Raw genomic sequence first — 72,089 nt, forward strand, 5'->3', positions numbered from 1 at the left:
CGCATAGAACTTAGAATTGCACTCTCAGTATATAGAATGCTCTATATGTTCCACAATATAGATGCATCATTAGTTATCCATTGTTATAATCCTAATTTGATCACTGATCCTCTATATGAATGATCTACACTGTAAAGGGATTAAATTACTGTTACACCCTACAATGTATTTATTCCTTAAAACACTTGACCCCGTATAAATGATATTTCAGCTTATGTGAAATGAGTACTCCACCATTTATGTTCGTTTGGTCAAGCTCGAAGGAGATCATCCTTTGCTTACTATTCGCCAGATAGAAGCTATAGATTCCATGTTTATGCTAGCGCTCCCACTCAATTGCACTACCGTGTTCCCAAAATGTACGTATCACCCTGGCCTAAAAGTAGGCTTAACTAACAAATCAAAGAACACGAATAGCCTCTCGAGATTGAGCCTAATCATATCAGGATTAAGATCATTTGATCTAGGATCAACTAGGCGATATTGACTTGAATAGATATTACGGTAAGTTTAATAAATCTAAGTCAAAGTTCAATATCGGTCCCTTCCGATGCATACTCCATGCATCCAACCTGAGCTTTACTTTAACCAATGCTCTGGAAAGAACATAGCACTTCTCCAAATGCAAGTAAACTCTGTTGTAGATTATCATATGAGTAAAACCCTATGTCTGATAAATCTAGGAAACTTTATTCACATAGTGAAGTTTACTTTCCAATGTGTTGACGACACAATAAACAGGATCAAGTATGTGAAAAGGGTTTCAGATGAATTTATACATTATATACATATAATCATGAAATAAATCATGTGAACCATGCAACATTAAATGTTATTTTTGATCTATATTAATAAGTAAATCTGATTATATTGAAATGAGTTTTATTTAGGGCATAAAACCGAACAGGTAGTTCATTTTGTTGTGAAGTATAACTTGAGGAAGTGGAATCACTTTCTCTTATCTTCTCAACTAAGCTTGAAGTAGTAGGATTTATGGAGTTATGAACTATTTGCTCTTCAGAGTGAACAATTCCCAGCTTACCTGCTTTGTGGAATTTAAAGTCCATCATGAGCATATGTGAAGAATTACTCTGACAAGGAGTTTATAACTTCAAGTTCAATTGCTAAGATATTAACTAGGAGTGGAATGAGAAGGGGATTATAGACACTACAACACATCAATAAAACAGAAGTAAGGTTTCGGTTCAAAATTCATACACAAGTTCAGAAAATAACAAGTAATGACATATGTTATAGAAATACTAAATCTAACATAGTTTGTTTTCCAAGGTTTCCAACATAATGAAATACAGTGTCTCGGTAGGCGAGAGTCAAAGATAACATTAGTTGAATAGAGTTGTCAGCTCATCTAAAATTAAACATTTTAGCAACCTTTTATTCGATCAAAATGAGAATCCAACGTTGTCCCGGTAGGCGAGAGTCAAGGTTATTCTCATTTTATGAGCTTCCACCATTGTTTCATGTTTTATGAGTTTATCTCTAAGTAGTCACCGTAGGGGAGAGTCTAAATAGAGACGAAAACTCACAAAACACTTATCAAATGAAATCTTACGGTGTTAAAAGTGTTCAACGAATAACCATCCATAGGGGGAGGAAGTCTAGCGTCTCGAGGTTATATTGAAAAAGTTTAACTATTGTAAGACCAACAATGGAGATCGAATATCTTTTGATTAAAAGCTCATTATTTAAAAAATATATATATGTATTTTGTATAATCATAATATTCGATATTATAATAATGAAAAATTACAAATTAAAGTTGGTTTAAATAAAAAATCAACTTTAATTAATTTTCAATTATTATTTAATTTGAAAAATAAATTCAAATAAATATCGAACAAGTTCCATAATATAATAATGAAAAATTACAAATCAAAGTTGGTTTAAATAAAAAATAAACTTTAATTAATTTTCAATTATTATTTAAATTCGAAAAATAAATTCGAATATTTAAATGGAACAAATTTGAAAATATCTCGCTTAAGTTGTTTTAGAAGAATCTAAAAAAATCAACTTAAATATCTTTCAAATCAGATTTAATTAAATTTAAAATTAAGTTGTAACCACTTAATTTGAAGATATTCCATTTTAAGTTAATATTCGAAAAGATATTAACCTAAAAAATATCTAAAATATTCCATTTTAAGTTAATATTCGAAAAGATATTAACTTAAAAAAAATATCTAAAGAATCTTAATAACCAATGCCTAAAATTCCTCAACTTAATTTTGAAATTTTAAATCCAAAAGTTATTCAGATTTAAGTTGGTTAGTTGTAAATAACTAAATATCAACTTAAATAGGAATATTTAATGAAAAATTTAAATTAAGCTTCAGAAAGAATCTAGATGGTTATAATTCTATATTTAATTAAATACAAGAAAATACATATAGTTTAGCTTAGAATATAAAATTCTTTAAACTATGATTTTCTAAATTAATTTCAAAATAAATGAAATTAATTATGTTGCTAATCAATTTTAATTAGGTTAAACTAGTGTAATTAACCTAGTACAGTTGTTCAAATCAGGCAAATGAGCCTTCACAATTGGGGTGGTTCATGTGAGGGGGTGCTGGGTTCAGTATGTCGTACCCACTTCTATGGCTCCCAACTCTCACACAAGGCCCAAAAGAGAGGAATTTAACCTTAATAAGAACAACTGTTATTAATTGAATAGGCCCAAAAAACTAAAATGGGCCTAAATAAATTCTATCAAGAATTATGATAATTTATTTTAGCAACAACAACCTATATGCATCTATAATAAAATTAAACACATAGGCTCACACAGGCACACTTTGGATGGGTCCTATTATGTTGCTAGGTCATACACAGATGAAAGAAGATTGCAAATATACCTGTTACAAATTATTATCTTGACCAAGGGAGCCATCAGATCATTAGATCTCGCAAAAAGTAACCATGGCTATTTGCAATCAAGTAATAATAGGTTTTGAAAACTTACACACAAGCTAAAACACATACTCCTGCAACAAGGTTAGTTGGATAGTTGGATGTAGGATTTATTTAATTTTAAATTAAATAATTAATTTCGAAAATAATTAATTAAATAAAAAAAAATTCGAAAATTTAAAAAAAAATTGAAAATTTTAAAAAAATTTCGAAATTTAATTAAATATTTAAATTTAAAATTAAACCTACAATTTTTGAAAAATTAGGTTTCAACCAACCTAAATATCATTTCAAAAATTTGCTAACTACTTTTAAATTTTAAATGTTATTTTATAAATAAAAATTAAATAAAAAATTAGAAAAGATAAATGAATATCTTTTTCAAATTTTAAATGTAATTTAAATAAATAAAATAACAAAATTTAAAAAATTAGCAAAATATCTTATATCATTTAAAAATTACATGCTTATAGTTATCTTATTTTAAATTTAAAATAAGATAAGATATAATCAAATTTTAAAATAAGATAGATTTTTAAGCAAAAAGATAGATACTAATTATATTCAAATTCAAATTACACTAATATCTTGAATTAAATTTAAAAAATATTAAATTAATTCAAAATGATAATTAGAATTGAATTAGGAATAGTAATAGTATAAATATAGAACTACACAAAAAATCGGAAGTTAATTCCATGAAAAAGCATGAAAAATCGAAGAAAAACGAAAAAATTGTGAGCTGTACGGACAGTTTTCGCGATCGCAGGAAAATTTCAGCACAGCCCCGATTTTTTCAAATCTTCAAAAATTCATAACTAATTCAAATTAAATCGAAATTGAGTTCTGTAAAAAAGTAACTTCCTTAATTTTTTCCATACTATCCAATAAAAATAATTCCAGAAACAGAATCGCAATTATTTTTCACGAAAATTCACAAACATCAATCAATCATCAAATAACACTCAATACAACATGATACCATCCAAAAACAAACAAACAATCGTTTTAAAGTCCAAATTTCTTGCAAGTAAATCAATTAACATGGCTCTGAGGCCAGTTGTGGGAAATTATTTTACCAGGATCTTAGATCTACTCACAAGTATGTTTATTAACATCCTAAATAAGAACTTTCTAAAACGATAAATTAAACACATATAAAGTTTAAGAAACCTTACATTAGGTGCAGCAGAATTAAATGACTCCTTCCGTTCAGATCTCTAACCATTGAATCCTTTCTGTAGCAGAGTATTATCAAGATCTGAACCTGGATCTCTTCCTCTGAATCCTTGATGCTGAATCTCCTTTGCTGATGATCTTTCTTCACGATCTTCCTCACTATGATTGAGGTATTGCTTGCTGTGTGTGGGCACTACTCTAATCACTAAGGTAGGTTCGAAATATGAAGGAAGAAGAGAGAGAGAGAGTGGCGGCTAGAGAAGAGAGAGGAGGCTCAGGTTTTTCTGATGTGAAGTGTAATTTTCCTGAAGCCTTCACTATCTATTTATAGCATTCCACTAGGGTTAGGTTTGAATTATTTGGCATTGAAATAATGAAAATATCAACTTAAAAAGCCTACAAAGGTGGTCGGCCATGGCTTAGTGGACTGGGCCTTGCTTTTTGCAATTTTACAATTTTAACACCTTTTGTATCTGATTTTCTCAAAAATGCCAATTTCCTAATTCAACCATTTAAATGTCAATTCTAACTATTTAATAACTATAAATAATTATTAAATAATATTGTCATTTATCATATTTATTAATTGAACCATACAAAGTATCATAATTAACAAATATGCCCCTATTAACTCTTTCTTTACAATTTCGCCCTTACTTAGTGAAAATTTCACAAATAGACATTGTCTAATTTGTGAATTATAATTGATTAATCAAAACCAATTACATGAGTCTTACAAACAATATTATCTCAACTAGTGCGGGGACCATGGGTCTATATAACCGAGCTTCCAATAAGTAGATCAAGAATTTAGCACTAAAATTCACTAACTTATTAATTCTTCGTTGAATCCACGCATAGAACTTAGAATTGCACTCTCAGTATATAGAATGCTCTATATGTTCCACCATATAGACACATCATTAGTTATCCATTGTTATAATCCTAATGTGATCAATGATCCTCTATATGAATGATCTACACAGTAAAGGGATTAGATTACCGTAACACCCTACTATGTATTTTATCCTTAAAACACTTGACCCCGTATAAATGATATTTCAGCTTATGTGAAATGAGATCTCCACCATTTATTTTCGTTTGGTCAAGCTCGAAGGAAATCATCCTTTGCTTACTATTCGCCAGATAGAAGCTATAGATTCCATGTTTATGCTAGCGCTCCCACTCAATTGCACTACCGTGTTCCCAAAAAGTACGTATCACCCTGACCTAAAAGTAGCCTTAACTAACAATTCAAGGAACACGAATAGCCTTTCAAGATTGAGCCTAATCATAACAGGATTAAGATCATTTGATCTAGGATCAACTAGGCGATATTGACTTGAATAGATTTTACGGTAAGTTTAATTAAATCTAAGTCAAAGTTCAATATCGGTCCCTTCCGATGCATACTCCATGCATCCAACCTGAGCTTTACTTTAACCAATGTTCTGGAAAGAACATAGTATTTCTCCAAATACAAGTAAACTCTTGTTGTAGATTATCATATCAGTAAAACCCTGTGTCTGATAAATCTAGGAAACTTTATTCACATAGTCATGTTTACTTTCCAATGTGATGACAGCACAATAAACATGATCAAGTATGTGAAAAGGGTTTAAGATGAATTTATAAATCAAATAGACAAGCAATTGATAAAGTGAACCAAAACATACACAAATGAATGAAAAATACTTCTGTTTCTTTATTGATGTTGAATAAAATAGATTACATTGAAATGGAGTTTTATTTAGGGCATAAAACCTAACAGTTTATAAGTTAATGGATCGTCATCAATACCGTCACCTACGACCATATTGATGTCACCATCCAAGCCATAACGAGCTGGTTTTGTTGAAACCCTCCCACTACGACGAGGTGCGGTGATCTTCTGAACAGAAACTTTAGTAGTAGATTTCTCGCCTGGTTCAACTGAGGGAGTGGGATTGTCCTCTTCACGTGTGGAGGAGGACGGAACATTGGAAGGACTTAAATCTGATAGCAATTCCTCTAGAACAACTTTACTTTTCGGTTTGTAGTCTTTAATATAGTTCTCTTCAAGGAAAGTAGCATTTGTAGAAACAAACACTTTGTTATCCTTGTGGCTATAAAACAGTCCACCCCTAGTCTTTTTAGAATTTCCGACAAACATGCATACTTCGGTACGTGATTCAAGTTTGCCTTCTTTCTTTCTTAAGACATGAGCAGGGCACCCCCAAATTCTGTAGTGGCGTAAACTAGGTATACGACCACTCCAAAGTTCGACGGGTGTCTTAGGGACTGCTTTAGATGGAACAACATTTAAAATGTCATTAGCCATCTGAATAGCATATCCCCAGAACGATGTAGACAGAGTTGAATAACTTGGCATAGACCAAACCATTTCCAAAAGAGTGCGATTTCTTCTTTCTGCAACTCCATTTTGTTGTGGAGTGCTTGGGGCAGTGTATTGGGATTCAATTCCAAGTTCAATTAAATGATCTTTGAACTGCATATCCATATATTCTCCACCCCTATCAGTTCGCAAGATCTTTAATGATTTACCTAATTGGTTTTGGGCCAAAGCATGAAATTCATGAAACTTTTCTAACGTTTCAGATTTCTTTTGCATTAGGTAAAGAAAACTATATCTAGAGAAATCGTCAATGAAAGTGACAAAATACGCATAACCACCTCGGGCTTTGACATTCAAAGGTCCGCAGACATCGGAATGTACTAACCCTAGGGGCATTTTGGCACGCTCTCCCTTTGCAGAGAAAGAACGTTTAGTCATTTTTCCTTCTAGGCAGGACTCGCATACTGGTAGTTCACCTAAGACGACATTTTTCAATGGACCGTCTTTGGTTAGCCTATTGAGTCTATCAAAGCCTATATGACCTAAACGTAAATGCCATAGATAAGTTTGATCATCATTATCAATCTCTTTTCTTTTGAGGTTTCTAGGTTTAGCTACATTGAAAAGTTCACTACTTAGTGAGATCTGAGTATTCAGTCTTAAAACATAAAGCCCTTGTTCCATTGTAGCAACACATATTTGAAATCCATTACGAGAAATTGTACAATTTGTACTCGAAAAATTCAATATATAAGATTGTGTTTGCAAACATGAGACACTAATCAAGTTTCTACTAAAGTTTGGAATAAATAAAACATTTTCTAAAATTAAAAATCTTTGTTGAAACTTGATGCGGGCTTTTCCTCTAGCTTTGACCGATACTAACTCGCCATTGCCAACTTTAAGCTTTAACTCTCCTGGAAGCAGATTTTCCCAAGTTTCAAGCAACTGCAGTGAAGAACATACATGGTTAGTAGACCCAGAATCAACAATCCAGACGGATTTGTCGTTCTCTAAAACACATGATTCGAAGAGAAAAGCATTACCTTCGTTTGAATTGTTTAGAAGCCTGGGACATCGCTCTTCTTGATGTCCCTTTTCATTACAATTCGAACATAGAATATTATGTCTGATAATTGTACTTGAAGAAGCAGTTTTGCTAGATTCTTCATACCTAGTCCTTTTCCTCTGATTATGAATTGCAAACCCAGGAGGACCTATTGCAATCAGATTCTGTTCATGGGCTCGTAATTCTGCTTCGAGCTTGTCCATGTCGAAGGAGTTAGAATTGTTGATCATGTAAGAGATAACAAATTCATTATACTCCGGAGGAAGACTATTAAGGATGAGTTTGACCCATTGTTCTCTTGATAAATCAATTCCCAGTAGATTTGCCTTTTGGAACTTCAGATTCATCATCAACAGGTGCGAGTTTATGCAACTACCAGGATGCATTTTCACACTATAGAGTTCTTCTGCTAAGATATTAACTAGGAGAGGATCGGGGTGAGGGTTATTCATAATGACACTACAACACATCAATAAAACAGAAGTAAGGTTTTGGCTCATAAATTCATACACAATTCAGAAAATAACAAGTAATGACATATGTTATAGAAATACTAAATCTAACATAGTTTATTTTCCAAGGTCTTTCAACAAACTGATACAGTGTCCCGTTTAGGCGAGAGTCAAAGCATCATCCATTGAATAGAGTTGTCAACTCATCTAAAATGATAACCATTCTAGCAACCTTTTATTCGATCAAGATTGGAATTCAGCGTTGTCCCGTTTAGGCGAGAGTCAAGGCAATTCTATCTTATGAGCTTCCACCATTATTTCATAATTTGCAAGTCAAGTATGGTCGCCACCATTAGGGTAATCTATACCATACAAAACACTTACAAACTACTTATCTTTCGAGATTAAACGGTGCGAAATTGCTAATAAACGTTCCTCCATTAGGGAGGATTACTCACTAAAACAAACGCGATGTAAAACCAACAATGGAGATCGAATGTCTCTTGATTAAAAGCTCATTATTTAAAATAATATATGTATTTTGTATAATCATTTTATTCGATATTATAATAATGAAAAATTACAAACTAAAGTTGGTTTAAATAAAAAATCAACTTTAATTAATTTTCAATTATTATTTAATTCAAAAAATAAATTCAAATAAATATCGAACAAGTTTCATATTATAATAATGAAAAATTACAAATTGAAGTTGATTTAAATAAAAAATAAACTTTAATTAAATTTCAATTATTATTTAAATTCGAAAAATAATTTCGAATAATAAATGGAACAAATTTGAAAATATCTTGTTTAAGTTGTTTTAGAAGATTCTAAAAAATCAACTTAAATATCTTTCAAATTAGATTTAATTAAATAAAAATTAAGTTATAACCACTTAATTTGAAGATATTCCATTTTAAGTTAATATTCGAAAAGATATTAACCTAAAAAATATCTAAAATATTCCATTTTAAGTTAATATTCGAAAAGATATTAACTTAAAAAATATCTGAAGAATCTTAATAACCAATGCCTAAAATTCATCAACTTAATTTTGAAATTTTAAATCCAAAAGATATTCAGATTTAAGTTGGTTAGTTGTAGATAACTAAATCTCAACTTAAATAGGAATATTTAATGAAAAATTTAAATTAAGCTTCAGAAAGAATCTAGATGGTTATAATTCTATATTTAATTAAATACAAGAAAATACATATAGTTTAGCGTAGAATATAAAATTCTTTAAACTATGGTTTTCTTAAATTAATTTCAAAATAAATGAAATTAATTATGTTGCTAATTAATTTTATTAGGTTAAACTAATTTAATTAACCTAGTACAGTTGTTCAAATCAAGCAAATGGGTCTTCACAATTGGGGTGGTTCATGTGAGGGGGTGCTGGGTTCAGTATGTCGTACCCACTTCTATGGCTCCCAACTCTCACACAAGGCCCAAAAGAGAGGAATTTAACCTTAAAATGAACAACTCTTATTAATTGAATAGGCCCAAAAACTAAATGGGCCTAAATAAAATCTATCAAGAACTATGATAAATTATATAGCAACAACAACCTATATGCATCTATAATGAAATTAAACACATAGGCTCACACAGGCACACTTTGGATGGGTCCTATCATGTTGCTAGGTCATACACAAATGAAAGAAGATTGTAAATATACCTTTTACAAATTATTTACTTGACCAAGGGAGCCATCAGATCATTAGATCTGGCAAAAAGTAACCATGGCTATTTGCAATCAAGTAATAATAGGTTTTGAAAACTTACAAACAAGCTAAAAAACACATACTCCTGCAACAAGGTTAGTTGGATAGTTGGATGTAGGATTTATTTAATTTTAAATAAATAATTTTGAAATAATTAATTAAATAAATAAAATATTTATTTTTCGAAAATTTAAAAAAAAATAAAAGAAATTTCGAAATTTAAAATTAAACCTACAATTTTGAAAAAATTAGGTTTCAACCAACCTAAATATCATTTCAAAATTTGCTAACTACTTTTTAAAAATTAAATGTTATTTTATAAATAAAAATTAAATAAAAAATTAAAAAAGATAACTGAATATCTTTTTCAGATTTTAAATGTAATTTAAATAAATTAAATAACAAAATTTAAAAGTTAGCAAAATATCTTACATCTATTTAAAATTACATGATTATAGTTATCTTATTTTAAAAAATTTTAAATCTGACCTTAAATTTAAAAAATAAGATAAGATATAATCAAATTTAAAAATAAGAAAGATAATTAAGCAAAAAAGATAAATATTGACTATTTCAAATTCAAATTACACTAATATCATGAATGAAATTTATAAAATATTAAATAAATTCATTATGGTAATTAGAATTGAATTAGGAATAGTAAATGTATAAATACAGAACTACACAAAAAATCGGAAGTTAATTACATGAAAAAGCATGAAAAAACGAAGAAAAACGAAAAAATTGCAAGCTGTACGGACGGGATGCAGTGCATACCCGTCCGCGCGCGTGAATGGGTGTTGGGCCGAGTTTCCTCGGCGGAATGAGTGTCACGCACGATTTCCGCGCGCGCAGGGGGAATTCAGCAACCTTATCTTTTTTCGAATCTTCAAAAAACCATAACTAATTCAAATTAAATCGAAATTGAGTTCTGTAAAAACAAAACTTGCTTAATGTTTTCCATACTATCCAATAAAAATAATTCCGGAAACAGTTATTCAATTATTTTTCACGAAAATTCACAAACATCAATCAATCATCAAATAACACTCAATACAACATAATACCATCCAAAACATCAAACAATCGTTTTAAAGTCCAAATTTCTTGCAAGCAAATCAATTACCATGGCTTTGAGGCCAGTTGTTGAAAATTATTTTACCCGGATCTTAGATCTACTCACAAGTATGTTGATTAACACCCTAAATATGAACTTTCTAAAACGATGAAATAAACACATATAAAGTTTAAGAAACCTTACATTGGGTGCAGCGGAATTAAATAACTCCTTCCGTTCAGATCTCTAACCCTTGTATCCTTTCTGTCGCAGAGTATTATCAAGATCTGAACCTGGATCTCTTTCTCCGAATCTTTGATGTGTGCAGCGTAATTAAAACTCATTTCAATATAATCAGATTTACTTATTAATATAGATCAGAAATAACATTTAATGTTGCATGGTTCACATGATTTATTTCATGATTATATGTACATAATGTATAAATTCATTCGAAACCCTTTTCACATACTTGATCCTGTTTATTGTGCCGTCAACACATTGGAAAGTAAACATGACTATGTGAATAAAGTTTCCTAGATTTATCAGACATAGGGTTTTACTGATATGATAATCTACAACAGAGTTTACTTGCATTTGGAGAAGTGCTATGTTCTTTCCAGAGCATTGGTTAAAGTAAAGCTCAGGTTGGATGCATGGAGTATGCATCAGAAGGGACCGATATTGAACTTTGACTTAGATTTAATTAAACTTACCGTAAAATCTATTCAAGTCAATATCGCCTAGTTGATCCTAGATCAAATGATCTTAATCCTGTTATGATTAGGCTCAATCTTGAAAGGCTATTCGTGTTCCTTGAATTGTTAGTTAAGCCTACTTTTAGGTCAGGGTGATACGTACTTTTTGGGAACACGGTAGTGCAATTGAGTGGGAGTGCTAGCATAAACATGGAATCTATAGCTTCTATCTGGTGAATAGTAAGCAAAGGATGATCTCCTTCGAGCTTGACCAAACGAAAATAAATGGTGGAGATCTCATTTCACATAAGCTGAAATATCATTTATACGGGGTCAAGTGTTTTAAGGATAAAATACATAGTAGGGTGTTACGGTAATTTAATCCCTTTACTGTGTAGATCATTCATATAGAGGATAATTGATCAAATTAGGATTATAACAATGGATAACTAATGATGTGTCTATATGGTGGAACATATAGAGCATTCTATATACTGAGAGTGCAATTCTAAGTTCTATGCGTGAATTCAACGAAGAATTAATAAGTTAGTGAATTTTAGTGCTAAATTCTTGATCTACTTATTGGAAGCTCGGTTATATAGACCCATGGTCCCCCCACTAGTTGAGATAATATTGCTTGTAAGACTCATGTAATTGGTTTTGATTAATCAATTATAATTCTCAAATTAGACTTTGTCTATTTGTGAATTTTTCACTAAGTAAGGGCGAAATTGTAAAGAAAGAGTTTTAGGGGCATATTTGTTAATTATGATACTTTGTATGGTTCAATTAATAAATATGATAAATGACAATATTATTTAATAATTATTTATAGTTATTAAATAGTTAGAATTGGCATTTAAATGGTTGGATTAGGAAATTGGCATTTTTGAGAAAATCAGATACAAAAGGTGTTAAAATTGCAAAATTGCAAAAAGCAAGGCCCAATCTACTAAGTGCATGGCCGGCCACCTATTGTAGGTATTTTAAGTTGATTTTTTCATTATTTTAATGCCATATAATTCAAACCTAACCCTAGTGGAATGCTATAAATAGATAGTGAAGGCTTCAGGAAAATTACACTTAAATTTTCTATTTTTCCTTCAGAGAAAAACCTGAGCCTTTCTCTCTCCCTATCTTTAGCTGCCACTTCTTCTTTCTCTTCCCTCTTGAATTTCGAAATCCTTAGTGTATGAGTAGTGCCCACACACAGCAAGTGATACCTCAATCATAGTGAGGAAGATCGTGAAGAAAGATCATCAGCAAAGGAGTTTCAGCATCAAAGATTCAGAGAAAGAGATCCGTGTTCGTATATTGATAATGCTCGCTACGTAAAGGAATCAAGGGCTAGATATCTGAACGGAAGGAGTCATATTATTCCGCTGCACCCAATGTAAGGTTTCTTAAACTTTATATGTGTTTAATTTATCGTTTTAGAAAGTTCTTATTTAGGATGTTAATAAACATACTTGTGAGTAGATCTAAGATCCTGGTAAAATAATTTCCAACAAGTGACGAAATACTCATAACCACCTCGGGCTTTTACATTCAGAGGTCCGCAAACATCTGAATGCACTAACCCTAGGGGTTGTTTGGCACGCTCTCCCTTTGCAGAGAAAGAACGTTTGGTCATGTTTCCTTCTAGGCAAGACTCGCATACTGGCAGTTCTTTTAAGACGACATTTTTCAATGGACCGTCTTTGGTTAGCCTATTGAGTCTATCAAAACCTATATGACCTAAACGTAAATGCCATAGATAAGTTTGATCATCATTATCGATCTCTTTTCTCTTAAGGCTTCTAGGTTTAGCTACATTGAAAAGTTTAGTATTTAGTGAGATTTGAGTATTAGGTCTTAAAATATAAAGCCCTTGTTCCATGTTAGCAACACATATATGAAATCCATTACGAGAAATTGAACAATTTGAACTCAAAAAATTCAATATATAAAATTGTGTTTGTAAATATGAAACACTAATCAAGTTTCTACTAAAGTTTGGAATATATAAAACATTTTGTAAAAGTAAAAATTTCTTTGTATGAAACTTGATTCGGGTTGTTCCTCTAGCTTTAACTGATACCAACTCGCCATTTCCAACTTTTACCTTTAACTCATCTGGGTGAAGATTCTCCCAAGTTTCAAGCAGCTGCAATGAAGAACATACATGGTTAGTAGATCCAGAATCAACAATCCAGGTGGATTTGTTATTCTCTAAAACACATGATTCAAAGACAAAAGCATCACCTTCGTTTGAATTGTCTAGAAGCCTGCGACATTGTTCTTCTATATGTCCCTTTCCATTACAATTCGCACATCGAACATGATGTTTGATAATTGTATTTGAAGAAGCAGCTTTGTTAGAGCCCTCATGCTTAATCTTCTTCCTCTGATTAAAGTTTGCAATACCAGGAGGTCCCATTGCAATCAAATTCCGCTCATGGGCCCTCAACTCAGTCTCGAGTTTGTCCATGTCGGAGGAGTGAGGATTGTTCAACAAGTAATATAGAACAAAACTATCATACTCTGGAGGAAGACTATTAAGGATGAGTCGTACCCATTTTTCCTTTGATAAATCAATTCCAAGTAGATTTGCCTTTTGGAACTTAAGATTCATCAACAATAGGTGCGAGTTAATGCAACTACCAGGATGCATTTTCACACTATTGAGTTCTTTTGTGAAGATACTAACAAGGAGTGGATCGGGGTGATGGTTATTCATATTGGCACTACAACATATCAATAAATTGAAGTAAGGTTTTGGTTCTATAAATTCATACACAAGTTCAGAAAATAACAAATAATCACATATGTTATAAAAAAAATACTAAATCTAACATAGTTTATTTTCTAAGGTTTCCAACGAACTGATAGAGTATCCCGTTTAGGCGAGAGTCAAAGCATCATCCATTGAATAGAGTTGTCAATTCATCTAAAATGACAATCTTTCTAGCAACCTTTTATTCAATCAAGATTGGAATTCAGTATTGTGCCGTTTAGGCGAGAGTCAAGGCAATTCTATCTTATGAGCTTCCACCATTGTTTCATACTCTTGTAAGTCTTATACAGTCGCCACCATTAGGGTGGTCAAAAACAATATAAAAAACTTATAAGAATACTTATCTTTCGAGATTAAACGGTGCTAACTTGCTAATGAACGTTCGTCCATTACGGAGGATTACTCACTGAAACAATAGCTATGTAAAACCAACAATGGAGATCAAATTTCTCTTGATTAAAGCTCATTATTTAAAATATGTATTTTGTTTAATCATTTATATTCCATATCTCAATAATGAAACATTACAAATTAAAGTTTTAAAAAAACTTTAATTAAATTTCAAAAATGGAATAAATTTGAAAAATATCTTATTTAAGTTGTTTAAAAAAATCTAAAATATCCAACTTAAATATTCTTCAATCAATGACTTAATTAAGTATTTAACAATTAAGTAGTAACCACTTAATTTAGAAGATATTCCATTTTAAGTTTCCATATTTATAAAATATCAACTTAAAAAATATCCAAAGAATCTTAATAACCAATTCCTAAAATTTCTCAACTTAATTTATAATAGGAAATTCAAAAGATATTCAAATCTAAGTTGATTTGTTAGATATAACTAAATCTCAACTTAAATAGGAATATTTAATGAAACTATGAAATTAAGATTCAGAAAGAATTTACATGGTTATAATTCTATATTTAATTAAACACAAGAAAAATACATATAGTTTTTCTAGAATATTATTCATCAAACTATGTTTTTCTTAAATTAATTTCAAGGAAGAATGAAATTAATTATGTTGCTAATCAATTTTATTAGGTCAAACTAATATAATTAACCTAGCACAGTTATCCAAATCAGGCAAATGGGCCTTCACAATTGGGGTTTTTCATGTGAGGGGGGGCTGGGTCCAGTATGTCGTACCAACTTCTATGGCTCCCAACTCTCACACAAGGCCCAAAAGAGAGGAATTTAACCTTAAAATGAACAACTGTTATTAATTGAATAGGCTCACTACTAAATGAGCCTAAATAAAATCTATCAAGTTATGACATTTTATTTAGCAACAGCAACCTATATGTATCTATAACAGAAATTAAACATATAGGCTCATACAAGCACACAGATTTGGATGGATCCTATCATGTTACTAGGTCATACACAGATGAAAGAAGAATGTAAAAAATACCTGTTACAAATTATTTACTTGACCTATCATCAATTGAACCATGGGTTAAAATCAGATCATTGGATCTGTCAACAAGCTAACCATGACAATTTAGATCAAGCAATAATAGATTTTAGAAAACTTACAAACAATCTAAAACACATACTCCTGCAACAAGTTAGATTTGGATAGTTGGATGTAGAATTTATTTAATTTTTAAATATATATTTTGAAAAAAAAAATCGGTTTAAAAAAAAAAATATTTAAAAAATTAAACCTACAATTTTGAAAAATTAGGTTTTAAGTAACCTAAATATCATCTCAAAATAAATTGCTAACTTTCCTTTTAAATTTCATGTTATTAAATAAATTAAATATTCAATAAAATAGAAAATGGTAAATACATACCCTTTTCTAATTTTACAATTTAATTTAAGTAAGAATAACAAAATTTAAAAGTTAACAAAAATATCTTATTTTCTCTTTTAAAATATCATGATTATTTTGATCTTATTCTAAATAAGGTCAAGTTACCAAAAAAAATTAATATCTGACCTTAAAAAAAAAATATAATCAAATTTTAAAGGAAATAAGAAAAGAGGTAAGCAAAAATTGATTTTAACCTATTTTCAAATTCAAATTACACTAATATCTAAAATTAATTTTGAAAAATCAAATTAATTTATTTCTGATAATTAGATTTGAAATTTGAAAAATAAAAATCAACATACAAAACTACACAAAAAATCGGAAGTTAATTCCATGAAATAGCATGAAAAATCGAAAAAAAAAATGAAAAAATTGATGAACAGTACGGATGGTATGCATCGCATACCTATCCGCGCGCGCCCCTGGGATGCTGGCCGAGTTTTCACGGCGCAGGGAGCTTGCATGCAGCCATTTCGCGCGCGTGGGAAGGTGCTCATCATCCCGATTTTTCTAATTTTCAAAAATTCATAACTAATTCAAATTAAATCGAAATCGAGTTCTGTAAAAAAGTAAATTGCTTAGAATTTTCCAAACTATCCAATAAAAATAATTACAGAAATAGAAAAGTAACTATTTTTCCCAGAATTCACAAACAACAATCAAACATCAAACAATCAAACATGATACCATCCAAAGCACAAACAAATCGTTTTAAGTCCAAATTTCTTGCAAGCAAATCAATTACCATGGCTCTGGTGCCAATTGTTGGAAATTATTTTACCAGGATCTTAGATTTACTCACAAGTATGTTGATTTAACAACCTAAATATGAACTTCTAAAACGATGGAAAATTAAACACATAAAAGTAAGAGAAATCTTACATTGGGTGCAGCGGAATATATGTCTCCTCCCACTCAGATCTCTAACCCTTGATTCCTTTCTGTGGCAGAGTATAATCAAGATCTGAGCCCGAATGTCCTTCTTTGTTGAATCTGAATTCTGCACAGCCTTCCTCACTATGATTGAGGTATTACTTGATCTGTGTGGGCACTACTCTATCACTTAGAGAATTTCGAAAACAGAGAAGGTAGAGAGAGAGAGAGTGGCGGCTTGAAGAGAGTTTTTGTGTGAGAGAAAATTCTGTCAAAAGTGTTACAAAAACTAAAGCCTTTACCTTCTATTTATAGAAGACCACCTAGGGCTATGGTTGAATTACTTGGCATTAAAAAAATTGAAAAATCAATGGGAAAAGGGAAGCAAAGTGGCCGGCCTAGGCATTGTGGAAACAACGCTTTTCACTTTTCCAACTTTCCTTTTCCTACATTGCTGGTTTCCTATTTTGTCAAAAACTGCCAATTCCTTTATTCAACCACATAAATGTCAAATCTAATTATTTAATAATTAAAATTAATTATCAAATAATATATTGTCATTTATTTATTAATAATAAAACTAATTAAAGTTTCCCAATTAATAAATATGCCCTTCAAATTCTCTATTTACTGTTTTGCCCTTAATAAGTGATAAATTCTCAAATAGACACAATCTAACTTGAGAATTATAATTGATTAATTATAATCAATTAAATGAGTCTTACAAGTAATATTGTCTCAGCTAGTGAGGAGACCATGGGTGTATATATTCGAGCTTCCAATAAGCAGATAAAGAATTTACTACTTAAATTCACTGACTTATTAATTCTTCGTTGAATCCACGCATAGAACTTAGAATTGCACTCTCAGTTATATAGAAGGCTCTATATGTTCCACCATATAGACACATCATTAGTTATCCATTGTTATAATCCTAATTTGATCAATGATCCTCTATATGGATGATTTACATTGTAAAGGGACTTAATTACCGTAACACCCTACAATGTATTTTATCCTTAAAACACTTAACCCTGTATAAATGATATTTCAGCTAAGTGAAATGAGTACTCCACCATTTATCTTCGTTTGGTTAAGCTCGAAGGAAATCATCCTTTGCTTACTATTTGCCAGATAGAAGCTATAGATTCCATATTTATGTTAGCGCTCCCACTCAATTGCACTATTGTGTTCCCAAAATGTACGTATCACCCTGACCCAAAAGTAGGCTTAACTAACAAATCAAAGAACACGAATAATACTCTTGAGATTGAACCTTACCATATCAGGATTTAGATCATTTGATCTAGGATGAACTTAGTGATATTGAACTGAATAGATATTACGGTAAGTTTTATAAATCTATTTCAAAGTTTAATATCGGTCCATTCCAATGCATACTCCATGCATCCAACCCGAGCTTTACTTTAACCAATGTTCTGGAAAGAACATAGCATTTCTCCAAATGCAAGGGTTTGAATGAATTTATAAATCAAATAGACAAACAATTGATAAAGTGAACCAAAACATACACAAATGAATGAAAAATACTTATGTTATTTTATTGATATTGAATAATCTGGATTACATTGAAATAGAGTTTTATTAGGGCATAAAACCTAACACGAACTTGGTGGGTTGGGTGACTGCTGGGTAGTGGTTCGTGCAGGCGTGATGCGTGAATTGAGGTTGGATGGAACGGCTGGAGCTGGAAGCTGGGTTTAATGTGATTCAAATGGGAATTTTTGGGTTTGTACTGAGGTGAGTTCGTGGTTGATGAGGGAGTTGGTGAAATTCGAATGGGGGTGGGTTCTCGGTTGTTGTCGAGTGAGGGTGGAAGTGCTGAGTTCGAGTTAAGGGATGATGTTGATGATGGTGAATCGTGGTAGACAGGCGGCTGGAGTGGGTTGAACGGAGGTGTGTTTGAACTTGGTGGTGGAGTTGCTATGTCGAGTTTGCTGCTGGGGACGAAGGTACCTAGTGCGATTTGGTGGTTCAAATGGTGAGTGGAGGAAACGGCTGAGACAAAGGGAAGGGAGGATGTTGATGGATGTGAATGTGGTAGGGTTGTGAGCATTGGGCTGACATTAAGTGGGCTCGGTGAATAGTGCAAAGGGGCGCAGTTGACTAAAACCACAAGATGAAACCCAATAATTAATCTTTATATGCTTTATTTGGCATTTTTGAATGGAAGGGTCAACTAAAGTACATCAATCCAAATGATTGGGCTGAGTAAAAAGAGTTATGCCCAATGATTGCTCCATTAAAACAACTTTTTCACATGTTCCTATTGATCAGACCAAGTACTTTTCTTTTCAAAACCCCAATCCTTTGATCAGCCCAAAACCAAAACTCCTCTTGCTAAGCCTTTGCTATAGCAACTGGATAGCATTCTGCCACCCCAAACTTAATTTTTTTGCCCAATTGAAAATTCCTTCACTTCCACAACCTTCTTCATCTGCACAAAGAAAAGAAGACAATCTCAATTTCACCATGACAATTAGTTATAGCTAAATATAATATATATATATATAATTTCTTCTTTTTTCTTTCTTTTGCTTTTCTTTTCTTTTCTTTTTTTTTTCTAGGGGTGCCTTCATTGAGAATTTTTTCTTTTTCTTTCTTTTTCAACAATTTTTTTTTTCAATTCAATTTCTTTTTTTTTCTTTTTCTTTTGGCACCCCCAACTTACAAACATTAGGCATCTTCCAAGGAGATAGAAGTCTTTTCTCGATTGACCTCTTCTCCCCAATAATGTTTCAATCGTTGTCCATTGACTTTAAATTCTCTTCTGGACTTTTTATCTTTCACCACAACAGTCCCAAAAGGATACATATTCCATAACCGTAAATGGACCCGACCAACGGGACTTAAGCTTTCCCAGAAATAGCTTCAATCTTGAGTTGAATAACAACACTTGCTGATTTTTCACAAAAACTCTCTCTTTGATCCTACTATCATGCCACTTCTTCATCTTTTCCTTATACAACTTGGCATTTTCATAGGCAAACAAGCGCAACTCATCTAACTCATTTAATTACAATTTCTGAGCCTTTCCCGCAGCTGAAAGATCAAAATTCAGATTCTTAAGTGCCCAAAATGCCTTGTGTTCCAACTCCACAGGAAGATGACATGCCTTCCCATAAACTAGGCGATAAGGAGACATGCCTAGGGGAGTTTTAAATGCCGTACGGTAGGCCGAAAGTGAGTCATCTAACTACTGGGACTAATCTTTTCTGCTAGGATTCACCGCTTTTTCAAGAATTCCTTTGATTTCTCTATTGGAAATTTCAGCTTGCCCGTTGGTCTGTGGGTGATAAGCGGTGGCTATTTTGTGCTTCACACTATACTTGGCTAAAAAGGCAGCCAAGACTTTGTTCACAAAGTGTGTCCCTTCATCACTAATCAACGCTCTTGGTGTCCCAAATCTTGTGAAAACATTCCTATGCAAAAATTTCATCACCACCTTGGCATCATTAGTTGGACTAGCTATTGCTTCCACCCACTTGGAAACATAATCTACGACCACCAATATGTAAAGATTCCCGAAAGATGGAGGGAATGGCCCCATAAAGTCAATGCCCCAAACATCAAACAATTCAACCTCCAAAATGCAATTTAGTGGCATTTCATTCCTTTCTGAAATATTTCCCACTCGTTGGCAACAATCAGATCTTTGAACAAAGTCATGAGCATCTTTGAATATTGAAGGCCAATAATACCCCGATTAAAAAACTTTGGCAGTCGTGCGTTGTCCACCAAAATGGCCACCATATGGGGCTGAATGACAATGCTCCAAGATGCTTCTGACTTCACTTGTTGGCACACATCTCCGCATTATACGATCCGTGCACTGCTTGTACAAGTATGGCTCATCCCAAAAATAAAACTTGGTGTCATGAAGGAACTTTTTGAGCTGCTGCTTGGTAAAATCAGGTGGATAGGCACCTCCAACTAAGTAATTGACAATGTCTGCATACCATGGTACCCGTGTTTGCTCTACCACTAGCAGTTCCTCATCTGGGAATGAGTCTCGAACTTGTAATTCTCCCTCCAAGTGGCTGCTGTGATTGTTAGTTTCCAACCTAGAGAGATGGTCCACCACTTTGTTTTCTATCCCTTTTCTGCGTCGAATTTCCAAATCGAACTCTTGTAGCAACAAAACCCAACAAATGAGCCTCGGTTTAGAATCTTTCTTGGCTATCAAATACTTGATTGCCTAGTGGTCAGTATACACAATAACCTTGGTCCCCACAAGATACGATCTGAATTTCTCAAATGCAAAAACCACCGCTAGCAACTCTTTCGCAGTAGTGGTGTAGTTAATTTGGGCATCAACAAGAGTTTTGCTTGCGTAATAAATGGGAATGAAAGATCTTATTCTTCCGCTGCCCAAGAACAGCCCCAATGGCAAAATCACTTGCATCACACATGAGTTCAAAGGGCAATGACCAATCGGGTGCTACAATCACGGGTGCCGTAACAAGAGCTGTCTTCAACTTCAAAAATGCTTCATTACATTCAGCGGTAAACTCAAATGGCCTATTTTGTTCTAGCAAGCTACACAAGGGTTTAGACACCTTAGAAAAGTCTTTAATGAAGCGCCTATAGAAACCCGCATGTCCAAGGAAGCTTCTTATGCCTTTCACCGTGGTAGGGGCTGGTAACTTCTCAATCACTTCTAACTTTGCCTTGTCAACTTCTATCCCCTTGCTAGACACTTTGTGACCCAACACAATACCCTCTTGAACCATGAAGTGGCATTTCTCCCAATTAAGCACCAGGTTGGTTTCTTCACATCTTGCTAACACTCTTTCCAAATTCTCCAAACAAACCCCAAATGAATCCCCGTAGATAGAGAAATCATCCATGAATATCTCCAAAATACTCTCAGCCATATCCGAGAAAATAGCCATCATACACCTTTGGAAAGTCGCGGGAGCATTGCACAAGCCAAATGGCATCCTCCTAAAGGCAAAGGTGCCATATGGACAAGTGAATGTGGTTTTCTCTTGATCTTCTGGTGCTATAGAAATCTGATTGTAACCCGAATATCCGTCAAGAAAGTAATAAAACTCTTTTCCCGCCAAACGATCCAACATTTGGTCAATAAATGGCAGCGGTAAATGATCCTTCCGAGTAGCATTGTTTAGCTTCCGATAGTCCATACACACCCTCCAACCGGTCACGGTTCGAGTAGGAATCAACTCATTGTTCTCATTAGCCACCACCGTGACTCCTCCTTTCTTGGGCACACATTGAATAGGACTAACCCATGAGCTATCCGAAATTGGGTACACAATACCATAATCTAGCCACTTGATCACTTCTTTTCGCACCACTTCTTTCATTACGGGATTCAATCTTCGCTGATGCTCAACAGAATTGCTACAACCAGCTTCTAAAAGTATCTTGTGCGTGCAAATTGTTGGACTAATAACTCTTATGTCCGCCATAGTCCACCCGATTACTTTTTTATGCTTTTTTAACACCTCTAGCAAGGCACCTTCATCTTCAACTACCAAGTTTGCTGCTATAATAACTGGTAGCGTGTCATTCTCCCCCAAATAGGCATACTTCAGATGGCTTGGCAAGGGTTTCAACTCCAACTTCGGTGGTTCTTGGATGGAGGGTTTTGGAGGCTTGAAATTACTTTCCTTTAGCTCCAAAGATTCAAAGGGCTTCTTGAATTTAGGAATAGGTTGCAATGGCTCCACCCAAGCAACTTGGTTTTCCTCATCGTCACTCAAGTCTTCAAGTTCATCAAAAGAACTTATAAACTTCTCATCCTTCCAAGCTTCCTTGTGAAATCTTTCGGCCACAATAGAGTCAATCACACTTATGCGGGAGCACTCTTCTATCTCATAGCATTGAACACATTAAAGGTGACTTTTTGGTCATTCACCCTCATTGTGAGCTCCCCATTTTGCACATCAATCAGAGTTCTCCCGGTAGCAAGGAATGGTCGACCCAAGATAATAGGCACATCTCTATCAACTTCATAGTCTAGGATGATGAAATCAGCTGGAAAAATGAACTTGTCAACCTGTATTAGCACATCTTCTATTTTTCCTTCTGGATGGGCCATGGACCTGTCAGCAAGCTGTAATGTAACAGTTGTAGGACGTGCTTCACCAATACCCAACTTCTTAAAGATCGACATGGACCTGTCAGCAAGCTGTAATGTAACAGTTGATGCTTGCACCCAAATCACATAAAGCTCTTCCAACATCCCGTCCCCCAATAGAACAAGGGATTGTAAAACTACCCGGATCCTTCAACTTTGGTGGAATCTTACTTTTCAACATGGCGCTGCATCCTTCGGTGAGAGCTACAGTTTCAAACTCTCCCAACCTCCTTTTCTTCGTCAAAATGTCTTTTAAGAACTTGACATAATTCGGCATTTGTTTCAATGCTTCCACCAAGGGAATATTGATATGGAGCTGATTCAACACATCTAAAAACTTCTTGAATTGCCCATCTTGCTGCTATTTCTGAAATCTTTGAGGAAATGGAAGGGGTGGCTTAGGACTAGAACATACTGGTGCGGATTGCTGACTGTCAGGTTGCTGACCCTTTGCTGCATCAACTAGTCTGGTATCAGCAAATTCCTGGGCAGTTTTTTTACTCAATTTTTCGTCGATTTGGATTGAAGTGGACTCCCCACTACCCTTTATTTCCTCCTCAGAATTTTTCAGATGCTTGCCACTCCTCAAGTGAATGGATTTGCATTGTTCCTTCCCATCCCTCCTTGGATTCTCCGTGTCTCTAGGCAAAGAACCTTGTGGCCTAGCTTTTAATCCATTGGTCAAATGTCCAAGTTGCAACTCTAAGTTTCGAAGAGAGGCAGCTTGACTTTGTATCACCGCATCATTTTTGGCCATATAATCCCGCATTAGACTCTCCAAAGAACTTGGTTGGGAATTTTGAGCATGTTGTGGATGCCGCGGTTGTTGTGAAAAACCTGGTGGATATGCTTGTCTTCCTTGGGCTGGTGCGGTGCTTGAGCTTGCTCCTTGACCCCCTAAGACAAATTAGGATGATTCTTCCATGCTTGATTGTAAGAATTTGAGAATACCCCATTGTTTCTATTAAAATTCTGATTTCCCATGTAACAAACGGACTCCGGATTAGATAGACACTTCTCCAACACATGCCCTTCTCCACAAAACACACATGAGACATCATCACTTTGGATGGCAACAGCTGGTTGAATATTTTTAGAGTTCCCAATGCTCAAATTCTTCAAAACATTCGTCATGGAAGCCATTTGAGCTGTCAAAGCCGTTATTGAATCCACTTCAAGAACCTCCGCCACTTTTCTACTTGTTGGAGCTCTGGTGTTGGACCATTGGTAGTTGTGACTTGCAATGGTCTCCAAAATCTCAAATGCTTCGTTGTAAGACTTCGACAAAATAGCACCATTGGTCGATGCATATAACACCATTCGAGAAGCTGCATTCAAGCCATTATAAAAAGTCTCCATCTGAATACAATGTGGAATGCCATGATGTGGACACTTTCGCAAAAGTTCCTTAAACCTCTCCCACGCATCACTTGTGGACTCATCTTCAAGTTGCTGAAAAGACATTATCTCACTTCTGAATTTTGCATTTCTAGTAGGAGGAAAGTATTTCCTCAGAAACTTCTCAGCAAGGTCATTCCAATTAGTAACAAAATCAGGAGGCAAAGTGTTGAGCCATGATCTAGCTCGGTCTCGTAGTGAGAATGGGAATAGCTTCAACCTTAGCACCTCTTCACTCACTCCTTGGATCTTGAAAGAATCACTCACCTCCAAGAATCAACGGAGATGGAGGTGAGGATCTTCAGTTGGCATCCCACTGAATTGCCCCACAGTTTGGAGCATTTGAAACATCACTGGCTTGAGCTCAAACTGCGGTGCTTGTATTTCAAGCCTCACAATGCCAGGATTAAGCTCATTAAACATGGGGGCAGCATACTCCCTTATAGCCCTTGCTCGATCATCTGCCAATATGATGGGATTAACAATTTGTTGAGCAATCCCATCATCATCAAGATTCTCAGCAATGATGTCTCAGCCCTTAGCCTTTTGAACTCTTCTTCTTCTTCAGAATGTGCGTTCAATCTCGGGATCAATAGGAGCAAGTTCAAAGTCCTCTTGTTGGTTCATACACTATAGATACCTGAGATTTCAAAGAACAAACCAGCAAGATTAAAGTCTCCGGCAACGGCGCCAAAAAACTTGTTGTGAAAATTATATTGCTTTATAATTACGCAAGTGTACACAATCACAAACAAGTAATACAATGATAAGTCATCAAAGTTCGTCTCCACAGGGACTTTTTACTAAATAATGCAAAATCAACTAAGAGCAATTCCAAGAATCTCAAATAAAAATAAAACAAAGTAACACATTAATTCACGAGAAAAATTTATAACCTTGGTTCTAAACTTGAGAACTAATTTTTTAAGCTAAGTAAACTAAAAATAAGAAGCTAAAAGTGATTCAAGTGGTGGTAATTTCAGATTTGAAAAATAGATTTGGGTGATTAATTTCCACTTGTATGTCCCAGTTGATATAGCAATGACTCAGCAATCCTGGCAGAGTTAACAAATTTCAAAAAAACCAGCAAGCTTTTTCCAAAACTTGCAATAAACCATTCATAATCTCACAATGCATTCCTACATCAGTTTAGATCATAAATAGCCCAAATAAAGCACCAAATCTTTCGTTATGCATGGTAGAAAAATATTCCTATTTCACTACTAATTAATACCTAAAAGAAACGGTAGAAAAAATCATGCATCAATTAGAGGGGTTCAACTAGGTCTTGCTTTTCCAAGTAAGATTTAGCTTGCTAAATGTTAAAAATGGCCAAAAGTTAACATTCAATCAACATTTCATCACAACTAATTGAACTAAGACAAGATTACTTCATCATTGCAAAATCAAAACACTAGTCCATACAAGGTTTCATAACCACCCAAATCTCAAAGAGTTTAGTTCATAGCTGAAATTAAAAACTCAAAACCAGAAAATAACATGTTCATGGAGTTAAAGAGAAAACTAGAGAGTAGAAAATGATACAAAATGAAGAGGAGAGCAAGAGAAATGAGTTTGAAGCTCAAATCCTTTCGTTGTAGGTTGCCTTCTTCTCCTTCTTCTTCTCTTCTTTGTACTCTCTTTCTCTGTACTTGATTTCTTTTCTTTTTTTTTTCTGCTGTAAGTTGTTCGTACCAGCCCTCTAAAGTGCAGCCATCATATCTTCTAATGTCCTCCTTCCTTTTTATTCCCCAATTAGGGTACTAAAGTTTACCCTAATTGGAAATCCAAGTCATGGTCCACTTGTCCTTCATTTTCCACATATTTGTTGAGTCATTAGCCTCATTTCGCCACCTCAGCTCCTTTCTTTCTTCATTAAAGCCAGTTGGACTTTCAGCCAAAATATACTTACTGGGCTGGAAATTGCTACGCGATGATTGCTATAGCAATGCCAGTCAGCAATAGGCATTTTTCTGCTCCTTTTCCTCCTTGTCCCAAATATTTCCAAATACCTATTCTTAAATTTTTTTCTGCTTAATACACATAAAAACAACAACATAAATCTATTTAACACTTACTAACACACACACACACACTTCCATTTATTACAAAGACACAACAAACTAAACACAATTACATAATATAGACACTAATTTTTCCACAATTCAACTTAAAATTCAAGCTTAGAGATATAAAAATAACTCTAAATCTTAGAGTTATCACTCATCCAAGTCAAAGTATATTGACATAAAGTTCCTAGTTGTGAAAGAAAGAGTGCAGAGTGGATAGATATCCATAGAGCACATTGGGACAAACTCCATGATAGCGGATCCGCTTATAAAAGGATTACCACCCAAGGTCTTTCATGAGCACAATGCTCATATGGGTGTAGTATTGCTTGAGGATAGCATGATTTAGTGGGAGTTTGTATTTTCTTTGCGTTATGTTTATTTAAGACATTTATGTATTTGGTTATTTTCTGATCAGAAATAAAGTTTTCAGTTTATTCACTCTATTTTGTTATGTTTAAGTTTGACCTCACTTTGGTTTAAGGAGGACCAGTTGGAAATAGGCATGTTCGGTTCACATTGCATGTAATTTCCATGCTACACATCCATGATTGATCTATGTCATTTGGCTATATTTGTATATGTGACCATTGATAAATTTAGTCATGATTGATATGACGAAAATTTCTTTGATTCTATATGGGTATAGTTGATGGACGAGATTGTTGTGAATACCTTCACATAATAGAAAATTTTGAGCTCATAAGGTTATACATTTATCAAGTAACATATGTTGCCCAAGTGGGAGATTGTTGGATTAAAAATCCTATGTGGGCACATATGTATAATGTATATGCTATTATAAAGTGTGATACAAAATTAAGTGACCAATTATGTTATGGATATCAAAAGGGTATTAAATTGTCATAGAATTAATGTGTAGATACCATAAGTTAATTTATAATTTGTTGAGGGGCCAAATTATAAATACCCAAAACTCATTCTAAGATGAGTCTATAAATAGGTAGTGGTCCCCAAGAAACACTAGGATTTCTGTATTCTCTCCTTCCCCATCAGAGAAAATACTTTAGAAAATAGTTTATTCTTGGAAGATCAAAACCTTCTCTGCAATCTCCAACAATGGCTTCAGGCTAGTGCTTCCGCTCATCTTTTGGCATCTTCTTCTTCTTAATTTAGCAAAGGCTATATAGATTTATGATTTAGGGTTTTCTATATTAAATCACTTTTAGGAATATGATTAGATTTGTGATATATGTATATTTCTTAAGTGTTTTATAAATCCTAACAAGAAAATTTTTAGTTTAACTTTTTTTTTTTTGCATTTTAGTTTTCTCTTTCCAAAACCCAGCTCTAAACTATCAAAAACTAATCCTATTTCCCTTAAGAATTTCGATCATTATTTTTCAAAATTCTCCCCATAAAGAATCGATGCATCTAAGGTTTTCCATGTTCAAATAATCCATTAGTGATGAGTTTTACTCACAAATTTTTGTGGGAATAGATTCAATTTCAACGAGAATGGCTACTATGTAGAAAAAAGAAGAGAAATCTTTTCGATCTATGGAAAGAAGCCATTAACAAAGGAGGGAGTGTTGTTTACTCAGATTCATGTATGATTTAATTTTCAATTGTTCTCGTATATATATATATATAAATCAAAAAATTTAATCGCAATTTCACCTTTAATTCTCACGATTAGGTTTTTTTTCTCCACAATGAGAGTTCAACGACAATGGTTAGGTCGTATCCAGTTCATCTTTTTACTGTATTATAGCTAACTTGTTAATTCATGATTTTTTTAACAAGATTACTATAAGTTTTGTTAGATTTTTTCTTGGTCCAACAAAGTCGTGTAAGTTGGCCTTGGGCGATCCGCATAAGATAAAAAGCATGCTAAATATTTACAAAGTTAATTTTAGGATTTTCCTCTCTAACAAATAATTTTTGTATAATTTTTACTATTTTACTAAAATTTCTTTTTTGTCTCATTCAATGTGGAGATGCTCTGTACCAAATTTCCAAAAGAAGAAGTTGATAGGTAATCAAAAAATATTCATTAAGATATCCTGAACCAATCTTTTTTTTTTTTTGAAGTAACTGCAAAAGAAACTAAAACAGTTACAAAGAGCAGGATGAGAAACAATTCCTCCAAACGATATCCTTATCCTGCCTGAGAGCTTCTCAAGCATTGTTATGTGTTGTGGTGTTGTGAACTCGAGAGATGTGATGTAGAGAAACATCAGGAAGAGGATAGGTTCTTCCTGATCAACTACACTACACTAGATAAGGCCAAATTGTCTTACCAATGATTGTTTATCCTTGTGATTAGTTGCTGGGAATCTAATTCAATAGCACCAAGGGGGATTCTGGTAGCCAGACACCAATGAATGCCTTCAAGTAAAGCTTGAGCTTCTGTAAAAAGGGGAGTAAAAGCACCCCATCTGTGGATAGAAAAATCTACAATGTGGTTATGTTTACTGCCAAGTATGGTAGCACACAGCCCCATTTTTAGGTTCTTCAAGTCCTAAACAGCATCAACTTGTAGAGTGTAGTGTCCATTTCGAAGGGAGTGGGTTGAAGGATCCGGCTGAGAAGGTAAGGTCCAATTTGGAGAAAATGAATCCAAATGGTTTGAAAGAAGGGGTGTAGCTTAGGCTGCTTGATAGTCCTACTGGAAAGAAACAATAAAATCTTCCTCCTTGATGGGAGTGTTAGTGTTTCGGTTGAAAAGAGCATTGTATCTGTTGTTCCAAATCTGCCAAAGTAAACTAATGAATAGAGTAAAAGTATCTTTGTTAAGTTCATCAAAGCCTCTCATATAAAACTCTTTGATATCACAATTATGGTTCCTAAAATAGAAATTTCCAAAAGAAGAATGTTTCCACACTAACTTTGCTCTGGGACAATGAATGAGAGAGTGAGAGACCGGCTCAATTTGATTGTAACAAAAGGTGCAGAAAGGAGCAGGCACAACCTGCGTTTGGAAAAGATTTAAACTACAAGGGAGTATGTGATTAAACGCTTTCCAGGTAAAGTGTTTATCTTTGGTAGAGTTTTGGTATTCCAGACAGATTTCCACCAATGCATGAAATAGTCTTTGTTAGAGGAAGAGGGTTGAGTTTGGTGATGTTTTGAGTTGACCAAATGGTAAGCCGAGTTGACCATGAAATTGCCTTAAGAGCGATGACCCCAAATAAGAGTGTCATTAGAAACAGGGTCAATGGAAATTTTCAATATTTAATGAACTTGATAAGAATGCAAGAGGTGTTGGAGCTTGGGAAGATCCCAACCACCATCTTTATCAATGAAGTAGGAGACCTTGTGATCCACTGGGTTAAAATTATTCAAGAAAGAGAGCGAGTGAAGGCTGGGAACCCATCTTGAATCAAGGAGTGAAATGGACCTACCATTACCGACTCTCCGAAAAAGGCCCTCTTTGAGAAGCTCCCTGCCCCAAAAAAGACATTTTCAAGTATTCGAGGGGCAATGGCCCTTAGGGGCAGTGAAGAAGTCACTGTTTTTGAAATACCTAGCTTTAAGGAGAGTGTAAAGAAGTCATGAAGGGTTGGACCAAATTCTCCAAGCTTGCTTGGCAATGAGAGCTTGATTATGATTTTGAAGAGACCTAAAGCCAAGACCACCATGGAATTTTGATGTGCATAAAGAAGGCCCCTGATTCCAATGTATTTTACCCTTATTAGTGTAGGAACCCCACCAGAATTTAGAGATGGCTTTTTGAATAGTGAGGTAGGTAGAATTGGGCAGTTTGAAACAGTTAATAGCATAAGATGGTATAGCCTGAACCACAGCTTTGATGAGGGTTTCTTTGCCAGCTCTAGAGAAAAAGTTTCCATCCCAAATGTTTAATTTTGAGGCCACTTTTTGAACCAAATAATGGAAGTGAGAGTTGGAACTTCTGCTAGTGCAATGAGGAACTCCGAGATATTTGCTTATGAAACCTTCACTGCCTAGACCAAGGGAAGTTCTAAAGAGGTCTTGGGAATCATGAGAGGTGTTAGGGGAGAACATGATTGAAGATTTAGCAAGGTTGATAGTCTGGCCAGTGGCTTTGTGGTAAGAGAACAACATATCCTTAATGGCAGCACTAGAAGCAGTGGTGACAAGAGTGAAGAGTATACTTTCATCGACAAAGAAAAGGTGAGAGATAATGGGGGCATCTTTACAAATGTTAAGGGCAGTAAATTGATGAATTTGCTCCTTAGCCCTAATAGTAGCAGAAAGACCCTCAACAACCAGGAGAAAAAGGTAAGATGACAGAAGGTCCCCTTGTCTTATACCTCTGGTAAGAGTGATACTTGTGGAAAGATTGCCATTAATAGATATACGATATACCACAGTTGAGAGACATTGCATAACCGGGAGGTAAAAGAGGGCGGGAAGCAAACATGGTGGAGAATAGCTTTGACAAAACTCCATTCAACTTTATCAAAGGCTTTCTCCATGTCAAGTTTGATAGTAGCCCAGCCCTGTTTGCCAGCTTTCCTATAGTGTATAGCATTGATAATCTCATTGGCAATGAAGATGTTGTCAAAAATAAGACGATCAGAGAGGAAAGCACACTGGTTTTGAGAAATGATTCAGTGAAGGACAGTTTTCATCTTATTAGCCAGGGTTTTGGATATAATTTTATAAAGTGTTGAGCAAAGGCTAATAGGCCTATAGTCACAGATTGTGGAGGTTTTTTTTCTTTGGGATTAAGGCAAAAATGGTATAATTTATTTGAGAAAAATTAGAGTGATGATTCAAAACATCCAAGATGGCAGTGGTGAGATCTTTACCAAGAGTATTCCAGTTTTTTTGGTAGAAATGGGCGTTAAGCTCATCAGAACCTGGGGCTTTGTCACCAGAGATTAAACAGGGCATGCTTGACCTCATCCTCAGTGTAAGGCCTTTCAAGGGTAGAATAAAGGTTAGGGGGGATTCCGTTAGAGATGCCAATAAGGGTATGGGCAATCGCATTTTGGTCCTCGCCTTGAGTGGTATAAAGTGTTGGAAATATTTTACCAGGATCTAGATTTACTAACAAGTATGTTGAATTAACATCCTAAATATGAATTCTCTAAAACAATGAAATAAACACATAAGTGTTTAAGAAAATTTTACATTGATTGCAGTGGAATATAATGACTCCTTCCGTTCAAGATCTCTAGCCTTTAATTCCTTTTTGTAGCAGAGCATTATCAAGATCTGAACCTAGATCTCTTTCTCTCCTTCAAGTTTGGTTACCACCGTCTTACTCACTATGATTGAGTACTTGACTTGCTATGTGTGGGCATGGCACTCATTAACTATGGGTTTCGAATGTGAAGAACAATGAAGGAGGTAAAATCACTAAGGAAGGAACTCTCTCATCTAGGTTGATTGAATAGTCAGGTTGACATTAGTTGACAAGTTGTCAAGAGGATGAGATGAGAGTATCATATTCCTTTTATAGTGTTTCAACTAGGGCTTAGGGCTGAATTATATGGATTAAAAAAAAAGAATAAAAAATTGGGCGAAAATCACTTATGGACGTACACAATAGTGGACCAATCTCTAGTTAGATTTTTGCCACTTTATTTCAACCACTTATTCTTCTTTTCAATAATACCATATTTTCTAATTCAATCCTCTAAATGCTAAAATTATTTATTTAATAATTATAATTAATTATCAAATAAAATTTTCATTTATGTAATTTATTAATTAGACCATACAAAGTCTCTTAATTAACAAATTGACCCAAAAACCTCTTTTCTTCACAATTAAGCCATTGCTTAGTGAAAATTCTTAAATAAGACATAGTCTAATTTTAGAATTATAATTGATTAATTAAAATCAATTAACAGAGTCTGCAAGCAGTATTTTCTCAACTAGTGAGGGGACCATGGGCCTATATAACCGAGCTTTCAATAAGTAGATCTAGAATTTACTAAGTAAATTCTCTAACTTATTAATTCCACCTTGCGCCACTATAGATTTGGAATTAAATAACACTCTCAATTATATAGAATGCTTTATATGTACCATGATATAGATACATTATGATTATCCATTGTTACAATCCTAATAGTCAAGGATCCTCTATAGATGATCTACACTGAATAGGGACAAATTTACCGTTCTACCCTTCAATGTATTTTATCCTTAAAACACTTAGCAACCTATAAATGATACTTCAGTAAACTAATATAATTACTGAAATGAGGTATCAATCATTTATCTCTATTCAACCAAGCTCGAAGGAAATCATCGTTTCACTTCTAAATACCTATAGAAGCTATAGATCCCATGTCTATGATCAGCGCTCCCACTCAATTGAACTACCATGTCCTTAATCTGTATGTCACAAGAAGATCTAATTGGTCGACTTTAACGAACAAGTTGAAGAACATAAATAATACAACTAAGTTGAACCTAATCATATCAGGATTAAGATCCATAGACCTAAGATCAACCATTGATATTGACTTAGAAAGATATAATGGTAAGTTTATAATATCTTATCTAAGATCAATATCGGTCCCTTCCAATGTATACTCTATACATTCGATGCTGGTAAACTTTGCCAATGTCCTGGAAAGGACATAACACTTATCCAATGTGTAAGTGTAACGCCCTAATGCTAAGGCACGCTACAGTGCCTTTTCAATTACAGTGCAATCTTAGCTAATCAAAGAATTTTCTTGAAAAGTGTGTCAAATTAAAACTTTTATAGTAAATATTAAAGTTTATATTATATCAAAAGATTCACAAGTGTCGGGATCCCGATTTCAAACTTTTTAAAATATAATATACCAAAATACATAATATTCAAGTTGCACAACGACTACAAAATACAATTCCCAGACCAGACCGAACACTCCAGGTCGCGCTGCTTCGACATGTACAACATTATCCTAGCTCAGGATCACTCATGTTCAGCTTTCGCCTTTCCTTTAACTACACATGGATGCAAAACTGTGAGTCGACAGACTCAGTAAGAAAAGCATATAACATATCATATAATTTCTGACTTGTAACTAGGCGCCCATACACCTATTTACAAGGCTCAACAGATGAGTAAGAACGTTCAATACTAGGGTACATCCACTATACCACATGCACTACATACCTCACTGTACGAGTGTTGGTAGGATTTGTTTCGTACCCTCAGTACCACTAAGTGATATACCACGCACACTCACTACCTCCCATACTTGAGCTGGTATCACTGTAATGTACTCTCAAATAACATTCACTATATCAATGCACTCTATACCTTAACTGTATAAGTGTTGGTAGTGCAACTAACACTTTTAAGCATGCATATACACATAACATATACATACACTCAGATATTTATATTACACATTATATACAGTTCTTACCTTCGTTCCAGATTCAAGTGTGCTGGCCGACCTGAACGAAAAGTCTCGTGCTAGATGGATGCCCTAATCACATTATGAAACCGGGTAAGTTACATGATCAAAACCCTACTCCTGGGAAACCCGAACCCATACACCCCCTAGAGGTTACTCAAACTCTGGAATTAGGGAAATACCCAACCACGACACTGAAATGGACGAAAATTGAGAAAATGAAGTGTTTGGGGATCCTGCCAAAACCGGCTAGTCTGTTTTAGAGGTCTGGTAAAACCGGCTAGCCGATTTGCACCAGTCCACCCCAAACCTTTCATTCTTTGCTCAATTTTCCACCAAATGCTACCAAATTTTCCCGAGTACCTAAACAATGCACAAACAACATATTCCAGCCAGTATTTTACAGAAAAACTCAATGAATCAAATTATGCCATTAAAGACCTAAACTTGAGTTTCAAAGCTCAAGCTCGCTCAACTCCACCTCCATAGCTCCAATTCAATAACCAGAACTTAAAATCAACTTAAAATTAACATAAAATCAGAACCCTAAGCATTTCTAACCCTAAAAGCCCCTACTTAGCAAAATCACTACTCAACCAACGCTAAAATTTAAGAACTAGAAGATAAGGTTGCTAAGGCTTACCTTGGGCTGATTTCCCTTGAAACTCCTTGCTAAAAACACAAAGAATCAACCACCAATTCCTTGGTTTAGGGCTGGTTCGAAAGAGAGAAGAAGGAAGAGAGGTTATGTTGATTTTTGGCTTCATTTCCTTATTTTACTTAATTTCTTTCTAAATGAAATAAGATGGATTTCCCACATAAATCCTTGGCTGAAACTACATGCTAGGTGTCACCATACAAGGCAGCCACCTAATTCTACCCTTTTGCATTTTACTAAAATGCCCTTTCTCCTTAAAACTTGGGTATTTCTAAAGCTAGGGGTAAAATGGTCAAGTTCCATAACTCCGCTTAACCCTGATATTTTATTTTCTCTAAAATATTTCCCACTAAGAAATAAGGTTCTAAACTTACCCATGTGACCAAACTAGCCATCCATCGCATTTTCAGTTGTCACCGAGCAAAAATTACAAAAATAACATATTTCACATATAGGACAAATAATACCCCTAGAGTTTAATAAAATCTCTGGAATTGAGAAATTATAACTCTAATACTCATTTCTAATATTGGGGTCCACAAATAAATAAATTCATAAATAATTCTAAAAAATTAACAGAAATCAGTGCTAATTGCCTTTACTAATCCAAATTACTAAAGCGGTCATTACAATTATCCCCCCCTGTTAAAAGGATTTCGTCCTCGAAATCTAACCTGAATAGCTCTGGATGTTGAGTCCTCATATCAGACTCCAACTCCCAGGTGGCTTCCTCCACCTTACTGTTCCTCCAGAGCACTTCAACCAAAGCAATGGTCTTGTTCCGAAGAATCTTTTATTTTCTATCAAGAATCTGTACAGGTTGCTCTTCGTAGAATAAGTCTGATTGCAGTTCAAGGGCTTCGTAACTCAAGATATGAGTCGGGTTTGTCACATATTTCCTTAACATAGAAAGATGAAATATGTCATGAATGTACTAATAACGCTGGTGGTAAGGCTAGCTGATACGCTACCTGCCCGACCTTCTCAAGTATCTGAAATGGCCCAATGAACCTAGGGCTCAACTTACCCTTTTTCTAGAAGCGCCTAATACCTTTCATTGGTGAAACCCGCAAGAAAATATGTTCCCCTGCGTTAAATGTGACATCTCTGCGCTTCGGATCAGCATAACTTTTCTGCCTGCTTTGAGAAGCAAGCATCCGAGCCTTGATCTTGTCAATAGCATCATTGGTCCTCTGAACTAATTTTGGACCCAAGTACTTCCTTTCTCCAGTCTCGTCCCAATGAATAGAAGAACGGAATTCCCTACCATATAGCATCTCATAGGGAGCCATCCTTATTGTACTCTGGTAGCTATTTGTTGGGTTTTATGCCCTAAATAAAACTCCATTTCAATCTAATCTATTTTATTCAACATCAATAAAGAAACAGAAGTATTTTTCATTCATTTATGTATGTTTTGGTTCACTTTATCAATTGCTTGTCTACTTGATTTATAAATTCATCTTAAACCCTTTTCACATACTTGATCCTGTTTATTGTGTTGTCATCACTTTGGAAAGTAAACATGACTATGTGAATAAAGTTTCCTAGATTTATCAGACACAGGGTTTTACTGATATGATAATCTACAACAAGAGTTTACTTGCATTTGGAGAAATGCTATGTTCTTTCCAGAACATTGGTTAAAGTAAAGCTCATGTTGGATGCATGTAGTATGCATCGGAAGGGACCGATATTGAACTTTGACTTAGATTTATTAAACTTACCGTAAAATCTATTCAAGTCAATATCGCCTAGTTGATCCTAGATCAAATGTTCTTAATCCTGTTATGATTAGGCTCAATCTTGAAAGGCTATTCGTGTTCTTTGATTTGTTAGTTAAGCCTACTTTTAGGTCAGGGTGATACGTACATTTTGGGAACACGGTAGTGCAATTGAGTGGGAGCGCTAACATAAACATGGAATCTATAGCTTCTATCTGGCGAATAGTAAGCAAAGGATGATCTCCTTCGAGCTTGACCAAACGAACATAAATGGTGGAGTAATCATTTCACATAAGCTGAAATATCATTTATACGGGGTCAAGTGTTTTAAGGATAAAATACATAGTAGGGTGTAACGGTAATCTAATCCCTTTACAGTGTAGATCATTCATATAGAGGATCATTGATCAAATTAGGATTATAACAATGGATAACTAATGATGTGTCTATATGGTGGAACATATAGAGCATTCTATATACTGAGAGTGCAATTCTAAGTTCTATGCGTGGGTTCAATGAAGAATTAATAAGTTAGTGAATTTTAGTAATAAATTCTTGATCTACTTATTGGAAGCTCGGTTATATAGACCCATGGTCCCCGCACTAGTTGAGATAATATTGCTTGTAAGACTCATGTAATTGGTTTTGATTAATCAATTATAATTCTCAAATTAGACTATGTCTATTTGTGAATTTTTCACTAAGTAAGGGCGAAATTGTAAAGAAAGAGTTATTAGGGGAATATTTGTTAATTATGATACTTTGTATGGTTCAATTAATAAATATGATAAATGACAATATTATTTAATAATTATTTATAGTTATTAAATAGTTAGAATTGGCATTTAAATGGTTGAATTAGAAAATTGGCGTTTTTGAGAAAATCAGATACAAAAGTGATAAAACTGCAAAATTGCAAAAAGTGAGGCCCAAATCCAATAAGCCATGGCCGGCCACTTTTTTAGGCATTATCCTCTTATATTTTCATTATTTTAATGCCAAATAATTCAAACCTAACCCTAGTGGAATGCTATAAATAGGTAGTGAAGGCTTCAGGAAAATTACACTTTTTATTAAGAAAAAACCTGAGCCTCTCTCTCTACCTTTGGCCGCCACTCTCTCTCTCTCTCTTCTTCCTTAGTATTTCGAAACCCCTTAGTGATTAGAGTAGTGCCCACACACAGCAAGCAATACCTCAATCATAGTGAGGAAGATCGTGAAGAAAGATTTTCAACAAAAGGAGTTTCAGCATCAAAGATTCAGAGAAAGAGATCCAGGTTCAGATCTTGATAATACTCTGCGACATAAAGGATACAAGGGTTAGAGATCTGAACGGAAGGAGTCATTTAATTTTGCTGCACCCAATGTAAGGTTTCCTAAACTTTATATGTGTTTATTTCATCGTTTTAGAAAGTTCATATTTAGGGTGTTAATCAACATACTTGTGAGTAGATCTAAGATCCTGGTAAAATAATTTCCAATACTATTGTTGTAGGAGAACTCAATCAATTGCAAGTACTTACTCCATGAACCCTCAAAGTCCATGACACAGGCTCGCAGTAAGTCTTCCAAGATTCGAATTGTTCTTTCGACTAACCATCGGCTGTGAGGGTGAAAGGCCGTACTAAACTTCAATTTGGTACCCATAGCCTTCTGAAGACTCACCCAGAACTTTGATGTAAATTTTGGATCCTTATCTGAAACAATAGATTTAGAGGCTCCATGGAGACGAACTATCTCCTTTACATACAGTTCAGCGCACTGATCCACTGAATATGTAACTTTCACTGGCAGAAAATGAGCTGATTTTGTGAATATGTCCACTATGACCCATACCGAATCATACATTCCTGTGGTTCTAGGCAATCCAGTTACAAAGTCCATTGCAATGTCCTCCCACTTCCACTCAGGAAGGACTAAAGGTTGTAATAACCCTGTCAGCCTTTGATGTTCAGCCTTGATTTTCTGGCATGTTAAGAATTTGGACACGTAGTCCACCACATCTCCTTTCATTCCATACCACCAGAAGTAGGGTTCCAAATCCTGATACATTTTGGTGGTTCCCGGATGCAGTGAATAAGGTGTGGTATGAGCTTCATCAAGTATCTCTTTCTTAAGCTCGTCGACACCAGGAACACAAACTCGAGCTTTGTACAACAACATTCCATTATTCGAGGCTAAAAAGTCTCTAGACCGAGGCCCATTACTTCATCTCGAACTTTAACTAACTCAGGATCTTCTAGTTGAGCCTTTCTGATTCTCTCTAACAGATCAGATTGAAGTGTAAAGTTGTGCAATTTCCCAACTACAAACTCAATCCCTGCACTAACCATTTCAGAGGCTAGTTGAGGAGCTATCAAAACCGTGCTACAAACCTGACCGGGACCCCTTCTACTCAAAGCATCAGCCACAACATTGGCCTTTCCAGGGTGATACAGAATTTCACAGTCGTAGTCTTTAACTGATTCTAGCCACCTCCTCTACCTCAAGTTTAAATCTTTCTGGGTGAAAAAGTATTTGAGACTCTTATGATCAGTATAAATCTCACACTTTTCACCATAAAGATAATGCTGCCATATCTTAAGAGCAGAAACCACAGCAGCAAGCTCTAGGTCATGACTTGGATAGCGCTACTCATTATCTTTCAATTGACGAGAGGCATAGGCTATAACTCTGTCAGCTTGCATCAGAACACATCCTGCACTCGTCCGGATGCATCACAATAAACAACAAATTTCTCTTCATCTGATGGCAAAGCTAACACCGAAGCTGTTATCAAACGTTGCTTCAACTCTTGAAAACTTATTTCACACTTGTCTGACCACACAAATCTCTGCTTTTTCTTAGTCAACTCGGTTAGAAGCATAGAGATTTTAGAAAAGCCCTCGATAAAACATCTATAATACCCTGCTAAATCGAGAAAACTTCAAACTTCTGTCACTGATTTTGGCCTCAGCCAATTCTTCACTAACTCAATCTTACTTGGATCAACCATAATTCCATTCTTTCCGACAATATGTCCCAGAAAGATACCTCAAACAACTAGAATTTGCACTTTTTAAACTTTGCATATAACTTGTGATCCCTAAGTCGCAGTAATACCATTCGAAGATGATGCTCATGCTCCTCTTCTAACTGACAGTATACAAGGATGTCATCGATAAACACTATAACGCAGTTATCAAGGAAATCCTTGAATACTCTATTCATGAGATCCATAAAGGTCGCAGTAGCATTAGTCAATCCGAATGACATTACCAAAAACTCCTAGTGCCCATATCTGGTTCGAAAAGCAGTCTTTGGTATGTCTTCTTTCCATATTCTGAGTTGATGATAACCAGATCGTAGATCAATTTTCAAAAACACTGTCTTTCCCTGAAGCTGATCGAACAAATCATCGATTCTGGGTAACGGGTACTTAATCTTAATTGTCAACTTGTTTAGCTCCCGATAATCAATACACATTCTGAGGGAACCATCTTTCTTTTTTACAAACAGAACCGGAGCTCCCCAGAGCGATACACTGGGTCGGGTAAACCCAATATCAAGCATCCCCTAAAGTTGTAACTTAAGCTCCTTGAGTTCTGCTGGAGCCATTCTATATGAATCTTTAGAAACAGGTTCGGCTCCAGGTGCCAGATCAATTACGAAATCAATTTCTCGTTGCGGCAGCGATCCCGGCAATTCCTCGGGAAACACGTCGAGAAAGTCTTTTACCACTCTAACTACCTCAAGCCTAAATGTTTCGGGTCTGTTGGAGTCAATCACTACTGCTAAAAATCCTACACATCCAATGTGTAGTAGATCTCTAGCCCTCAGTACAGAAATAACTGGGATCCGAGACCCCTGAACTGATCCAGCATAGACAAATGGATCTACACCTTCTGGCTGAAAAGTCACCATTTTCCGCTTACAATCTATACTGGCCGAATACTTGGACAGAAAATCCATCCCAAGTATGATGTCAAACTCAGTTAATTCTAGTCCTATAAGGTCAGCACTCAACTCCCTTTCCTCGATCCTAACCGGCATAGACCTAATGTGCTTATTAGAGATAACCAATTCCCTCCTAGGCATTAGGGTTCTAAACCCTCTTTCTAGAATATCACAAGGCCTACCCAAAAGATCAATTATTCGAGTAGCCACATATGAGCGTGTAGCTCCCGAATCAAATAATACAGTAAACAAGGAGTTGTTGACAGGAAGCTGACCTGTCACCACAGAAGGACTGGTTGCAGCATCAACTTGGGTGATAGCAAACACTCGAGCAGGTGTAGGTTTTGCCTCTGCTTTCGGTTCTTCCTTTTTTTCCTGAGGGCAATCTTTCTTAAAATTCCCCACCATGCCACACCGAAAGCATGTCTTCCGATTGCAGTCTCTTGGATGATGTTTCTTGCAACGAGGGCACTCAGGGTAAGAGTAACCCTGACGTCCACCTCTACCTTGGTTCTCACGAAACCGCTTGCTTTGCCCTTAACCACCAAATGCTGAGGTAATCTTCCTTTTCTGATCAGTGGTGGAGTCACCACCATCCCTACCATAAACAAGAGTAGGAAAAGTGGGGGTTCCACCAACACTCGGAGTCACTCGGGGCTCCTGAAGGAATTTCACAGCACCCTCGGCTCTCAAAGCTTTTTCAACCATTTCAGGATATGTGGTTGCTTCATTGGTGGTGATCACCAGATCATGCCTAATCTTCACATTCAAACCGGCCAAATACTTCTCTTTCTTGCTAAAGTCAGTTGGCACGATACCCATGGCAAGCTTGGCCAGACAGACAAACTTTGTAGGATACTCAGTAACCGACATCCCCTCGGTTTGCACCAACTCAGTGAACTCTTTCCGCTTAGCACTGCGGACAACTTCATTATAGTATTTAGAGTTAAACAACTCCTTGAATTCTTCCCAAGTCATAACTGTGACGTCCCGAGTGAGGGTTATCAACTCCCACCACACGAGAGAGTCCTTCTGGAACTGGAAAGTGGCGCAGGTCACTCGATCATTACCAACCACACCCATAAAGTTGAGAATACGTTCAATCACTGTGAGCCACCGCTCGGCCTTCATCACATCAACACCTCCCAGAAACACTGGAGGTGGTTGCTTATGGAACCTTTCGTACAACGGCTCCATACAGTTGTCAGCAACAAGTTGTTCTGCTGGCACCGCTGGAACTGCAACGGCCTGAGAAACTTGTTGAGGAGGCACGGTAGGAGGACCCTGCTGCCTTAATCTCCGAATTTCTTCATACCGCCGCGGATTCGATCTTGCATTTCTGCAAACCTCTGCTACCAATCCAGAGGAGCTTGTGGTGGATTTACAGGGCGACCATCCTGAGCTCTACCACGGCCACGGCTGCGACCACGGGGATTCCGGGGATTTTGGTTTCCTTGACCGCCTCCGGTCTCAACCATATTACCCTAACTTCTTGTATTTTGCTGGGCATCCATTTTATAGGACTTAGCAAGCAAACCCATAAGCAAGGCTGGTTAGACAGCGATCAAAAACTTAATACCGCTCTTATGAACTTAAAGGCAACACACTTAAAATAAATAATTATATTCTAATTTGCTTCCTAGCATGCTTTAATAATCATTTAAAATACTAAACAAGTACGGGCTTACTGAACCGTGAATCGAGCTTTCTCTGATGAAGATTGTACATGTCTTGGCACGCTTTGGTAGACAAACTTGGTGGCTCTGATACCAAAATTGTAACGCCCTAATGCTAAGGCACGCTACAGTGCTTTTTCAATTACAGTGCAATCTTAGCTAATCAAAGAATTTTCTTGAAAAGTGTGTCAAATTAAAACTTTTATAGCAAATATTAAACTTTATATTATATCAAAATATTTACAAGTGCCGGGATCCCGATTTCAAACTTTTTAAAATATAATATACCAAAATACATAATATTCAAGTCGCACAGCGACTACAAAATACAATTCCCAGACAAGACCGAACACTCCAAGTCGCGCTGCTTCGACATGTACAACCTCATCCTAGCTAAGGATCACTCCTGTTCAGCTTTCGCCTTTCCTTTACCTACACATGGAAGCAAAACTGTGAGTCGACAGACTCAGTAAGAAAAACATATAACATATCATATAATTTCTGACTTGTAACTAGGCGCCCATACACCTATTTACAAGGCTTAACAGATGAGTAAGAACGTTCAATACTAGGGTACAGCCACTATACCACATGCACTACGTACCTCACTGTATGAGTGTTGGTAGGGTTTGTTTCGTACCCTGAGTACCACTGAGTGATATACCACACACACTCAGTACCTCCCGTACTTGTGCTGGTATCACTGTAATGTACTCTCAAATAACATTCACTATACCAATGCACTCTATACCTCAACTGTATAAGTGTTGGTAGTGCAACTAACACTTTAAGCATGCATATACACATAACATATACATACACTAAGATATTGATATCACACATCATATACAGTTCTTACCTTCTTTCCAGATTCAAAGTGTGCTGGCCAACCTGAACGGAAAGTCTTGTGCTAGATGGATGCCCTAATCACATTATGAAACAGGGTAAGTTACATGATCAAAACCCGAATCCCGGGAAACCCGAACCCATAACCCTAGGTTCTGTTACACCCCCTAGAGGTTACTTAAACTCTGGAATTAGGGAAACACCCAACCACGGCACTAAAATGGACGAAAATTGAGAAAATGAAGTGTTTGGGGATCCTGCCAAAACCGGCTAGCCGATTTTAGGGGTCTGGTAAAATCGGCTAGCCGGTTTGCACCAATCCACCCCAAACCTTTCATTCTTTGCTCAATTTTCCACCAAATGCTAGCAAACTTTCTAGAGTACCTAAACAATGCAGAAACAACATATTCCAGCCAGTATTTCACAAAAAAACTCAATGAATCAAATTATGCCATTAAAGACTCCGAACTTGAGTTTCAAAGCTCAAGCTTGCTCAACTCCACCTCCATAGCTCAAATTCAATAACCAGAACTTAGAATCAACTTAAAGTTAACATAAAATCAGAACCCTAAGCATTTCTAACCCTAACAGCCCCTACTTAGCAAAATCACTACTCAACCAACACTAAAATTCAAGAACTAGAAGATAAGATTGCTAAGGCTTACCTTAGGCTGATTTCCCTTGAAACTCCTTGCTGAAAACACTAAGAATCAGCCACCAATTCCTTGGTTTAGGGCTGGTTCGAAAGAGATAAGAAGGAAGAGAGGTTATGTTGATTTTTGGTTTAATTTCCTTATTTTACTTAATTTCTTTCTAAATGAAATAAGATGGATTTCCCACATAAATCCTTGGCTGAAACTACATGCTAGGTGTCACCATACAAGGCAGCCACCTAACTCTACCCTTTTCCATTTTACTAAAATGTCCTTTCTCCTTAAAACTAGGATATTTCTAAAGCTAGGGGTAAAATGGTCAAGTTCCATAACCCTGCTTAACTCCGATATTTTATTTTCTCTTAAATATTTCCCACTAAGAAATAAGGTTCTAAACTTACCCATGTGACCAAACTATCCATCCATCGTATTTTCCGTTGTCGTCGAGCAAAAATTACAAAAATAACATGTTTCACATATTGGACAAATAATACCCCTAGAGTTTAATAAAGTCTTCGGAATTGAGAAATTATAACTCTAATACTCATTTCTAATATTGGGGTCCACAAATAAATAAATTCATAAATAATTATAAAATTAACAGAAATTAGTGCTAATTGCTTTTACTAATCCAAATTACTAAAGCGGTCATTACAGTAAGTATACCTTATCCCTGATTATCATGTCAGTCTAAATCCAGTGAACTGAAAAAATCATGGGAATTAAATTTTTGAACATATAATCATGATTATATTCCACTGTGCTGACGACACTATAATCATGAACAAACATATACATAAATATATATATTCTGGACTTAATAGAATTTATACATTAAATAAAATCATGAAATAAATCATGTGAACCAAGAAACATAAAAGCGATTTCTGATCTTTATTAATTAGTAAATCTGATTATATTGAAATGAGTTTTATTTAGGGAACAAAACCCAACATAAAGCTGGGTATAGAAGTCAACAAAATGGGGAAGAAGGGAGCAAGTACCTCTGACCAAAGAGCCATCAGCAAGGGTAATGGATCTAATAAGATTATTTTTTTTTCCAAGCAGAGGGTTTATGATGAAAAAATTTGGTATTCTTGTCCCAAGATTTGAGCCAATTGACCCTAGACCTTTGTTTCCTCTAAATTTCCTTTTTATGCAAAAGATTGTCCAGTTTTGATTGAAGAACTTTGGCTTGGGCAATGTCCCTAACCGTGGCATTATTGGATTGAAGAATATGGTCAAGGTCCTTTTGAGTAGAGGTGATCTGGTGTTGCAGGGAATTTTGACTAGTGCACCATCTTGTGATGTCCTAAATACATCTATTTTGACTAAGGATGAAAGTGGAGAGGTTGGAGGGGAGGTTGGGCTGTTGGGACTTTCTCCAAGAAGAGTTGACAATTTGAAAGAATTTCCTATCCGTAAGCCAATGATTCTCAAAAGTGAAAGAGTTGGAGTTTCTTGGTTTTCTAAGGTCATCAACAAGGATAACTTTTAAGGCATGATGATCGGAACCATACAAACCAAAGTGAAAGAGGGTGGCCCTTGGAAAAAGCAAGTGCTAGGGGTTATTTGCAACACTCCAGTCAATGCGTTCGAAGGTGGTTCCATGCTTCCAAGTATATTTGTTACCAGTGTGAGGTAACAGATTATGTTTATGTATAAAACCTTGGATGTTAGTAATGGTATGAGTAGGAGGTCTGGTGATAGTATTTTTGTCATTCACAGAAAGATAGTCATTGAAATCACCACAAATGAGCCAAATTAAAATAAAAGCAGAATCATGTATTCTATCTAAAAGAGTCTAAGTTAAAATCTTTCTTTACTATAAAGTAATTAATAATAAAGTCTATAAAAGTATGTTGTTGTCGAGCAAAATTCGCAACACCAAATGTATGTAATATTATTAATGACAAGAAGAAAATTGTTTGAAGAACAATTGCGAGTATTTAACCTAGAACGGCGAGTACTCGAACTGGGAATATGAAATGCTTAACAGAAAACTGGAAACAATAATAAGACAGAGGATTATAGTGGTTCAGTCAGATCACAGTCTGCTTAATCCACTGTAGCAAGAGTTTCGTAGGTCTCATTTCACGGTGGATCACCCCTTTATATACAAAGCAGGTGTCCAATTAGTTATACAAAGATTGCATTCATTGTCAATCCGTTTACACATTGAATTATAATAACTAAACTAAATAACGTTAACATCAATAAATGAATAGCAGTTACTAAACTCAGCAACGTATGCGCCCTTTTAACATGCGAGTAGACTGTTCATATTCTAATGTTAAACTCGCGGGTCTAGCACTTAATTACGTTTAGGATGTCTGCGTTCTTATGTAGTCGCCTTTGTGGACATCGCATGACGAGCTGACAGAACCTAGACATGTGAGTCTATATCGGTTTATCAAGGCTGTTGGGCCATCGGGACCAACTCGCATTGTAAAGAATCGATCTTTATGCTTTGCAGGAATATGGAGAGGATACTCGCATATATCCTGGTATATTCGAGTTAGATCCATTCTCCTCCCTCGCAAAATACAAGTTATGGTTATGCGATCAGACTTGGGTCACACTCGCAGTATTTCGCTGACTTTATCTTGGGCGAGGTTTAAACTTCGAGGAGTCTCTTACAGACGTCTCAGCTTTCATTGGAAAAACTGAGTACACGTGTCCTCTAAATAAGAGTCTAGTCTCAAGTTTCTAGGTGAGAGAAATCTCACTATAACACATGCCCCTAGTTTCGTGATGTGACAGGTGCGGTCACAAGGGAAACTATACACGAGAGACAGGTGAAAGGTTGTCACGAGGAGGTGACCTTTTGTTGTCCCTTCGAGGGTTTCAAAAAATGACGGCTGTAATTATTACTTTTATTGCATTTATGGTGCCACGTCACAAAACTCTTCGGTTTTTGTGTAGGCGTGGCCATCGTTGGCCGTTGGATTGGGCAACTCTAGGCATTCCGATTGCCACGTGTCGTGATCCCAATTAATGAGGGATACGGGTATTTAATGTTGGAAATTATTTTACCAGGATCTAGATTTACTAACAAGTATGTTGGATTAACAACCTAATATAAATTCTAAAACAATGAAAATAAACACATATAAAGTTAGAAAACCTTACAGTGGGTGCAGCAGAATAATATGACTCCTTCCGTTCAGATCTGTAGCCCTTGATTCCTTTCTGTAGCAGAGCATCACCAAGATCTGAACCTGGATCTTCTTTTCTCCTTCTTTGATGCAGAATTTCCATAGTCTTACATACTATGATTGAGGTACCACTTGATGTGTGTGGGCACTACTCATCTCACAAGGATTTTGAAATTTTCTCTCTCTTTTCTCTCTTGAATTCGTGTGATCTGAAGCTTGAAGAGAAGAGAACAACGGCTGTTATATATAGGGAAAAGGGAGAGCACAACTTTCCAAATAAGCAGTTTCCTCTTTTACTGTGTAATTGATTAACTGCCTCATTTAGTGTGATCCACCACTTTCCTATTATTGCTAGGCTTTGATTAGCAATTACATGGTAATTAAAATTGAAAATAATAATTGGGAAACACATAAAGAGGTGGTCGGCCATAGGGTGAAATGGGCCTCACTTGGATTTTGCAGTTTCCTCAATTTTATTTCTATTTCTCTAAAAATGCCATTTTTCCAATTCTAATCATTTAAATGCCAAAACTAATTATTTAATAACTAAAATAGATTATTAAATAATATTGTCATTTAAAATAATTATTAATTAGACATACAAAGTCTCTTAATTAATAATTAAACCTAGAAATCCTTTTATTTACGATTTCATCCTTAAACTGTGAGAATGCACAAATTCGACATAGTCTAACTTTTAGAATTATAATTGATTAATCATAAATCAATTATAGAGTCTTACAAGCAGTATGGTCTCAACTAGTATGGGGACCATGGGTCTATATAACCGAGCTTCCAATAAGTTGAACCGAATTTACCAAGTAAATTCCCTAACTTATTAATTCCTCATTGAATCCACACTTAGAACTTGGAATTGTACTCTCAGTCATATAGAACGCTCTATATGTTCCATGATATAGACACGTCATTAGTTATCCATTGTTATAACCCTAATGTGATCAATGATCCTCTATATAGATGATTTACACTGTAAAGGGATTAAATTACCGTAACACCCTACAATGTATTTTATCCTTAAAACACTTAACCCTGTATAAATGATATTTCAGCTAAGTGAAATGAGATCTCCACCATTTATCTTCGTTTGGTTAAGCTCGAAGGAAATCATCCTTTACTTTCTATTTGCCAAATAGAAGCTATAGATTCCATATTTATGTTAGCGCTCCCACTCAATTGCATTACCGTGTTCCCAAAATGTACGTATCACCCTGACCCAAAAGTAGGCTTAACTAACAAATCAAAGAACACGAGTAACACTCTTGAGATTGAACCTAACCATATCAGGATTAAGATCATTTGATCTAGGATCAACAGGTGATATTGAATTGAATAGATATTACGGTAAATTTTAATATATCTAATCAAAGTTCAATATCGGTCCCTTCCGATGTATACTCCATACATCCGATACTGGTAAACTTTGCCAATGTCCTGGAAAGGACATAACACTTTTCCAAGGTGTAAGAATACCTATCCCTGATTATACCATGTCAGTCTAAATTCAGTGTTCTGACAAATCAGGGAATAAACTTTTGAACATATAATTAGGATTATATTCCACTGTGCTGGCAACACTATAATCTTTAACAAATTCATATGTTCTGGACTTAAAAAGAACTCATACATTATATACATATAATCATGAAATAAATCATGTGAACCATGCAATATAAAATGTTATTTCTGATCTTTATTAATAAGTAAATCTGATTATATTGAAATGAGTTTTATTTAGGGCACAAAACCCAACAAACTCCCACTTGCACTAATATAAAACAAAATGTGCATTTCAAATAATCATTAACACCTTGATATACCAATCAAGTGTAATAGTAGTAAACTCCTCGTAATAGGATCTGACAGGTTGAATTAAACACAACCTCTTCTCCACCATTACTCTTCCTTAATCACAAAATCCTTGATAATGTGAAATTCCTCTCTATATGTCTACTCTCTTGGGATACTGGATTCTATACTTTTGACAACTACTTCTTGGTTATTCAGGAAGTAACCCTAGTAGTTAAGGCAAGTTGGAACAGTGCCACAAATGTATAGAACTTTCCTTAGACTGAATAAGTACCTTTCCTGCAACTTTAACATTCAGTCTCTTTCTGGTAGACTAAGAGATTTCAGATAGGTTTTTACACTTCTCCAAAATCACTATTCCACCCCCAAAGTAATCACCATCTCATCAGCAGACTTTCTAGCACAAAGGCAAGTCTCGAAATCTGATGTGGTGTAGTCTAAGAGTTTCAAAAACACCCTTATTGACTAACATATAGTTCCTCTTCTTAATCTTAAGATTTACTTGATTGTCTTCCAATGTTCCTCTCCTGGATTAATCTGATACCTACTCATTACTCCCACTCAACATCAGGTGTCTGGTCTAAGGCATACAAAAGCATATCTGAGACCTCTCACTGTTGATTTAAGAAATTCTTTCATGGCTTTATCTTCTATGGAATAGTTGAGACTTTTCCTTAGATAAATAAAATTTATATCTAAGAAGTTGTGAAGCTTCTATAGATTGCCATTAAAAGGAAAATGCTTCAGCATCTTACTAAAGTAAGTTGCTTGCATTAGAGTAAGTAATTACCAGGTATACCACAAGCCATAGGTTTAGATAAACTCGAACCTATAATACTAGGAACAGGAAGTTTTGTTAAGTCCATTGAATAGACTTACTAACGAAAATTTCCTTTTATGTCCTTGTAACAGAAAACTTTAGGTTACTCCATGTGAATGGATCAAACCATAGTTCTCTTGGCTTTCTTCTTGGTTTCTTACCTTGACAATCCATTACTTGTTTAAACTCCATGTGAATGGATTTTAATCACTAGTGTCTTCCAAGTCATAAGAAGGTGAAGTTCCTTGAAACTCTTCCACTACGACAAGGTACCATGAATTATGTCTAAGAAAACTAAATGGTATTGACCTCTTCGGTTGTGTTAAGACAACAGAGGCAGTGGGATCATCTTGTAACAAATAAGATGATAGAACACTTATGGAATCAAAAAAAATTATCTCCTTTATTTGCTACTTTATTTTCAGACTTAGTCATTTTCTTAGAAAAGTAGTATTTGTTTAAACAAACACTTTCTTGTCTAATGACTATGGGATGGTCCACCCCTAATCACTTAGAAGAGCTAACAAACATGCAAACCAAGGTTAGCAGTTCTAGCTTTTCTTAAGATTTCGATTAGGTCATCCATGAATCTAGTAATGATTTACATTAAGTATACAACCATTGCATCATTCTGAAATTATATTACCATAGAAGGATTTAGGCAACGACTAGTAACTAATCATCAATATGTAACTCGAATTTCGGGGGAGGTAAGTTTGGATATAATTCAGAATCAAATTAATGATCTTTGAACTGCATATCTACTAACTTTTTCTCCACCCCTATCAGTTCGGAAGATCTTTAACCACTTACCATTGCTAGAAATTCATGAAATTTTTCAAACATTTCAAATTTCTTTTGCATAAGGTAAAATCTAGAGTGATCGTTTGAAGAATACAACGAAAACTCATATCCACCCCTGAATGTACATCCATCTGCGAATGAGATGAACTTAACTTCAGTGGATATAGGCATATTAACTCTTTGCAGAGAATGATCTTGTCAAAACCACTATGAACTAGATACAAATGCCATAGATTTATAAAATATGTGGTTGTATCTTTTGATGACTTAAATTTAGTTACATCAAAGAGTTCTTAGAATAGTGCAAGTGGATTCTGGTCACAGAATACTAAACTCATACAGTTTAAATCCATTGAAAGAAAATGGTTATGAAACACTTGTGAAAGTGTAACTGTATAATTAGTAATTCTTTCTTGGACCACCACTACTAATCTAACTCTATGATTTGCCCATACGAGTAGGAGATTTCTAAGATTGAGGATTTATATCATTTTGGGATAGAATTCCGGGAATATAATCAAGTTCGTCATTTAATTTCTTAAGAGAAAATTTGGAATGAGTTTATATGATTTATAGACCATTCATCCAATGATATGTTATTAAGCTGATTCGAAATGAATAAGCTAAGAGGAATTAGGATAATTTCGTTTTAAATAAGAATCCAACGATGCTCCGATTAGCGAGAGTCAAAGTAATCTTATTCACAATCTTCTTGTTTCATATTGTAAAATACTAGTCTAAGGTGTCATCAATTGATGAACAACTAGATGTTGCATATACAATATTTATCTTTCGAGATCTAACACTATTATGTTAGTATAATGGTGAATATCCATTAGGGATTTATCTCATTAGAAAAATAAACCAAGTTAGACCAACAATGAAGATTCGAAATTAAACTACAATTTAATAACAGAAAAATAACATGGTTCAATACAAATTCATACACAATTAAGAAATTATGAAGCACATAGCAAGTAGGAATGACAAGTGAAAATACTAAAACATACAATCCTAAATAATTTCCAAGGTTTTCAACAAACTGATATCAGTGTCCCGTTTAGGCGAGAGTCAAAGCTACCATCCATTGAATAGAGTTGTCAGCTCATCTAAAATGATCAACATTCTAGCAACCTTTTATTCGATCAAGATTGGAATCTGCGTTGTCCCGTTTAGGCGAGAGTCAAGGCTATTCTATCTTATGAGCTTCCACCATTGTTTCATATTCTTGCAAGTCTTATACAGTCGCCACCATTAGGGTGATGATAAACTATATAAAAACTTACAAGATTACTTATCTTTCGAGATTAAATGGTGCTAACTTGCTAATGAACATTCCTCCATTAGGGAGGATTACTCACTAAAATAATAGCTATGTAAAACCAACAATGGAGATCGAATATCCTTATAATAAAGCTCATTATTTAATAAAGGTTGTATTTTCTCCTAATATTTATTTTAATCAATTTATTTTAAATATATATTTATTTAATTAAAATTTCCAATTTAGAATAAAATATTCTAAATATAAATTTTAATTTAATATTTATAAATTATACTTAGATGGATATGAAAATAACGTGAATTATTTTCATCTTAGTAATAATTTCCATAAATATTTAGAAAACTATTCAATTTAAGTTGTTTCAAAATTAATTTAAATTAATTTACAACTTCAAATTTAATTTTCTATAAATATATATTGCATTTCGAAAAATGCTTTAAAATAAAATAAAAATAAATCCTGGAAAATTACTCTAATTTTATGTTGGCCCAAAATTAATAAAAATTAATTTTCAACAAAAAATATAATTTTCCTATTTAATTAAATATCTAACAAAAATTTCAAATATTTAAGTATCATGATTAAAAAATCAACTTAAATATTAATTTTCTATTTAATTAAATACACTAGAAAAATACTTCAAGCAAAACAGATAATAACTATCTAGACTTTCATTGACTAATTAATTCAATTTCTAATTATAATATATTTTAGTTCATTTATTTTAATTAATCATTAAATGAAAAAAAATTATTGATTTAAGTTGGTCCAAAATTAAATAAATAATTTTCAACTTTAATCTATTTTTCAAATAAAATTCGAAATTTCTGCATTAAAAAAATGCAATTTCGAAATTTTGGGAAATGATTAATAAAATAAAATAAAATATATTTTAAAAATTATTCAGCTTTAAGTTATTCTGAAATAAGATTCCAAACTTTAAGATAATTTTCAACTTTAATTAAATAACATGAAAACAACAATATTTAAGTATCATGATGAAAATCAACTTAGATATTGAATTTTCAATTTAATTAAATGTATTCAATTCAAGAAATAAATAATTAAGTATAGAGGAAACTTAATTATTAATTCTAGTTTAATACTAGGAAAATATTTTAAACTTAGATTGTACCAAAATTAATTAAGAAACAATTAATTTCACAATAAATGATATTTTCTTATTTAATATTAGAAATAATAATTAGTACTAAAAATAACTATCTAGAATATATATCATTAACTAAGTGTTTTTCTAAAATTCACTTTAAAATATTACATGAAAAATAAATTTCATATATTTTAAAAGTTAATTTTGTTGCTAATTCAATTTTAATTAGGTTAGACTAATATAATTAACCTAATACAATTATTTAAATAAGGCAAATGGGCCTTCACAATTGGGGTAGTTCATATGAGGGTGAGCTGGGTTCAGTATGTCGTACCCACTTCTATTGGCTCTCAACTCTCACACAAGGCCCAAAAGAGAGGAATTTAACCTTTAAATAAACAATTGTTATTCATTGAATAAGCCCAAATCTAATTGGACCTAAATAAATTTCCTTATGTCAAAATTTAGTTTAGCAACCTAATCCATTTACTTAGTAAAAACTTAAATGGGCTTCCTATATGCCTCTAAGCCCAAAAGCAAACATATAGGCTCACACAGGTCAAATGATTTGGATGGGCCCTATCATGTTACTAGGTTTACACAGATGAAAGAAGTACAAAATTTACCTGTTACAAATTATTTATAAGATCTATCGTCAATTGGACTATCATTAAAATCAGATCATTGGATCTGTCAACAAGTTAATCATAGCAATTTAGATCAGATAAATAATAGGTTTGTTAAAAAAAAAAGTTTTTTGAATAAACAATATAAAATAAACAAACATTGTCCATGTAACAGATGTGAAATAAGATATTAATATAATTAAATTATTATTCTTAAATTAACCAAATAAAGGAAACTAATTTTAAAATATCTAGGTTTATTTGAATCAAATAAATTAAATATCTAATAAGATCAATGATTTAAAAGGAAAGAATCTTCAATATCACTTTCAGATCTTATAATTTAATAAAATAAACCAATTTTAAAATAGATTTGGTTAGATAATTATTATTTTAGGAATAAAATAATAAATGAATAATAATTACCATAATTATATGTCAAAATATCTCAAATTAAGCAATATTCAAATCTCTACAAAAATATCTATGTTATTTAAATATTTAAGATATGATTTATAAATTTCTAATAAGGAAAAAATGATATATATATATATATATATAGAAAAATTATCATTTTTAAACTTATAATTTATAAATAACTAAATATTTAACAAAATAACATTTTTTAATTTGAAAACATTATGGTAGTTATATCTATCAAAATATCTATGTTAATTTTAAATTTATTAATTATTTAATTTGTCATATAAGATAATTTTAATATAATATTTTAAATAAAAAGACAAAGTTATCTTTAAATTTAAAATATCTTAAATATCAAAATATCTAATCTTATAATTAAATAATAAATAAATATTAAAAAGTTAACAAATTTTTAAATCTGACCATAATAGGAAATATTTAAAATTGTAAACATTCCAAAATAGAAATATTTAAAAATTAGAAAAATTCCAAATTGAAAATATTTTAAAATTAGAAATATTTCAATTTAGAAATATTTAAAATTGGAAAAATGAATTTTGGGAAACAATCCCATAAAAAATTGGATTTTTGGGAAAAAAACCCACAAAATTCGCAATTTGTAGGGGCTGCCAGGATAGGCTGCATGCAGCATCCATAATTTCCAATCTTCCAAAATTCATATCTTTCTCAATTTTTATCAGAATCGAGATCCGTAATAAAACAAAATTGCTTAATTTTTCACAAGAAATCCAAATAAAATATTTTCAAAAATAGAAAAAATATTTTTCATGGAACAAATTCGTACAACACAAACTTTCATCACATAAGCACATAAACCAACATGAAACCATCCAAATCAACACAAAACATATCCATCATCGTTTTAATTCATATTACATGAAATTTAATCATTACCATGGCTCTGATACCAGTTGTTGGAAATTATTTTACCAGCATCTAGATTTACTAACAAGTATGTTGGATTAACAACCTAATATGAATTCTAAAACAATGAAAATAAACACATATAAAGTTAGAAAACCTTACAGTGGGTGCAGCGGAATAATATGACTCCTTCCGTTCAGATCTGTAGCCCTTGATTCCTTTCTGTAGCAGAGCATCACCAAGATCTGAACCTGGATCTTCTTTTCTCCTTCTTTGATGCAGAATTTCCATAGTCTTACATACTATGATTGAGGTACCACTTGATGTGTGTGGGCACTACTCATCTCACAAGGATTTCGAAATTTTCTCTCTCTTTTCTCTCTTGAATTGGTGTGATCTGAAGCTTGAAGAGAAGAGAACAAGGGCTGCTATATATAGGGAAAAGGGAGAGCACAACTTTCCAAATAAGCAGTTTCCTCTTTTACTGTGTAATTGATTAACTGCCCTATTTAGTGTGATCCACCACTTTCCTATTATTTCTAGGCTTTGATTAGCAATTACATGGTAATTAAAATTGAAAAAAATAATCGGGAAACACACAAAGAGGTGGCCGGCCATAGGGTGAAATGGGCCTCACTTGGATTTTGCAGTTTCCTCAATTTTATTTCTATTTCTCTAAAAATGCCATTTTTCAAATTCTAATCATTTAAATGCCAAAACTAATTATTTAATAACTAAAATAGATTATTAAATAATATTGTCATTTAAAATAATTATTAATTAGACATACAAAGTCTCTTAATTAATAATTAAACCTAGAAACTCTTTTATTTACAATTTCATCCTTAAACTGTGAGAATTCAGAAATTACACATAGTCTAACTTTTAGAATTATAATTGATTAATGATAAATCAATTATAGAGTCTTACAAGCAGTATGGTCTCAACTAGTATGGGGACCATGGGTCTATATAACCGAGCTTCCAATAAGTTGAACCGAATTTACTAAGTAAATTCCCTAACTTATTAATTCCTCATTGAATCCACACTTAGAACTTGGAATTGCACTCTCAGTCATATAGAACGCTTTATATGTTCCATGATATAGACACGTCATTAGTTATCCATTGTTATAACCCTAATGTGATCAATGATCCTCTATATATATGATTTACACTGTAAAGGGATTAAATTACTGTAACACCCTACAATGTATTTTATCCTTAAAACACTTAACCCTGTATAAATGATATTTCAGCTAAGTGAAATGAGATCTCCACCATTTATCTTCGTTTGGTTAAGCTCGAAGGAAATCATCCTTTACTTTCTATTTGCCAAATAGAAGCTATAGATTCCATATTTATGTTAGCGCTCCCACTCAATTGCATTATCGTGTTCCCAAAATGTACGTATCACCCTGACCCAAAAGTAGGCTTAACTAACAAATCAAAGAACACGAGTAACACTCTTGAGATTGAACCTAACCATATCAGGACTAAGATCATTTGATCTAGGATCAACAGGTAATATTGAATTGAATAGATATTACGGTAAATTTTAATATATCTAATCAAAGTTCAATATCGGTCCCTTCCAATGTATACTCCATACATCCGATACTGGTAAACTTTGCCAATGTTCTGGAAAGGACATAACACTTTTCCAAGGTGTAAGAATACCTATCGCTGATTATACCATGTCAGTCTAAATCCAGTGTTCTGATAAATCAGGGAATAAACTTTTGAACATATAATTAACATTATATTCCACTGTGCTGACAACACTATAATCTTTTACAAATTAATATGTTCTGGACTTAAAAAGAATTCATACATTATATACATATAATCATGAAATAAATCATGTGAACCATGCAACATAAAATGTTATTTCTGATCTTTATTAATAAGTAAATTTGATTATATTGAAATGAGTTTTATTTAGGGCACAAAACCCAACATTTAAACCCTTTGATTCGAATCAAAATTCCCCATTTTCCCTCATTTTCTTAACTTCCCTATTCCCTCGCTCTCAGAGACTTCAAAAGAGATTTTCATAGTTTGCCTAGATTTCTGCCTTTCTTTGCACAATTTTCTCAACCTCAGGTGTTATCGAAAGCAATCGCAGGAGCAACTTATCAAAACTAAAGGTTAGTTTCGAATTTCACTGCATTTTTGTTTTCTGTTTGGTGAAAAAATGCTATTTTCTGGGTTTTGGCATTTTTGAGGATGTTTAGGAATATATGTTTGTAAGAAATTCATATGGGACTATGTTTTTACGTATGGGACTGGGTAATCTCAGAGAAAATGACCTAAAATTGGCATAACCGTGAACTTTGGGAAAAATGCTTGAATAGTCGCCACTTTATATTTTGAATACTGTTGGGTTTTATGCCCTAAATAAAACTCATTTCAATATAATCAGATTTACTTATTAATATAGATCAGAAATAACATTTAATGTTGCATGGTTCACATGATTTATTTGATGATTATATGTACATAATGTATGAATTCGTCTGAAACCCTTTTCACATACTTGATCCTGTTTATTGTGCTGTCAACACATTGGAAAGTAAACATGACTATGTGAATAAAGTTTCCTAGATTTATTAGACACAGGATTTTACTGATATGATAATCTACAACAAGAGTTTACTTGCATTTGGAGAAATGCTATGTTCTTTCCAGAACATTGGTTAAAGTAAAGCTCAGGTTGGATGCATGGAGTATGCATCGGAAGGGACCGATATTGAACTTTGACTTAGATTTATTAAACTTACGGTAATATCTATTCAAGTCAATATCGCCTAGTTGATCCTAGATCAAATGATCTTAATCCTGTTATGATTAGGCTCAATCTCAGGAGGCTATTCGTGTTCTTTGATTTGTTAGTTAAGCCTACTTCTAGGTCAGGGTGATACGTACATTTTGGGAACACGGTAGTGCAATTGAGTGGGAGCGCTATCATAAACATGGAATCTATAGCTTCTATCTGGCGAATAGTAAGTAAAGGATGATCTCCTTCGAGCTTGACCAAACGAAAATAAATGGTGGAGTACTCATTTCACATAAGCTGAAATATCATTTATACGGGGTTAAGTGTTTTAAGGAATAAATACATTGTAGGGTGTAACGGTAATCTAATCCCTTTACAATGTAGATCATTCATATAGAGGATTATTAATCACATTAGGATTATAACAATGGATAAATAATGATGCGTCTATATGGTGGAACATATAGAGCATTCTATATACTGAGAGTGCAATTCTAAGTTCTATGCGTGGATTCAACGAAGAATTAATAAGTTAGTGAATTTTAGTGCTAAATTCTTGATCTACTTATTGGAAGCTCGGTTATATAGACCCATGGTCCCCGGACTAGTTGAGATAATATTACATGTAAGACTCATATAATTGGTTTTGATTAATCAATTATAATTCTCAAATTAGACTATGTCTATTTGTGAATTTTTCACTAAGTAAGGGCGAAATTGTAAAGAAAGAGTTATTAGGGGCATCTTTGTTAATTATGATACTTTTTATGGTTCAATTAATAAATATGATAAATGACAATATTATTTAATAATTATTCATAGTTATTAAATAGTTAGAATTGGCATTTAAATGGTTGAATTAGAAAATTGGCGTTTTTGAGAAAATCAGATGCAGAAAAGATAAAACTGCAAAATTGCAAAAAGTGAGGCCCATATCCACTTGTATAGGGCCGGCCAATTTTGTAGGGAATTTAAACTGATATTTTCATTATTTTAATGCCAAATAATTCAAACCTAACCCTAGTGGAATGCTATAAATAGATAGTGAAGGCTTCAGGAAAATTACACTTAAATTTTCTACTTTTTCATTCAGAAAAAATTGAGCCTTCTCTCTCCCTATCTTTGGCCGAACCCACTCTCTCTCTCTTCCTTCTTGATAATTTCGAAATTCTTAGTGTGAGAATAGTGCCCACACACAGCAAGTGATACCTCAATCATAGTGAGGAAGATCGTGAAGAAAGACTTTCAGCAAGAAGGAGTTTCAGCATCAAAGATTCAGAGAAAGAGATCCAGGTTCAGATATTGATAATGCTCTGCTACAGAAAGGAATCAAGGGCTAGATATCTGAACGGAAGGAGTCATTTAATTCCGCTGCACCCAATGTAAGGTTTCTTAAACTTTATATGTGTTTATTTCATCGTTTTAGAAAGTTCATATTTAGGGTGTTAATAAACATACTTGTGAGTAGATCTAAGATCCTGGTAAAATAATTCCAACAAATACACGCGGGTATTCGGATGAACACTTTGAATGCTCGCATGTCTGTTCATCTTAGGTTTCACAGAGACTTAATTACTTCTAACTGTTACTTAGAACTTTAGGGTTTTGTACTCTGTATATTTTGTTGTGGGAACATTGGCTAAGTCTTTCAAATGGTGGGCGTATCACAGTATTCTAATGTTCATATATGCGATTATATGTTCCTTGAAATACTGAGATACACCCAGCCATTTGCGGCATGCGCTAATGTTCTGATAAGCGTATTCTTTGGCTGGTAGATATTCTCGAAACGGTGGGAGTATCTCAGTAACTTCAGGGCTATGCTTCAAAACGCATGCCCCTTGAGTCACTGAGATTCTCCTAGCCGTTTTTTGAGGTATATCGCTAGCTGAAGATGCGTGACACACTCGCGGGTTGTGATTAGTTAGACTTCTCGAAACGGCGGGTGGCTCCCAGTTACTTCAGGGCCATGCTAAAAAACGCATGTCGCTTAGGTCACTGGGATACACCCAGCCGTTTTTTGAGATATCTTTCTACTCGCACACCTACCTTTTCGCGTATTGGTGGGATGGTTGGTTTTCGCGAGAATTCAAATCATCCTCTCAAGACTATTTTATAGTTTATATGCGAGTGAGATCACTTACTTTGTTTTTCACACATTCACCATGCTGAAAAGATCTTCTATCTTTCAGATGAGCGACCTGTCGGATAGTCAGATGCTTGGCTTAGGAGGCAACGCGTTTGACGATGAAGAGGACCAACGGGAAGACAGTTTTATCCCGACTTCGATCTCAGAAGAGGAGATCGCAACTTCTAGAGATATAGAATTAGGCCCGATGTCTTCCGCAAATATTGAGAGGATGGTGCAGGAGCTCACTGAACCAGGAACCATTGAGATTCGAGACAGCGAATCCACGGTGTCAGCGCGTGATTATCTCGTCCACTCCAGGCATGCCCCTAACGTCGAGGTCGAGGAGATGGACGATGATTGGGCGGCCCCAGCTCGAGAGTCAGGCGAGGAAGAAGAAGATGCAGAAGGAAGTGGGACTGATTCGGTGGACAACACTCAGTTGAACGAGCCCTTTTCATGCGAGGACTTGGTCTCGAGGGTCACCAAATCGGATCTTACTACTTTTACAAGACTGAACCTTCTGTGACTTGCTTCTTTACAACCTAAACCTACTCAGAGGGCGCACCTTTCTTTTACCAATCCTGCGATTATTCCCACAGAGGATGTGGTAGTCTCAATACCCATTCTTCGATGTGGGGTATCGGTCCCTTTTCACCCCTTCATTGTGGCCATTCTCAAGCGTTACGACGTGTCCCCTTTTCAACTAACCCCCAACAGTTATCGCACAGCCCTGGCCTTCTATGCGATGTATATGGAGTATGTACATAGAGCACCCACAGTAGAAGAGTTTAGTTACTTCTACGATATAAAGAGTGTAGGCCTCCACAATGGTTTCTACTGCTTCAGCAAGTGGGCCACTTCTGAGATTAATGGGGTAGAAGGCATGGTTTCCAACATGGGAGATTGGAAATCAAAGTGGTTTTATCTTTTCAAAGTTCCAGGGATCAGGACTGATTTTAATCGTCGACCTAGTATGTCGCATGTTTCCTGACTTAGTCATTTTTTTAGTTATTTTGAGATTTCATGCTAACTCGCTCTTTTTATTTTCGCAGATAGACCAGCTCGACCTGCACTCGACGCGACTCGGAGAGAGACAGCTGAAGTTCTCGGGAGCCTTCCTGTACAAGATCGCGACTTGCGATTATTGTGTACGACTGCCAAGCTGCAAGAACACAAGATGATTCTAGAGAACGCAAGTCTTTGGAGAGAGCCAGTATACAAGGAACCTTCTGAAAAGCAACAAGAGCAAATTGATAAACGCCTCTCTAAGCAAACTCCTCGACCATCATCAGGTAACTTATCGCATACATAAACTAGTGCGTTAGGACCTCATTCTTATTAGCATTTATCATTATTTTTTGTTGTTGTTGAGGAAATGACTTTCTTGAACAGCGGCAACTTCCCCTGTCGTTCCTCAGAAGAGGAAAAGCGATGTGGTGGTTACCCCTGTCACGGATTCTTCCAAGAGGCCAGCTAAGGGCATTCAAGAGAAGGGGAAGAAGGAAGTGATTAATCCAGCAGTTCGAGCCCGCAATGTACTGACTCTCCAAGAGAGGTTCGTGAGCGACGATTTCCAGTCGAAGATTGACAAGACCCCTGCTGAGGAACTGTTGCCTCGCTCTGCGGAGTTAGCTTCGCAGTTCATCGCCATGTTCTCAAAGGCTTTTGTTACTGGATCCAAGGAGGTTGAAATTGCGAAGAGACACAACGTTCAGCTTCAGGAAGACATTAAGAAGCTGAAACAAGATGCGAGTTCTAAGGACAAAGAGCTCGAGGAACTTCGTAAGGCCAAGGAGCAAGTCAAGCTCGAGGCTAAGAATGCTCAGACGAAAATCGAGGAGATGTCCCGCGATTTGGAGGTCGAGAGAGAGAATGGGAAGAAGCAGCATGACCAGGCGGTCTCGGACTACATATACACCACTCTCTCCAAAATTCCAGACTTCGACCTTTCAATCCTCAGAGCAGAAGCCGCCGAAATGGCTGAGGCTTTTCGCGCCATGTCGCCCACGCAAACTCAAGGTGGTGGAGGGAATCTTGAGGAGGCTGAGGTCGCGGATGCTGAAGAAGTCGAGAATGAAGCCGTCAGCAAAGCCGCGGATGGATCTGCTCCAAACGCTTGACTTTTCCCTTAGTATTTGCTTATGTTAAACTCTATCTTTTTTTCTGTTTATGTGGTACAAGGGTACTCGCACCTTGTACTTAGACGAATTTACATTTATGTTTATTTTGAACGACTTTATATCCTTGCGGAGATATCTATTTACAATATTTTCGCAGTACACGGGTACTCGCGGTTATTATCTATAATATTCTGTTTGTGACTTTAACTACAACTTGGTGCAATAAGTAGAAAATTTCATAAACTTGAAAAAATTTCAATCTTGAAAAAAATTGGAAAAAATTTCCCTTATATAATCAATAGTACATCATGGTATATACCCCCTATACTTAGGATTTTTTTTACAAAAAATGACTAAGTATAAATACAAGGCGAGTACAAACTAGAAAATGCGAGTACTATTGATAATAGAATTTTAGGCTTTTGCCATTCCAAGCCCTTTGAATCGCAGTACTATCGAGTTCTGCGAGTCGGTACGTAGCGTCACCAATCTTTTCTGCGATGAGATATGGTCCCTCCCAACTATCCCCGAAGACCCCATGTGCTGGGTTTCTTGGTATTTGGCATTACTCTTCGAAGGACCAAGTCTCCTATTCGCAGGGCTCTTGCCTTGACCTTGGAATTGAAATATCTTGCGGTTCGTCGCTGGTAAGCCACGTTTTTCAAGTGTGCTTGATCGCGCTTTTCTTCCAGAAGGTCGAGGTAGAGCGACTTTTTTTCTTCGTTTTGTAAAATGTTGAAAACGTCTCTTCGTAAGGAACCTGCCGCAATCTCGATTGGTACCATGGCCTCGCATCCATAGGAAAGCGAGAAAGGAGGCTCACCAGTCGTTGATCGAGGAGTCGTGTTGTACGACCATAGAACTTGTGGAAGCTCGTCTGGCCATACACCCTTACGCTCTTCGAGTTTTCCTTTGATGGTGTGCTTTATTATTTTATTGACTACTTCAGTTTGTCCATTGCTCTGCAGGTAAGCAACTGCGGAGAATGCTTTTTTAATTCCCAAGTCGTCGCATAATTGTGGCATCTCCTTACAATCGAACTGCTTTCCATTATCTGAGATGAGCTTGTAAGGGATGCCAAATCGACAAATTATGGAGTTGTAGACAAACTCGCGCAACTTAGTTGCTGTGATGGTTGCGAGTGCCTTGGCTTTAGCCTATTTTGTAAAATAATCTACTGCGACTACTGCATACTTGACTCCGCCTTTTCCTTTAGGTAGTTCGCCTATTAAGTCGATCCCCCACACTGCGAAGGGCCAAGGACTTGTGATGGAATGCAAGTTGCTCGGAGGTTGATGGACATATGTGGCTATTTGCTGACATTTGTCGCATTTCTTTGCAAAAGTGAAAGCATCTTGTCGCAAGGTAGGCCAGTAATACCCTTGTCGCATGATTTTTAGAGCAAGGGAATTACCTCCTGTATGATTGCCCCAAATACCCCCATGTATCTCACGTAGTATATAGTCGCAGTCTTCCCCGTCGATACACTTGAGTAACGGCTGACTAAAACTTCTGCAATATAACCTTCCATCATATATGACATATCGGGCAGCTCGCTGTCGCAGCTTTCTTGCTTCCATCTTGTCATCAGGTAAGGTACCCTTTTCTAGATACGCGACTATTGGAGTCATCCAGGTGACTTCTTGAGCGGTATCTATTTCCATGATCGCTTCTTGATTTATCGTTGGGTGAGCCAATACATCCACCGGAATTACATCGAGCAATTCGGCTTCTCTAGTCGAGGCCAAACGGGCCAATGCGTCTGCGTGTGAATTGCGAGCACGCGGTAGTCGAGACACGACTACTTTCTTGAATTTTTGCATCAGTTCGCATACAATGGCTAAATACTTAACCAACCTGCCGCCTCTGGCCAGATATTCTCCATTCACCTGGCACACTACGATTTGGGAATTTCTGAAAGCCTGTACATACTCGATTTTCATCTCGAGAGCAAGCTTCAACCCTGCGATTAAAGCCTCATACTCGGCTTCATTGTTAGATGCAGAAAATTCAAAATGTAAATCAGCGTGTACCATAAAATTGTTGGGACTGATTAGTAAGATTCCGCCACCAGAACATTTGCTATTTGAAGCTCCATCGACGTACAACGCCCATGCTTCTCCATTGGGCGTAGCAGTGTCAACCTTGTCGTCTATGAGTTCCACTTCGGTGCTTGGGAACTCGAGGATAAAGTCTGCCAAGGATTGTCCCTTGATCGCAGTCCTCGGTTTATACCTGATGTCGAACTCGCTTAACTCCATTGCCCATTTCAACGACCTCCCTGACGTCTCTGGTTTTGCTAAGACTTGCCTCAAAGGGTAGTTCGTTAAAACTTCAATATTGTGAGCCTGGAAATAAGGTCTCAATTTTCTCGACGATATTACCAGGGCGAAGGCCAATTTTGCCATTTGAGGATAGCGCGTCTCAGCATCCAGTAAGCGTTTACTGACATAGTACACTGGGTATTGTTGTCCTTGATCTTCGCGTATTAGTACCGAACTAATCGCATATTCTGACACTGCTAAATAAATGGATAGGACTTCGCCGGTCATGGGCTTTGATAGGATTGGGGGTTGCCCCAAATGTGTTTTTAAGGCTTGAAAAGCCTCCTCGCATTTTCGGTCCACTGGAACTTCTTATTGCCTTTTAAAATCTGAAAAAACTCTTTTCATTTGTCAGAAGATCGCGATATAAAGCGATTTAGAGCCGCGACTTTACCTGTGAGGCTTTGGACTTCTTTTGGCTTAGTTGGCGATGGCATCTCCACCAACGCCCTGATCTTCGCGGGGTTTGCCTCTATTCCCCGTTGATTAACCATGAATCCGAGGAATTTCCCGGAGCCAACTCCAAAAACGCACTTTAAAGGGTTTAGTCGCATTTTATATCGTCGCAGTATTTCAAACATTGCCTGTAAATGGGTGACATGGTCCTTCGCATGTTGAGATTTTACGAGCATATCGTCAACATATAGTTCCATGGTGTTCCCGATAAGATCTGCGAACATCATATTTACAAGTCGTTGATATGTCGCACCTGCGTTTATCAAACCAAAAGGCATTACTTTATAACAATATAGACCTCGATCAGTAATGAACGAGGTATGCTCCTGGTCTGGTTCATACATCGGGATTTGATTATATCCCGAGTATGCGTCCATAAAGCTAAGAAGTTCGTGACCTGCAGTGGCATCAACAAGTTGGTCAATGCTAGGAAGGGGGAAGCTGTCTTTGGGATAGGCTTTATTTAAATCTGTAAAGTCAACGCACGTGCGCCATGAGCCGTTAGGCTTGGGCACGAGTACGGGATTCGCTAACCAGTTGGGGTAAAACGACTCCCGTATAAAGCCGCAGGCTAGGAGGCGGTCGACTTCTTCTTTTAGCGCTTGGTACCTTGCGGGGTCCATCTTGCGGCGCTTTTCTCGGACACCTCGCACTTCGGGGTCAATGTTCAAGCGATGACACATGACCTGCGGAGATATTCCGACCATATTTGAATGTTTCCAAGCAAAAACATCAAGATTTTGTTTGAGAAAAATCGTTAGTTGTTCTCGCTGTTGGAAAGTCAATTTAGAACCAATTTTTAAAACTTTACTATTATCTACGGGGTCTATAGGTACCTCGATAGTGTCTTCCGTGACTTGGGCCGCTGCGGCATGATCGAGGATCCTCGGATCTAGATCCGGTCCATCTACGTGTGGCACCTCTTCGATTCTAAAGACCTCCTGGCGAGGAGGTGGTGCCTCTAATAAATAGATGACATTTATTGACTTCTTTTCCGCGAGCTTGACTGCTGCATTGTAGCATTCTCGCGAGTCTGATTGGATTCCTCGCACAGAGCCTACTCCAGCGGGAGTAGGGAACTTCATTGTGAGATGATAGATGGATGTTACGATCTTCATCTCCTTCAAGATTGGTCGACCAATCACAGCATTGTATGTCGAATACTGGTCGATTACTGCAAAGTCAGCCATTGACTTGGCTGTTACTGGGGCGGTTCCCAAGGTAATCGGGAGTTTAATCATCCCTTTCAGTGCGATGACATCACTGGTAAAACCGTATATACTCGACGTTACAGGTCGTAGGTCCTTCTCATGCAACCCCATTTGTTTAAAGGCTTGGAAATTCAAGAGATTCGCTGAACTTCCGTTGTCCACGAGTATACGGTGGACATTGTCTCCGCCAATATTGCCGACAATGACTAGTGCGTCGGAATGCGGGTGATGGACCCATCTCGCATCACTCTCCATAAACGTGATGTTGTTGCATGCTCTTTTGAATAATTTCTCTAGCCATTCACCGAGATTGTTTACATTGGTGAGTGGCTTCTCTTTAGCTTCCTTGGCATATCGCTCTTGAGATTTGCGGGAGTCTCCTGCGATATGGGGCCCTCCAATGATTGTTAATATATTGCGAGGTGTTCTCAAACCACTCGCGTTCTGGCTTTCTTCTTTGTCATCCGCTCGGGGATGACCTTCTTCCTTCTTTTTGTATTTGTCGAACTTTCCTCTTCGAATCAGCTCTTCGATTTCATCCTGCAAGACCCAACATTCAAGAGTAGTGTGACCAATATCTTTATGGTACTAACAGAATTTCTTGGGGTCTCTCTTGTCACGGTTTCCCCTGATCGGGGGCGGCTTCTTGAAGACTCCGTTCCTTTCCTCAATCGCGTAGATATGGTCTCGTGGAACCGCGAGTTCGGTATAGTTCACGAAGCGTGGTCCACATTTCCTTTTCGGCGAAGACTCCTTCTTTGGAGGAGATTTGGCCAACTTCGAGCTTCGCTGTCTCTGTGGGCTGCGTCTTCTCGGACTTCGACCTCTGGAATTCTTCCCTCGAGGACTGCGAGATCGCGATCGCAGTACTGGCGACTTACGCTTGTCCTTGCCTTTTTCCAACTCTGCTAGAGAATTCTCAATTCTCTTATGAGGTTCAGCCATAGCGAAGAACTCGACAAGCGATTCTGGTCTTCGAGCTTGTAATTCCTTCCAAAAATCAGTTATTAGCAAGACACCTGTTATTAACATACAAACAAGCGAAGACTCGGGAGCCTTCTCGACTTTTGTTACTTCCACATTTAATCGTTTAAAATAGTCTTGTAAAGACTCACCGGGTTCTTGTTTGATGTTGGCCAGAGTTGTATAGGGAGGCCTATAAGTCATCGTGGCCTGAAAATGTGTGAGGAATAAATTGACAAATGTTTCCCATGTCGACATTGAGGCCTCAGGCGATTGGGTGAACCAATCGTGGGCGTTTTCCTCCAGCGTTGCCGCAAGAATGCGACATTTCGCGAGCTGAGGTACCTGATCCACTTCCATTATAGTGTTAAACTTTTCTAAACAATCTATGGGATTAGTGGTACCTTTATATTTGAGGGATTCAGACAGTCGAAATCCCTTGGGAAGTTGAGCCTGTCGCACTTCCGCAGTAAAAGAAGAGGTCCCATGCAGCTTGTATGTGGGCTTTCTCTGCTGCTCGAGCATTTTCAAAGCTTGCAAAAGCATGCTTTGGTCAATTCCTCCAGCTACAGGAGTCGAGACTGCTGCGACTGCAGGAGTCGTGACTACTGCGGCGAGGTTTGCTGGGATATTAACTCCAGTAGTCGCTGGTGGTGCATTAGGCGAGTTAATGCGAGTGTTTACACCTTGATCGCCCACGGGGGGATCACGGGGTGTTTCCTCGTCGCGAGGGGCACAGGAACGCGCTCTGAAAACTGCGTTGAGGTGATCACGCAGATCGCCCCTATGGACTTGATATCGTCCTCCCTGTTGCGTCTCCATAGAACCGGACCTTGTGTATCTGCTAGGCGTACGACCATGCGAGAATGAAGAGGCGGATTCTGCGTCATTGTCTCTTGATGGCCGGCTGCGAGGATTACATCGCTCAGAGTCTTCTTCAACCTATGCTTCTTGGTTAGGATACCTCGAAGATTGGTCTCTCGAGGTTGGCTGGTTTAAGTCCAGACCTTCAGGATTGGTTCTTCGTTCCCTGCAAACACGATTATTATGACGTCTAGAGTTTGTTACCTGAGGGTTATCTATGCGAGTAGTAGGGGCTCGAGGGGGCGTCGGGCCCTATTCTGCCCATCCACTTCGGCCTGCAGTGCGCGTAGTTGATCTTGAATCGTAGTATATTGGTCGGTGGTGAGTTGGACGATTCCCTCAGATACCACCGCCGGAGTGACAGGCGGAAAGTGCATTGTTGCTGGTGGTGTGGACATTTCCCCGACTTGAGGGCCAGCTGTTTCAGGGAATAGATTGAGAGGTCTAATATTACCTCTCCCTACTCCGCCATTAACGACATCCACAGGCGGTGTCCTAGCTCCAGATAATGGCACGTTCATCATTCTGATGTTGATGGACTCGTTGTTAGCACCTCCATTTGTTTGGTTTCCAGCCATGATGATTTTCTTACTTGAATTGAATGAAACTTTAATTCTCGTTCCCACAGACGGCGCCAAATGTTGTCGAGTAAAATTCGCAACACCAAATGTATGTAATATTATTAATGACAAGAAGAAAATCGTTTGAAGAACAATTGCAAGTATTTAACCTAGAACGGCGAGTACTCGAATTGGGAATATGAAATGCTTAACAGAAAAATGGAAACAACAATAAGACAGAGGATTATAGTGGTTCTGTCAGATCACAGTCTGCTTAGTCCACTGTAGCAAGAGTTTCGTAGGTCTCATTTCACGGTGGATCACCCCTTTATATACAAAGCAGGTGTCCAATTGATTATACAAAGATTGCATTCATTGTCAATCCGTTTACACATTGAATTATAATAACTAAACTAAATAACGTTAACATCAATAAATGAATAGCAGTTACTAAACTCAGCAGCGTATGCACCCTTTTAACATGCGAGTTGACTGTTCATATTCTAATGTTAAACTCGCGGGCCTAACACTTAATTACGTTTAGGATGTCTGCGTTCTTATGTAGTCGCCTTTGTGGACATCGCATGATGAGCTGACAGAACCTAGACATGCGAGTCTATATCGGCTTATCAAGGATGTTGGGCCATCGGGACCAACTCGCATTGTAAAGAATCAATCTTTATGCTTTGCAGGAATATGGAGAGGATACTCGCATATATCCTGGTATATGCGAGTTAGATCCATTCTCCTCCCCCGCAAAATACAAGTTATGGTTATGCGATCAGACTTGGGTCACACTCGTAGTATTTTGCTGACTTTATCTTGGGGGAGGTTTAAACTTCGAGGAGTCTCTTACAGACGTCTCAGCTTTCATTGGAAAAACTGAGTACACGTGTCCTCTAAATAAGAGTCTAGTCTCGAGTTTCTAGGTGAGAGAAATCTCACTATAACATATGCATAAGTGAAATCATCAAGAAAATCACTTTATAATGATTAGTTTGCATTTTCACTATTACAGTTGGGACTATGTCATGGCAGTTGGACATCATTATAAGTCAAATATTTGTTAGGTTAAGTTTTACTTGTTATATCATAATACATGTAGTAGTTTTCTCCTTTTAAATGGTGATTATTTTGACTTGTCTCTCTTAAATGTGATATTTGATCAGGCTGCCTGATTCTGCCCAAGTAAGTTTATTTGACACATTTGCAAGGTCTTGTTATCTCTGGTTACACTATATTTTGTGTTTATATGTATGTTTTCCCGATTTTTAACTAATTTCTCTTTGATTTTATACTTATAATTACAATGCCTATTTTTCGTGATGTTTTTAATGTTCTCCTAGTTTTCAGAAGATTGCACAAATCCCGCAAGGAGATAAGAGGTTTGAGACTCACAATTTTTTGTAAACCTATTAATTTTAAAAGAGACATCAACTATTTTCAAAACAAAAAAAGAGACATCAACTTATTGGGGTGTGCTTTAAGAAAAAAAAACTTATTTGTAGTGAAAAACGTTAACTCTATGTTTCAAAGTTGGATTTTGATAACAAAAAAAAATGTAAGAAAAAAAGAAAAAAAAAATCTTTAAAAATCACTCAATTTAATAAAATTTTCCATATCAAATATAAAAATTGATCAATTCTTTTGTTCTCCACATCTTTTTCCTACACTTTCTTTATTTTTTTTTTATATTCACTAAAACGACTTCCAATAGTTATACTCTTATATATATTTTTCCTAACGTGTCTTAAATTTCTCTCTCTATAAAAAGGTAACTTACCCATTTAGTTTTTTTTTTTTTTTGAAAGGTTGCCCATTTTAAATTTAGATGACTTCAATTTTTTTCTTTTAGGAAAAAAGAATCATAATTATAGAATTTTGTTTATAAGATAATTGTAGAATCTTTTTTTTTGGTAAGATAATTGTAATTTTTTTTAATTATAAAATCTTCTAAAACCAATAAAGAAATCATAAATTATAAAATTCTACTAATAAAATATAAATTAAAAAACAAAAAGTTAATTTAGATTTTTAATCTTAAATTTTGACATGTACCAAATTATGCCTCTTGAACTTTTTAAGTCGTTAAAAATTTCTCTCGAACTATTGAGATTGTTAGATTAAGTACTTTTGTTCAATTTTACTAAAAAAAGTCTGACGATGAAAATTTAGGGAACATAATTTAGTATATGTTAAAGTTCGGTGATATAATTTTGTAGATATCAAAGTTCGGGGACACAACTTAATAGGGATATTGGCGGCTAAACCACCTGAATTTTACGTTTTGTAACATTTAACCACAAAAACCAAAATTTTGGCAACAAAACCTACTAAACTCCCATTTCGTTTTGCTCTGTACCCCTCCATCCAAAAATCACAGTTAAATGTCACGGTGGACTGTCCTCGTGTACACACTTGTACACGTGGCAAATTTTTAGTGGTCCACGTAATATTAATTTTAAAATATTTTAAAAATAATTTAAAAATTAAAAAAAAACAATTTATAAAAATAAAAAAATCTTTTTTTTTTCTTTTTTATTCTCTTTCGCTTTCTCTTTCTTCTCGTACGAATCCAAACACCAAACACCAAACTCAAACTCATCAATGCCGGCACTACAGCAAACCCCAATCTCATTCCGCTCAAAACTCCCTCCACCAATCACCTCCATCGCCACAACCTTCCCCAAAACCCTCTCCTTCTCCCTCACACGCAGCTTCCCAATCCTCCACCGCAACACCAGAGCTAGAATGTCAGCTTCAGCAGCTTCAAGCTACGTCGTGGCTTTAGCCGACTTAGCCAAGTCGAACAACACACTCAAAGCCACCAATGCCGACGTTGAGAAGATCGATAAGGTGTTCTCGGACCCTTCGGTGTTCAGTTTCTTCATGAATCCAACGATCGAAGAAGAGAAGAAGCGAAAAATGATTGACGAGTAAGCTGAATCGATGAATCTCCTTCCTCACATGGCGAATTTCCTCAATATTTTAATCGTTTCGAAGAGAATCGATCTGATTAACGATGTGACTAAGGAGTTCGAGAGAGTTTATAATGGAATGACAGAGACTGAATTGGCGGTGGTTAGTGCGGTGGTGAAGCTTGAATCTCAACACTTGGCTCAGATCGCTAGGACAGTGCAGAAATTGACCGGAGCTAAAAATATTCGGATCAAGCTCTTTCCCGACTGTCGAGGTCCAATCCGACTTTGACAACATAAACGTCGACTTGGAGCTACACGATTTCATTGCCGACTCAAATTTCGACCAATTCATCGATTTAATTCGTGGCGAAAACGAATACCCGCTTGTGGATGAAGGAAAAGCTCAGATGGTGTTTTTCATCATTAGGGAGGGGTAGTGGTGGTGTTGACAAGAAGAAAGATAAAGAGAAAAAAAAACAAAAAAAAAATTATTTTTATAATTTTTTTTTTTTTGAATTTTTAAATTATTTTTAAAATATTTTAAAATTAATATTACGTGGACCACTAAAAATTTACCACGTGTACAAGTGTGTACACGTGGACAGTCCACTATAGTATTTAACTGTAATTTTTGGATGGAGGGGTACAGAGTAAAACGGAATGGGTGTTCAGTAGGTTTTGCCGCCAAAATTTTAGTTTTTGTGGTTAAGTGTTACAAAACGCAAAGTTCAGGTGGTTTAGCCGCCAATATCCCCAACTTAATATATGGACAATCACCACATTAACAAAATTGAATGAAATTAAACAAAAGTCTTTAAATCTAATAGTCTCAATAATTCAGTGAAAATGACATGATTTTCCCCATTAGTGAGCCTTCATCACACAAAACCCTACAAGCGCCTCGGATCAATCTGTCCCATTAACCAAATATGCCTATAAATATGACACTATATCTTCATGTAAAGGGTTTTAAAATCATTTAGTTGGTAATCAGAAAATACATTATAAACTTCATAGCCAAGAGCCAATAATAATGACTTGTGAACTAAGACTCATTAATGTCCTAATCACGTAAAAATCTTATTTTATTTTCTTTTTAATTTTACTTTCTTTATCTTAATATTTTGTTATAATTGGTTTTTGAAAATTTTGATAAATAGTAGCAATAGTATTTCTAAAAGAGACATCAATTTATTTGTGGTGCACTTTCAAAGAAAAAAAACTTATTTATGGTGCAAAAATATTAACCCTATGTTTGAAAATAGAATTTTAATAACAAAAGAAAAATGTAAGGAAAAAAAATAAAAAATTCTTTAAAAACCACTCAATTTAATAAAATTTTCCACATCAACTATAAAAATTGATCTTTTGTTTTAAAAAAATATATATATCTTACTATTATAAATATGGCTTATTGATGTGATAATTGATGACCGATTTGCCCTCACAAATTTAATATATATTACAAGTCTATTTCTTTTGTC

At 35.6% G+C, this 72,089-nt stretch overlaps 1 protein-coding gene and 1 non-coding gene across 2 annotated transcripts; both read left to right on the top strand.

Annotated features, from left to right (window-relative positions):
• Nucleotides 1–24,431: 24,431 nt before the first annotated feature.
• Nucleotides 24,432–24,538, top strand: LOC133038651 (small nucleolar RNA R71). Its single transcript, XR_009688151.1, has one exon. It is a non-coding gene; the product is annotated as a small nucleolar RNA R71 (small nucleolar RNA).
• A 45,728-nt stretch (nucleotides 24,539–70,266) lies between these two features.
• LOC133038544 (ATP synthase subunit delta, chloroplastic-like) lies at nucleotides 70,267–70,852 on the top strand. Its single transcript, XM_061116708.1, has one exon. It carries the CDS (start codon nucleotides 70,292–70,294, stop codon nucleotides 70,622–70,624), a length of 333 nt encoding a protein of 110 aa, XP_060972691.1. The 5' UTR covers nucleotides 70,267–70,291; the 3' UTR covers nucleotides 70,625–70,852.
• Nucleotides 70,853–72,089: the final 1,237 nt, after the last annotated feature.

The sequence above is a fragment of the Cannabis sativa genome, chromosome 5 (assembly GCF_029168945.1).
Source record: "Cannabis sativa cultivar Pink pepper isolate KNU-18-1 chromosome 5, ASM2916894v1, whole genome shotgun sequence".
Lineage (NCBI taxonomy): Eukaryota > Viridiplantae > Streptophyta > Magnoliopsida > Rosales > Cannabaceae > Cannabis > Cannabis sativa.

Coding starts and splice junctions, on each gene's coding strand:
- LOC133038544 (XM_061116708.1), top strand. CDS start 70,292: ATGCCGGCACTACAGCAAACCCCAATCTCATTCCGCTCAAAACTCCCT.